The sequence below is a fragment of the Benincasa hispida genome, chromosome 11 (genome assembly GCF_027475165.1).
Source record: "Benincasa hispida cultivar pf3 chromosome 11, pf3_genome.v1.1, whole genome shotgun sequence".
NCBI lineage: Eukaryota > Viridiplantae > Streptophyta > Magnoliopsida > Cucurbitales > Cucurbitaceae > Benincasa > Benincasa hispida.
Genome location: NC_143488.1, coordinates 25,274,295 through 25,346,383, shown reverse-complemented (window position 1 = coordinate 25,346,383; position 72,089 = coordinate 25,274,295). Strand labels below are relative to the sequence as shown.

General features: G+C 34.3%; 2 protein-coding genes across 2 annotated transcripts; both read left to right on the top strand.

The window, feature by feature from the left end:
• Positions 1-37,266: 37,266 nt before the first annotated feature.
• Positions 37,267-40,127, top strand: LOC120090602 (Toll-Interleukin-Resistance (TIR) domain family protein). Its single transcript, XM_039048323.2, has 3 exons — positions 37,267-37,728; positions 38,981-39,126; positions 39,957-40,127. The coding sequence occupies exons 1-3, from the start codon at positions 37,375-37,377 to the stop codon at positions 40,021-40,023; spliced, it is 567 nt and encodes a 188-aa protein (XP_038904251.2). The 5' UTR covers positions 37,267-37,374; the 3' UTR covers positions 40,024-40,127.
• An 8,198-nt stretch (positions 40,128-48,325) lies between these two features.
• LOC150032537 (uncharacterized) lies at positions 48,326-49,165 on the top strand. Its single transcript, XM_090306934.1, has one exon. The coding sequence runs from the start codon at positions 48,326-48,328 to the stop codon at positions 49,163-49,165; it is 840 nt and encodes a 279-aa protein (XP_090163060.1).
• The last annotated feature ends 22,924 nt before the right edge of the window (positions 49,166-72,089 follow it).

Sequence of the window (72,089 nt, the reverse complement as noted above, 5' to 3'; positions counted from 1 at the left end):
TGCAGAGTTACACTTAGAATTGTTCAGTGAGTTTAACAAATTTTTGACCGAACAATAATGATTGATAGTTACAATAACAAGGTGTTGTTTTGTCTATTGGTTGAGAATGTCTCATTTTAGTGAAGGGACACTTGATCACCTTACAGTGACTTTTGTTCTACCTTGCTGAAATATCAATGCAAAATAGATGTCACTTAGGGTAGACTAGACTATTTTGCTAAAATTGATTGGTTGTCTTATTAATTTAATGGAAATAAACTAATAATAAATAATTTGTATGGTTTCAATAATCCTTTATCAATATGACTTTTGCTCCTTAAATCTACTCGCGTTGATAAATTAACAGGTGAAAAATAAACCTCATGGAAAAACACGATCAACATAATACTTATAATGGATGACATTCGTTTTGTCTTGATGGAGGACTGTCCTCCCATTCTAGCTTCCAATTTTGCTCGAAATGTTCGAGAAGTATACGAGCATTGGACACGAAAAAATGAAAAGGCCCAAGTGTATATCTTGGTGAGTCTTTCCGAAGTCTTGGCCAAGAAGCATGAGCCCATGCTCACAACCTGTGAGATCATAGTGTTGGGGTTGATGCCCTAAAGTCTTGTGTCCTATAGTTTGTAAATAGTTTGTACGAACGCTTGTGTTGTTAATATATGATATTTACTTCACATCTTGTATTTTGCTCAGTTGCTTGTTTTAATTTGCATTACCACAAACCAATAAACATAAAATCTCTGGTTATCTGTATATGATTCAAGCATGTATGTGGTGACATACAAGTGGATCATGTCTTGAGTGATAACCAAAATGGTATGTAGTATATAGATATAGGAGGGAAACCTTATCCTGGTAACGCTTTGTAGAATGGTCACAAGTGTTGTGACTTATCACAAATGGTTTGATCCTGATCATTCGTGTTGGGGACATGCGAGCGGGGGCCTCCTATATAAAGAGTTTGAATAAGACTTGACCACGAAGTGTTAACGTCTCGTTATATAACACCGTTCATGATAGAGGATTTACTTCACTAGGATAACCATACGTAACATGACCTCAATCCTAAGTGAGTTGGGAACTCCTACCATTGAGGGCGGTCCTTTGATTTGTATGGGTGCGAGTGGCCAGGTCGTCGACTCAAACCTACCATTTTGGGGATTCATCTGATTTGGGAGTTAAGAACTCAACTACACAAGATGGAATTCACTCCTTCCTCGAGGTAAGGGTAAGTAGATAGATAGCTCCCTTAAAAGTTGATTCCGGGGCTTAAACGATGTGGCGCCACACATCTTTTCTTGGCCCGAGAGGTGTTCACACATAGTTGGACTATGTTATATTGTTCATTAGAGGAATCAGTGGTACTTAAGGAGTGAGATGTAACTACGGGGCAAAACGGTGATTTGGTCCAATTGTACTTACGAGCATCTGTGAAGGGTCATCGTACTCATGATTATTATATCCGATGGACACAGAAATATATATGTGGTAAGAAGAGTTCAGCTGTTGGTCTTTAGTGGAATGCCTGACAATTAATGGATGGTAGTTCTCGTGGCTAAAGTGTTTAGTCAGCTATTTACGGACCGTTGGAGCTTCGAGCCACAGGTTAATTAGGTCCCCTGGGTAGCCTGGATAAAGTCGAGAACCAGTGTTTGGGTTAATTTTAAATGTTCAAATTGACAAGAGGAAGTTCGATTATATATGATATAATTGGACTGGTTAATTATATATGATATAATTGGCTAAATGTATGAGATACATTATTTTGGAGGAAATAAGATATAAATATGATTTATATCAAGTAGAGGAGAAAATACTATAGTAGATATGTGATATAAAACTATAGGATAAAAATATAATATGATTATATTTATTAATTAATTAGTTGGTTAATTATATGATAATTAATCCAAAATTCACGTTTGGACGTGGGTTAGTGGGAATAAGTTGGTTATTGTAACCAATGAAATAAAAATGAAATTGTTTCATTTTTTGAATAGTTCAATCGTAGTTCAAAAGGAAAAAGAGAGCATGCGTTGGTAAGATAGAAAACGATCGCTTAAGAAAATCGAGAGACTATACGATAGCTCTTCTCTATCTAAATGATCGTCCACCTCACGCCTAAACGATTGCATACTAGTTCCTACACGATCGAATAGCTTCTCTAAACGATCGTATAGTTTTCCGATTTTGTTAAACGATCATATACCATTTCCAAAACACTTGTTTAGTAAAACCTACACGATCGTGTAGTGTCTCCTAAATGATAAGCAGCGTGCTATGCGATAGCGCCTTTTTCCCTCCCACTTGCTTATCGCCTACACGATTCATGCTTCCTCCTTCTCCTACCAAATTCACCAAAGACCACACTTTGGATTTTCACTCGGAGAATACCCGGGGCTCTTTTCTGGAGGTGTCGTCCCCATTGCGTTCGTGAGTTTGCAATTATGCGTGCTGCTATGTTGACGATTGGGTGGAGGTTTCTGCTGCGGTGAGTTTCGAAGTTTCGAAGACTGTCTTCAACTGGTCACTCATTCCCTTGTTATTATCTTGTTCTTAGCATGTCGTTAATTAAGATTTGTTTGCATAACTGTATGTTTGAATGTATGATATGTATTTCGGTCATGCTGAGATCGGAGCGATCCGAAAGTGCCCATGGAATTCTTCGGTAAGAGATCCTTCACATAGAGTCCCTATAGGGAATGTTCGAAAAACTCCGCACAGCTCAGGCATGACACCCTCAAACACATCTTTAATGCCCGTATGCAAGAAGGGGTATCTATTCGAGAATATGTTCTCAACATGATGGTCCACTTCAATATGGCGGAGATGAATGTGTTCGTCATTGATGAAGCCAGCTAGGTTAGCTTCATCTGGGAATCTTTACCTGAAAGTTTCCTTTACTTCTGTAGCAATGTTGTTTTGAACAGGATTGACTACAACTTAATCACCCTCTTCCATGAGCTACAGACCTTCTAGACCTTGATGAAAAGCAAGGGACAGAAGGGTGAAGCAAATGTTGACAAAAACTCTTTCACTTGATAGTTTGTCTTTGTCAACCTTCAATTTAGGAAAACAATTTTCCTTTTATCTCAAGGTTACCATAAAACTTCCAATAACCTCCCACTCAATCGTTTATTAGAGAAAAAGAAATTAATTATCATATAATTAATATATTATAAATAAATATGATAACCAACTTATCATATTATATTTATAACCTATAGTTTTAATATTTCATCTCATGAAACATATAAACTATAGTTCTTTTTCTATTTTATGGTACTTAATGTAAATCATATTTACATTAATTCCTCCAAATAATGTATCTCGTACATCATACCAATTATATCACATATAATTGAATTTCCTCTTGTTAATTTGAACATTTCAAATCAACACCAAAATCTGATTCTCAACTTGAACCCATTGAGCTACCAAGGGGACCTTATGGATTTGTAGCTTGAAGCTCCAACGGTACGTGAATAACTGACTAAACTCTTTAGTCACGGGATCCACCATCCGTTAATTGTCGGGTACTCCACTAAAGACCGAAAGTTGCACTCTTCTCACTACATATATATTTCTGTATCCATATCAACCAATCAACAGCGTGATAACCCTTCACAGATTGCTAGTAAATACAGCTGGGCTAATTTACCGTTTTGCCCCTGTAGTTACATCTAACTCCTTAAGTATCACTGATTCCTCTAATAAACAATAAGTCATAGTCCTACTATGACAAGGTCCTCTCTTTGAAAGAGAGGGTGTGACTATTATGTTCAAGACCCACAATCAGCCCTTAGGGAGCAATCTATCTACTTACCCTTACTTCGGGAAAGGAGTGAATTTCGTCGTGTGTAATTGAGTTCCCAATTCTCCCAATTAGACAAATCCCCAAAAAGGTAGGCTTGTTGAGTTGGCAATTTAGCCACTCTCACCCATACGAATCAAAGGATCGCCCTCATAGGCAGAAGTTTCCAAAACACTTAGGATTAAGGTCATGTCACCTATGGTCGTTTTAGTGAGATGTAAGTCTCAATTATCAATGATGTTATATAAAGAGACAAATCATCTCGTGGTCCGGTCTTATACAAACTTTTTGTATAGGACACTCCCGATCACATGTAACCACATGAATGGTCAGGATCAGACCATTTGTAGTAGTTCACAACACTTGTAAACCTCTACAAAGCGAGTCATATCCGTAATATCACCAGGATAAGGTATCCCTCCTTAATCTGTATACTACAAATCTTTTAGATTATTACTTAAGGCATGATCCACTTGTATATCTCACATACATGCTTAAATTTACATAAAATAACCACGTATCATTGTTTATTGGATATGAGTAAATGAAAATAAAACAACTCTTATTTTATTAATAATAATGTGTACATCTGTTTACAAACTACGAGTATCTGGGAGAATTAGGACACCAATCCAACAGCTTCAACCTCTGGGACAAAGTCTATACCTTCTTCCTCCGGCACCAAAAAGTGAAAGAAGAAGAAAGGTAGAAAGGGGAAAGCTAATCTACAAGTTGTTGCTCAAAAGAAAGACAATGTTGCAAAGGGAATTTTTTTCCATTGCAATCAAGAGGGAAATTGGAAGAGGAATTGTCCCAAGTACTTGACAGAAAAGAAGAAGGCCGAGAAAGGTAAATGTGATTTGCTTGTATTAGAAACATGTTTAGTGGAGAATCATGATTCTACCTAGATTATAGATTTTGGTGCCACTAACCACATTTGTTTTTTATTTTACGGAATTAGTTCCTGGCAACAACTAGATGCTGGTGAGATGATGATGCAGATTGGAACTAGGCACATCGTCTCAGCTGTGGTAGTGGGAGGTCTCTAATTAACTTTACAGAATAAACTAATTTTACTAGAAAATATGTATGTAGTTCCTAGTTTAAAAAGGAACTTACTTTTTGTAAAGTGCTTACTTAAACAAAAATATCGTATAAATTTCACTGTAAATAAAGTGTTTACTTCAAATAATGGTGTCAATATTTGTTCAGCTAAACTGGAAAATAATTTATATGTGCTAAGGTCATTAGCAATTAAATCCCTCCATAACACTAAAATGTTTAAAACTGCGATAAATCAACATAAAAGGCTTAAAATTTCTCCTAAAGAAAATGTCCAACTTTGGCACCTAAGATTAGGACACATCAATCTCAATAAGATTGAGAGACTGGTGAAGAATAAACTTCTAAGGGAATTAGAAGAAAATTCTTTATCTGTGTGTGAGTCATGCCTTGAAGGTAAAATGACTAAAAGACCTTTTACTGGAAAAGGTTACAGGGCCAAAGAATCTCTAGATCTGGTACATTCAAATCTCTAGAGCTGGTACATTCAGATCTCTGCGGTCCGATGAATGTCAAAATAAGAAGATGTTTTGAGTATTTCATCACCTTTACTGATGATTATTCGAGATATGGGTATGCTTATTTGATGCAACATAAGTATGAATCTTTTGAAAAGTTCAAAGAATTCAAGGTTGAAGTTGAAAATACATTAAATAGAACAATTAAGACATTTCGATCTGATTAAGGTGGAGAATTTATGGATCTGACAATTCTAAAACTATTTGATAGAACATGGAATTGTATCCCAACTCTCAGCACCTGGTACACCTTAGCAGAATGGTGTATCAGAAAGGAGAAATTGAACCCTGTTGGACATGGTTCAGTCTATGATGAGTGACACTTCCTTATCTGACTTGTTTTAGGGTTATGCAGTAGAGATTGCAACATATATTTTAGACTGCGTTCCATCTAAAAGTAAACCTTCAACAAAGGGAGCACATAAGGGAGCACAAGCCTTGCAGTAAAGTTATGTTGAATGAACTTTCCAAAGAAACTACTGAACCTTCAATAAAAGTTATTGAAGAACACAACACCTCAACAAGAGTTATTGAAGTGGGATCATCTAGTAGGTCAAATTCATCTCAAGTGTTGAGGGAACCTCGACACAATAGGAAGGTTGCGAACCCACCTATTCGTTATGGGTTTAACGAAAATCCCAACTATGGTAGCTAACGGAGAAGTTGATGATCCATTGTTTTATAAAAAGGAAATAGAGGATGCTTACAAAGATGAGTGGATCAAAGCTATGGATCTCGAAATGGAGTCAATATACTTCAATTCGATTTAGGATCCTGTAGATCTACCTGATGGGGTTAAAAATATAGGTTGCAAATGAATCTACAAGAGAAAAAGGGGTGTTGATGGGAAAGTGCAAATCTTCAAGGCTAGACTAGTGGCAAAGGGTTATACCCAGGTTGAGGGAGTCAACTATGAGGAAACTTTCTCACTTGTTGCTATGTTAAAGTCTATCCGGATCCTCTTGTCCATTTCCTTACATTATGACTATGAGATTTGGCAAATGGACATCAAGACTGCCTTTCTGAAACTGAGGAGACCATCTACATGGAGCAGCCCGAGGGATTCATATCCCAAGATCAAGAGCAAAAGGTTTATAGGCCCATTTATGGATTGAAGCAAGCTTCTCGATTTTGGAACATAAAGTTTGATACTGCGATCAAATCTTATGGCTTTAATCAAAATGTTGATGAGCCTTGTGTATACAAGAGGATCATCAACAATTCAATAGCTTTCCAAGTGTTATACGTAGACGATATCCTATTAATTGGGAATGATATAGGTCTATTGACTGAAGTTAAGAACTGGCTAGTGACCTAATTCCAAATGAAAGGTTTGGGAGAGGCTCAGTTTGTTCTAGGAATTTAGATCTTTAGAGATCAAAAGAATAAAACGTTAGTTCTGTCTCAAGCATCGTATATTGACAAAATGCTTTTTAAGTATTTGATGCAGAACTCCAAGAGGGGCTTACTACCTTTCAGGCATAGAGTAATATTTTCTAAGGAGCAGTGTCCTAAGACACCTCAAGAGGTTGAGGAAATGAAACATATCCCCTATGCATCAGTTGTTAGAAGCCTGATGTATGCAATGTTATTACGAGACCTAACATCTGCTATGCAGTGGAGATAGTCAGTAGATACCAGTCTAATCTAGGATTTGATTACTAGACCGTCGTTAAGAACATCGTTAAGTATCTATGGAGAATGAGGGACTACATGCTCGTGTATGGTTCTAAGGATCTGATCCTTACTGAATACACGGATTATGATTTCCAGACTGATAAATATTCTAGGAAATCCATATCAGGATCAGTGTTCACTCTTAATGGAGGGGCAGTAGTCTAGAGGAGCACCAAGTAAGGGTGCATTGCTGACTCTACTATAGAGGCCGAGTATGTAGCGGCTTGTGAAGCTGCTAAGGAAATTGGTTGGCTTAGAAAATTCTTTACTAATCTAGAAGTCGTTCCAGACATGTCAAAGCCCATCACACTTAATTATGATAATAGTGGTGCTGTGACTAATTCTCGAGAGCCTAGGAGTCACAAGCGCGACAAACACATTGAGCAGAAGTATCATCTAATCCGAGAGATTGTGCATCGATGGGACGTCATTGTCACGTAGATAGCTTCAGAGCATGATGTTATTGATCCATTTACAAAAGCCCTTACGACTAAGATGTTTGAGAGTCACGTATAGAGTATGGGTCTATGGGACAGGCTACGTTTAGACTAGGGCAAGTGGGAGATTTCTACTGGGCGGTTTGTGCCCTAGTTTATTGATTTATATACTTTATATTTTAGTATGACTTTTACATTGTACACCCCAATAGCTTTAGGTCAAATAGGAGATTGTTGGGGTTGATGTCCTAAATCTCGTAGGGTCTCATAGTTTATAATTGTAATGTACAAACATTTTATTTATGTAATACAATATGTGATGAACATTTTATTTAGTAGATGGATAATGTTAGATACCTTATCCTGGTGACATTACGAATATGGCCCGCCTTGTAGATGTTACAAATGTTTTAAAGTGCTACAAATAATCTGATCCTAATCATTCATGTGGGGACATGTGAGCGAGAATATTCTATATAAAGAAGTTTGTATAAGACCGGACCACAAAATGCTTAGTCTCGTTATATAACGTTGTTCATAATAGAGACTTACATTTCACCATGATGACCATAGATAACATGACCTGAATCCTGAGTTAGTTATGAACTCCTGTCTATGAGAGTGGTTTTTTGATTTATATGGGTGAAAGTGGCCAGATCGCTGACTCAATAAGTCTTCCATTTTGGGGATTCATCTTATTGGGGAGCTGGGAACACAGCTACATAAAAAGAAATTCACTCCTTCCCTAATGTCGAGACAAGTAGATAAATTTCTCCCTTAAGAACTAATTCTGGGACTTGAACAATATGGCACCACACCCTTTCCTGGCTCAAGAAAGGTTTGGTCATAGTTGGACTATGAATTATTGTTCATTGGAGGGATCGGTGGTACTTAAGGAGGTAGATTTAACTAAAGGGGCAAAATAGTTGGCCCAATTGTTCTTAGTGAAGGGTCATTATACTGTTGACTGGTTATATCCAATGGACATAGAAATATATCTATAGTACGAAGACTGCAACTGACGGTCTTTAGTAGAGTGCCCTTCAGTTAATGGATGGTGAATAATTTAATTAAAGAGTTTAATTAATTACTCATGTACCGTCGAAGTTTCAATCTACAGGTCCATGAGGTCCCCTCAGTAGCTCAATAGGAATAAATGAGAATCAATTTTTGGATTAATTGGAATTATTCAAATTAATTGAGGGAATTAATTATATATGATATAATTGATTAATTTTAATTTTTTATGATATAATTACTATAATGTATTTGATATATTATATTATTTGTGAGAGAAAATGAGTATAATATGATTCAAATATTGATTATTTGAATTGGATTCATATTGCTAAATTTAATATAAATGTGATTTATATTAAATTCTATTGGTGAGAGAAAAGAAACTATAGGTTATATTTTATATGATACAATATTAAAACTATAGGTTATATGTTATATTTCATATAACATATAGTTTAATAAATATTATATGATAAGTTAGTTATCATATTAATATATATTAAATTAAATTAATTTTACTAATTTAAAATTAATTTAAATTAATTAAGAGTGGGAGTTTCCCCATTTTTTTTCTCTACTTCACTTAAGTGGGAAAGTTGATTTCTAAAATTGGCTTCGTCTTCTTCCTGAGAATAACACATAGTTGAAGTACAGTGCTCTAATTAGAATTCCCAGTGATCATCTCTTCCTTGCTCAAAACATTTTCCTTCCCTAAAAATAATCTAAAATAGCCAGAGCCCATAACTCTTGGGTTCTCTACCCGAGAATACTGTGGTCTCCAAGTGGTGGTGGTGCTTTTTTGGTGTTTAGGTTCTTCATAGAGAAGAATGATTTGTGAAGATTTTTTTGTCTTCAAAGGTAAAGGTTTTTGAAACCCTATTTATTTTTATTGTAATTAGCATGCTATATTTCATACATATAAATGCATATTTTTCCTTCTTCTGTAAAAATTGCAATTCTGTAATAATTAGGGTTTGGAAAGATCCACTTCTGCTCAAGGATCCCTCATAAGGGTTCCTTCAGTGGGTTGGAACTGGACAAATCGTCTCAGCAGTAGCAGTGGGGGGCCCTCATATTAGTTTTGCAGAAATCATTTTTATTGTTAAACAATGTTTATGTAGTTCCTGGTTTGAAGAGAATTTTATTTCTGTAAAATGTTTGCTTGAACAACATTATTCACTAAAATTGTATGTAGATGAAGTGTTTATTTACAAGGATGGTGTTAAAATATCTTATTAAAACCTAGAAAGTAATTTGTATGTGCTAAGAAGGTTAGCAACTAAGATGCTTCTTAATACTAAAATGTTCAGATCTGCAACAACTCAACATAAAAGACAAAAGATTTCTCATAAACAAAATACTCAACTTTGGCACCTAAGATTAGGTCATATAAATCTCAATAGGATTGAGAGGTTTGTAGAGTGGACTTCTAAGGGAGTTAGAAGAAGACACTTTACCAGTATGTGAGTCATACCTTGAAGGCAAAATGACTAAAAGGTCTTTTACTGGAAAAAGTCAGAGGTAAAGAACCCTTGGAACTTATATATTCAGACCTCTATCGTCCTATGAAAGTTAAGGCAAGAGGAGGGTTTGAATATTTCATTTCTTTCATAGATGATTATTCTAAATATGGGTATGTTTACGTAATGCAACATAAGTCCGAAGCTCTTGAAAAGTTCAAAGAGTATAAGGTCGAGGTTGAGAATACATTAGGTAAAATAATTAACACACTTCGAACAAATCGAGGTGGAAAGTATATGGATTTAAGATTCCAGGACTATTTGATAGAACATGGAATCACATCTCGACTCTCAGCACCTGGTACTCCTCAGCATAATGATGTATCAGAAAAGAGAAATAAAACCTAGTTAGACATGGTTCGGTCTATGATGACGTATGCTCATTTACCTAATTTGTTTTGGGGTTGGGGTTATGCATTAATGACTACAGTTTATATTTTGAACTGTGTTCCTTCCAAAAGTGTTTCTGGAACACCTTTGGAATTATGGCATGCTCGTAACATTAGTTTACACCACTTTAGAATTTGGGGTTTCCCAGCACATATGCTTGAGGTAGATCCTAAGAAATTAGAACCTTGTTCAAAATTATGCCTATAGGCTACCTCAAGGGAATAAGGGATGGTTATTTCTATGATCCTAAGAAAATAAAGTATTTATGCCGACAAATGCTACATTTTTAGAAGAGGACCACATTAGGGAGCATAAGCTCCACATTAAATTGTGTTAAGTGAGCTTTCTAGTGAAACCATTAAAATTTCAACAAAAGTTGTTGAAGAGGCTAGTACATCAACAAGAGTTGTTGATGTCGGTTCATCTAATGAAGCACATTCACCTCAATAATTAAGGGAGCCTCGATGTAATGGGAGGACTGCAAACCCGCCTACTCGTTATATGGGTTTAACATAAACCTTGATCGTCATATCATATGGCAACATTGAGAATCCATTATTTTATAAACAGGCAATGGATGATGTGGACAAAGATGATTGAGTTAAAATTATGGATCTAAAAATGGAGTCTATATACTTCAATTCAGTTTGGGATCTTGTAGATCAACTTGATGGGGTAAAGCCTATAAGTTGTAAATGGATCTACAAGAGAAAAGGGAGTGTAGATGCGAAGGTTCAGATCTTTAAGGCTAGACTTGTGATAAAGGGTTATACCCAGGTTGAGGGAGTGGACTATGAGGAAACTTTTTCACCTGTTGCCATGTTGAAGTCTATTCATATTCTCCTGTCTACTGCCATATATTATGACAATGAGATATGGAAAATGACGTTCAAGACTGCCTTTCTAAATTGTAATCTTGAGTAGACGATTTATATGCAACAACTAGAGAGATTCATTAAACAAGGTCAAAAGCAAATGGTTTGCAAGCTTAATCAATTCATTTATGGATTGAAACAAGCATCTCGATCTTGGAATAAGGTTTGATACTATGATCAAATATTATGGCTTTGACCAAAATGTTGATGAGTCTTGTGTCTACAAAAAAATCATCAATAGTTCAGTAGCTTTCTTAGTGTTGTATGTGGATGATATCCTACTAATTTTAAACAATTATATTATTAATTTTTTTTTTTAACAATTGTCTATATTGAAATATAGTTTCTGAATTTTCTTCCAAAAACATATATGAAAACATGAAAATTTTGTGAATGACTTGTTTTTGAATTGATGAGATTTCCTACCAAATATAAGTTGCCTTCCTCTTTTCCCCCTCTCCTCCTTCTCCATCTCCCATTTCTCCCTCTTTAAAACCATATATCCCCTTGATTTCTCTCTAGCCCTTTTCCTAGAAATTTTGGATAAGTTTTCTTTAAATTTTCGTAGTAAAAAATATAATTCTTAATTTTTTCTTTTCTCACACTTACCTAACACTAAGTGTAGAACCATCAATCTCAGTGTAACAATCATATTAAATAATTAATTAGAAAATAATTTTACATTTGAAAGTAGAAGAGAGTATTCAAATGTATAACCTATGACTTGACCACTTAATTATATAACTTTATGTAAATTTATTAGTCATACATTGAACACACCATATTTAAAAGAAGAAAAAAAAAACAGAGATGTATTGTCAAAGTGACATTAGCTCAATAGTAATTACTATATACTCTTTAATATCAGATGTTCAAATTTTCATATCCTACCATTGTTGTACTAGTTATAAAGTATCATACCAATATTATTTTTTTACAATATATGACATTACAAATTGAGGATAAACAAATCAAAGTTACAATCTACACTTTCAAATATTTAAGCTAGGAAACATAGACAATGGTGGAGTGATGTCCCACCTCTAATTCCTAGAAGTGAAAGCCAAATTCATTTATAAGTCAAAGAAAAGGAAATAGCTGTGAATAAATGGAATTTCTATAACAACTTGAGGTTGACCCATTAATTGGGTTGAAATTTTTCTTTCTTTCTTTTCTTCTTTCCAAATGGATATGGATTGTGGGACGTATCCATCACTTCATCTAAAAATAATAATCTATTCAAAATAAACTATGAAGATTTCATATTTTGTTGTTTTATACTGTCGTTAGTTGTCTTTTCTCTTTATATAGTTGAAATCTACCAAAAAAAAATATACTTTCAACTTTTCTTGCCTACTTTATTTTGGGTCCTCAATCTTTATAATATTATGTTTGTTTTTAAATTTTGTGAATCTTCATTCTAGTTTTTACTTTGATTTTCTTTTTATACTAGTTAAGGATGTATAAGGATTGTGTTGGATTGAGTTGTCCGTTATAACTTATTTTTTTCTATAACTAAAATTTCATAAAACTTAAATGTTAAATACCAAATACTTATAATATTTATTACAAATTTTAAACAAAGACAAATATTATAACAATTTTTTTTTTAAAAAAAATATTAAAACTAAATATATATAATATGGGTTGCATTTGTTCAATCCGATTTTTTTTCAAAAAGACCAACCCGAGGCTAACCCAACCCAATAAAAATAGAAAAAGTTTAATCCAACCCAACCCAAAAATAAAACTAATCCAAACCAACTTTTACGGTTTGGATTGGATAATCCAGATTGTTCAAGTTATCTGTTTTTTTTTTTAACATCCTTGTAGGTCAACCTAACTCCATTAAAACAAGCACTCCTATACCTAACTTTCTATATGTGAATCAAATACATGTTCTTAAATAATAAGGATTCTAACAATTCTTTTTTTAGAAAAAAAACTGCAGAATCTATTATCTAAGGACTAATCCAGTATATTTGAATTAAAAATAAAAGGAAAAAAAAAACTTGAAATTTATATGAAAAGAAAGAGAGCTGTACAAGCGGATTCAGGTAGGTTTGAAAAGGAATAAGAGAAAAGAGCAATTCGGTTGATAATGTTAAATAACAGAATAGGGAAAAGGAAAGGAGAAAACATACAAAAGGCTTAAAGACAAAAGGAAAAAAAAATTAAAAATAAAAAAAGAAAAGAAGAAAAAGGAAAAAAGGAAAAAAAAAAGAATCAAGAGTGGGAGAGAATAAAGGGACCTTTGCCTCCAAAAAAAAGTCAAAAAAATTGAATGAAAAAAAGGGGGAAATTTTTCAATTTACAAGTTTATGTTATATCAATTTAAACTCTAAACTAATAATTATATCAATTTAAATCATGAACTACTAATTATATCAATTTCAACGATGTATTAATTTACATTTTTTTTTTTAGATTTTAGTTTGAAAAACATGGTGAGATCTTTAACTTTTTTCAATTAAACTTGTAAATTATTGAAATGAAATAATATGAAACATTTATTAAGATTATATTTGAAAATTGTAGTTGCAATCAATTATTACAGTGTGTTTATCCAAATAAAACATAATTAAAAATTTAAATTGATATACTTAAAAAAAATTCTAAATTTAAATTGATACTATTATTAGTTTAAGTTTAAATTGATATAAACAAAAAATTTAAACTTATAAATTGATTTTTTTCTCTGAATAAAAAATGGACTGAATTGAGAATATAAAAAGCGTCCAAAACTGTTGAAAACTAAAACGGAAGAAAGTGAACTCCATTGAGACCAAGCTTTTAGCAAGTAGACATAAACAAAACACAATTTAAAGGGAAAATTTCATTAGTCCGAAGAATACAATTCCTTGAATACTTCACTTAAAGACGATTCTTCTTTAAATACTTCACTTCTTTAAAGATGATTCTTCCTTAAAGACGTGAAGTCTTAAATTTCCTAAAAGACGATTCTTCTTTAAATACTTCACTTCTTTTATCTTTTTGTCTTTTGTATAGTTCAATGTCATGGAAAATATTTAAAATAAAAATACAATTTTTGATTTTTATATAATTGTTTGGAATCAGTTTTTGCAATATCTGTAAATATGGCAAAATATTTTGAAAACTTATTTTGATTAATTTCAATTTATCCTTAAAAATTATATATGATCATATAATTGGTACATGAGATTGGTGTATCCAACATTCACATATAAGGGTATGTTATTGATATATCAACTTTCATAATTGTATATATAAGTGTGATTGATTCCTAACAATATAATAAATTAGGTATATAAATGATAAATCATATTCATATCTAGTATAGAAGACAAACATTTAGGTTATAAAAAACATACATTTCATTTAAGACAGGTAAATAACACATAACAATTCAATAAGAGAAATTAAGTATAATAAATAAAAGTTCTATATCATTTTACAAAAATAGAGAGAGAAGTAATATATTAAATATATCCTTGATATATCAACATTCATATTAAGTATATTAAGTACATCATTCACATACCAACACTCACTCATGATTAGATATATCAATGATATATCCAATTTTATATTTTGGTGAACAACTCAAGTCGAAATTAGTTCCTATTTTTGTATATTTAGTTGCTAATATTTCTTTCTCTTTTAGTGTATTTAGTTGTTGATATTTATGTTGTATTTTAGTCATTCAAACTGTATTATTCAATATATAAATAACATAACATGTCCTAAGTAAATTACACGAACAAATAGGGTTGTTCAAAAAGCCCGATGATCCGAAAAAATCAATCAACCCAATCCAATCCGTGCAGTTTGGGTTGGATTAGGTTCACATAAATAAAAATTTTAACTTCAAATATTTGTTATTAATTTCAAATATTTTTTTTCTTTTTACTTTATAACATAATTATTTATACATATATTGATTTTAATTTTATTTAATTTAAACATTTTTTGAATAATTTATTTTTCAACAATTCTTAAAAGTAGTTTCTTTCCACTTTAGAAATAAAATTTTTACTATATAAATTGAAATTGATTAATTAATCTTAATTCAATATATGAAAATAATTCAATTAGATTTTTACATATTTACTTGTTGTTTCTTTTTAAAAATTTTTTTTAAATAAATGACCCGATCAATCCGAACCAAACCAACCCAAATATTTTATGATTGGATTGGGTTCATTTTTTTAATAAGGGTTATTTGGGTTGAAAAAATTTACAACTCGAACAATTGAGTTGGGTCTAAAAAGTCTTTCAAGACAACTAAATCTAATCCATGAACACCTTTACGAACACTTTCTCTCTTTTTTATTTATTTATTTTTTATCAGAGCAAGTTCAATCCTTTTTTTTCCACATGGACGGTAGTGGCAATTCCTTAACTCAATCACAAAAAGAAGAAATCCCAACGTACAACAATGATGTCAACACTAATGCCAATACTGTTGGATTGTCCCAACAATTTCAAATTGACAGGATTTTAGCATTTGGAAATCTTCTCAACACCATGCTCACCTTAAAGTTGAATGAGACCAACTTCTTGTTATGGAAGTCGAGGGTACTTGCCGAGGCCAATGCCTATTTTCTTAGCACCAAAGCTCCTCCTCCAGAGTTTGTAGCAGTCACAAAGAATGCCAAGACCACCTATGCAATCAATCCAGCCTTCGAAGAATGGACAACCGCTGACCAAGCTCTCTTAGGATGGTTTTTTTGGATCCATGGAGGCCATTGTGGCTTGTGATGTTATAAATCACATTGCCTCTCGAGATCTTTGTAGGGCCTTGGAAAATAGATATGGGACAGCAAACAAAACTTGTATAACTCATGTAAAAGCGAGTTTACAAAATACTCACAAAGAACAAATGAAAATGGAAGAATATCTTGCATTAATGAAGCAAATATCGGACAACCTCGCGCTAGTAGGTGAACCAATTTCTGAACCAAGTTTGATCTCAAGTGCTCTCATTGGCCTAGATGCTTAGTACTTACTCATAACACATCAATTGAATGCTAAAGATTCTTTAAGCTAGTAGGAAGCACATTCTACATTGACAGCATTTGAGCATACTCTAATTCATCTAAATGTAATTTCTCACAACTCAGAAGTGACAAATGTCATAGCAAATGTTGCTTTTAGTAAATAGGTTCAAAACCTATTGGCAACAATACAACGAAGAAATCAAAACTTCCAGCAATACAGAGGTCAACACAACAATAAACCCAGAGGAAGAAATAGAAGAAGAGGTGGCAACGGAATGGGTTTGAATCCCAATGTGGTAGTGTGCAATCACTCTTGTCTTTATGGAAAAATCAAAATTGAGCATAAATTTTCTATAGTTTAGAAAAAAGTACCTTTGAAGACCAATTCATCAAGAACAACATCTATCTGCACGATCTCCCAAGAATTCGAATGGATGAACACCACCGTTAGGTTACCCTACTATGTCTTTGCGAAGGTCAATGATGGTGAGATCCTTCTTTTCGACAAGGGAAAGAGAACTTTTTTAGAGAATTAATTTTCCCTAGGAAATTTAGGGAGAGTTTAGGGTTTAGGGTTTAGGGTTTAGAGTGAGCAAAGAGATGAGATTGAGAGTTTTCAAAAACATTTATGTTTCTCCATTAAACACAAAATCTAAAATGGGGAAATAACCCCCTCACTCCCATTCTCCATTCCCCTACATAATTGGAGAGGAGTTATTTTATTTTAAAATAAATAAATGATTAATTTAATTAATATCTATTAAATCATATTTAATAAATAATAAATAAATAATTATTAATTAATCAATATAAATATCACATATTTATTTAATCTTACAATTAAATCATAAAAATGCACATATCTCTCTTAACCTATAATTTTAATATGAATCTTATTTATATTAATTTTATTATATAGTTTTAATATGAATTCAAGTTATATTAATTTAATATTCGAATCTTATTTAAATATTATTCTCTCATATTATGTAGTTCTAATTATAAATCATATTTATAATTAACTATATATACTATAATGTATCATTATACATTATACTTTACATTAATCTTTATTATTATAAAATTTTCCTAAATAATTTTAATAATTGAAATTATTTCAAAATTAGCTAATCCTTGTTATACCCTTAATGAGCTAGCAAGGGATCTAATAAACCTACAGATTAGAAGCTCAAATGGTTCGAAATTAAATTAATTAAACTCTTTAATTAACATAATTAACATTCATTAAATGTGGGTCACTCCACTAAAGACCCACAGCTGCACTCTTCACATTGTAGATATATGTTTGTGTCCATGTATATAACAAGTAAGTCGATCCTTCACAAATTGCTCGTAATTACAGTTGGGTCATAATTACTATTTTACCCCAGTAGTTACTTCTTTCTTCTTAAGTCTAATTGATCCTCTAATAAACAACATAGTCCTCCCACAAACACATCTCTCTTGGGCCAATGAGAGGGAAGGGCCTTTGTTCAAGACACGAAGTCAACACATAAGAGAGCAATTCATCTACTTTCCTTGAAGACGGGAAGGAGTGAACTTCATCTTGTGTAACCATGTTTCCAGCCCTCAAAGGTAGAAGTTCATAATTCATTCAGGATTGAGATTGAGTTACCTATGGTCATCCTATTAAATATCAGTCTTTTCAATCAACAGTGTTATAAAGAAAGATCAAACATTTCGTAGTCTGGTCTTATACAAACTCTTTGTATAGGATACCCTCACTTACATGTCTCCGTATGAATGATTTGGATCAAATCATTTGTAACACTTAAAACTCTTGTAGCACTTACAGAGTTGGTCATATCTACAGTGACCAGGATAAGACAACCAACCTTATTCGTATACTGTAAACCTTTTAGGTTATTATTTGAACATGATCCACTTATATGTCTACCACATACTATTCAAGTTACATTAAATAACCTTGAATCTTAGTTTATTAGATTGAGTTAATGTAATCTAAATGTAAAATAAAATGCATCTTTATTAATAAATTATTTACAAATCACAAACTACAAGATCCACGAGACTTAGGACACTAAATCCAACAATCCTCCACTTTTCCTAGTAAGTGGGGTGTACAATATAAAATAAAGTATACAATATAATGAAGTAAAGCATACTCTATACCCAATAATACTCACACTTGCCCTAGACAAGATAACGCATATCCCATACATCCAGACTCTCAAGGTAGCCCTTAAAACCTTTAGTCATGAGAGTCTTCATAAATGGATCAACCACATTGTGCTCCAAAACTATCTTTGTGATGATTACATCTCCCCATTGCATAATCTCCCTAATGAGATGATACTTGCGCTCGATGTGCTTTCCTTATTTATGGCTTTGAGACTCTTTGAAGTTTGACACAACACCACTATTATCACAATAAAGTATGATTGGTAGACATGTTTGGAACAACTTCCAAATCTTTCAAAATCTTCCTAAGCCAAATAACTTCTTTAGGAGTTTCACAAGCAGCTACATATTCTGCCTCCCATGGTAGAATCAATAATACAACCTTGTTCGACGCTACGCTATACTACCTCTGTTAAGAGTGAACATTGATCCTGATGTGGATTTCCTAGAATCCTTCTCAGTCTAAAAATCAGAGTCAATGTATCTTGTAAGGATCTCTTGTAAGGATCAAATCCTTAATACCATACATAAGCATGTAGTTCTTTGTTCTCTTAAGATACTTGAGGATGATCTTAACAACAGTCTAGTGATCAAATCCTAGATTGGATTGATATCTGCTGACTATCCCTATTGCCTAGTAGATGTCTAGCCTTGTACACAACATGGCGTATATAAGGTCACCCACTACAGATGCATACGAAATTCGTCTAAGCTTCTCGATTTCTTGAGGTGTCCTAGGAAACTATTCTTTAGACAAGATTATTCTATGCCTAAAGGTAATAAACCCTTCACTGAATTCTGTATCGAATATCTGACAAACATTGTTGATATACGACGCTTGAGACAAACTATCCCTAATGATTTGGATCCTTAGAAAATAACTATACTTCACCCAATTCTTTCATTTAGAATTGAGTATCCAACCACTTTTTAACATCCGTCAATAAACCTACATCTTTCCTAATTTGTAGGATATCATCCACGTATAATACTAAAAAAGCTATTGAACTGTTCATGATTTTCTTGTATACACAAGGTTCATGAATGTTTTGGTCAAAACCATAAGATTTTGATCACGGTATCAAATTTTATATTCCAAGATCAAGGTGTTTGCTTCAATCCATAAATGACAGATTTAGCTTGCAAACCTTTTGCTCTTGACCTTGTGTAATGAATCCCTCTAGTTTATAACATTAAAAAAGACAGTCTTGACATCTATTTGCCATACTTCATATTCACAATATGTGGAAATAGAAAAAAGAATATAGATAGACTTTAACATGACAATAGATGAGGAAGTTTCATCATAATCCACTCAATCAACCTAGGTATAACCCTTTGTCACCAGTCTAGCCTTAAAAGTTCACACCTTTCCATCTACACCTCTCTTCCTCTTGTAGATCCATTTACAACCTATAGATTTTACCCTATCAAGTTGATCTACAAGATCCCAGACTTGATTAAAGTACATGAACTCCATCTAAAATTTATGGCTTTAATCCATTCATCTTTTTCCACATCACCAATTGCTTGGTAGGTCAATGGATCCTCGACGTCATTATTTGGTATGACGGCTTAAGAAGAATGTGATTGACTAGATGAAGCCACATCAACAACCTTTGTTGAAGAGCTAGGTTCTTCAACAACTCTTGTTGAAGTTTCAGTAGTTTCGTTGGAAAGCTCATTCAAAACGGTTTTGATTCTTAGTTTATGCTCCCTAATGAGGTCTCCTTCCAAGAAAGTTGTATTTGTCGACATAAACACTTTATTCTCTTTTGGATCATAGGAGAGACCACCTTTTTTTTCTTTAGAGTAGTCTATGAATAGGCATAACTTCAAATGTGGTTCCAATTTGATTGAGTTAGCCACTAACATATGGGTCAGACACCCCCAAATCCTGAGATGTCATAAAATACTTTTACGATCCATCCATAACTCAAAAGATATTTCAAAAACACTTTTTGATGGAACTTGATTCAAAAGATAGGTTTCAATTTCCACTTCATATCTCTAGAACGACCGAACCATGTCTAATCGAGTTCTATTTCTCCTTTCTAATATACCATTCTGTTGAGATGTACTAGGTGCTGAGAGTTGAGATGTAATTCCATGCTCTATCAAATAGTTCTTGTATCCTATATCCATACTCTCCACCTTAGTCTGATCAAAGTTTTTTTTTTTTTTTTTTTTTATCATTTTACCAAATAAATTCTCAACTTCAACCTTGTACTCCTTGAACTTTGCAAGTGTATCAAACTTGTGTTGCATTAGGTAAACATACCTAAATCTAGAATAATTATCTATAAAAGTAATGAAGTATTCATACTCTCTTCTCACCTTAACATTCATTGGACCACAAAGGTCTATATGTTCAAGTTCAAAGGGTTATTTGGCTCTATAACCTTTTTCCAATAAAAGGTCGTTTTATCATTTTTTTTTTCTAGACAAGATTCACATGCAGGTAAAGAATTTTCTTCTACTTCTTTAAAAGTCCATTTCTGACCAATCTTTTAATCTTATTGAGATTTATGTGGCCCATATTAAATGCCAAAACTAGGCATTTTATTTTGGAGAAACTTTTAGTCTTTTATTTTGTGTGGTTACCATGTTGAACATTTCAACATTGTGGATCATTTTTTATGTTGTTGGTCTTAGCACATAAAAGTTATTTCGTTTGTTATTGAAAAAGTATCAATAAAGATTTTAAAAATAAATGCTTTATCATGAACAAATGATATATTATATGAATATTTCAATAAATAAAGGAATGAAATTAATGAAATTATTTCTCTTAAAATGAGGAACAAGAAATATGTTCCTAAAAATATAAATTGAAAATTAACTTCAAGCTCCCAACTACAGCTTCCGAGATGACCTGCCTTGTTGATGACATGCAGAAATGCATGTCATCTTAGACCTTTTATTTAGAATTATGAGGGCTATTAAGCAAAATATGCGGCAATTATGTTAGGAATTCATGAGAAAATGAGCTTGCGGCATTCAACTTTAAGAATCTCGGTTAACCCATTATTATGCGTTATTATGCGTTGAATTATCTATTTTTGTAGCTAACGCAGGAAGCCGGACTACCACATAGACGACTGCATGCAGAGAAACGCTGCATCACAAAAACGAACGCATTCGATCAATGCATGGGTGTTGCGGTAATCAGCCGCATGCGTCTATAGAAGTTGCGTGTAGAAGTTGCGGTATTAAGCGAATGTGGTCACTGTACAATTGCGGCTACACGATAACGCATAATAAAGGATCAACGCAAGGTTGGTGGAATAAACGCATCGACGCATATCTTGAGGAAATCAAAAGGTGATGTTGACATTTCATCTACCACGCCGTTAGTAGCAGAGATTCAGAAAAGGACAACGCGTCACGAATGTCAGAATCAGAGCAGTACATGAATGTTGTCGGTGATCCAAGCTCTATATAAAGAAGCCAATGAGCAGAATTTCAACTAATCTAAGGTTTTTGCCTGAGGTTCGCCTAGGGCAGATCCTTGTGATCCAGACAAATACATGAGAAGAAGCTTAAGAGTTCTTCATCTCCTTCATCCATTCTGAGTGACAACCAGAACCTTCGATCGGAGATAGATCTTAGGAGAGCCAGCTTTACCACCCTTCCATGGCACCACCGGTGCCTTGACACACATCCGGTGGAAGCAAATCATTGCTTCCAGCCGGTCATTACATTTTCTCTTATTTTCTTATATTGTATTGTATTACATCTGGTCATTAAGGAATTAATACATTATGTGTTCAATGCATTTCTGTGTTTCCTTCAATTCCATCTCCATCTTTCTTTACTTAGCATCCATACTTTCATTGTATCACTTAGTGAGATTGCTAGAGTACCGCATACTTAATCATGTGGATTAAAGATATGAAGTATGTAGCAAACCATCGAGAGGTGTGCGTTGCGTGAGTGTGTGAGAAAACCTTATTTTCTTAGTGTGAAGCTAATGCAGCACTTGTCTATGAGTAGAGTCAGCAACAACTAACTGCCTGAGAGGGTAAGTTGTTGGTCGCATTAAGCAATGCAAACTATTGTTCACTAGAGGTAGGAATAATCATGTGTCAACCAAGTTTATGTGGTTACCTTGTTTTATGTATGCATCCATCGCACCTTTAGAGCTGCTTGGGAGAGAGTCTAAAGAAAGAACCTAAGACTCGAGAGAGCTAGGTTAGAATCGATGTTCGAAAGGGCTAGATTAGGTTTGCATAAGCAAGAATGGGGACTTAAGAATAAGCTCCGTTTGCCATCACACAGCGTATGCACCCTACGGATAGGTTGTTGCATGCGTCCCGGAAGTAGGATATGGTGGTGATATATGGCCATCACGCTCATGCGGCGAAAGCACGTGAGCGGGTTATAGAGGTTTAGGCTGCATTAGGCTTCTCGGCACTTTCGCATATACATTGCATACGTCCTAGAGTTAGGCTCAAGTGTGTGTAGCATGATCGCATGGCTTGCGTTGACTAAGGTTGCCCTTGCGGTCACTCCGACATTTCATTCATATTCATTTTACTTATTTTCCATCCATTGACTTCCTATCAATAGTTGTCGTGTCTCTACCTCTCATTCATATTCTCATTTCGTTGTCTATTAGTTAGAAGTAGAAGTAGTGTTAGCTTAGAAACCCCATCCACCATTCTTTTATTCAACCGCCACATGCACATTACCGCATTCATCTAGCTACAAGTCCCTAAGTTCGACCTCGGATCACTCGAGAAACTTGCGTCCGCGTTATACTTGGTGTGAGCACAAGAAAACTTGTGATAGGACGCATGGTCATTGCACACATTCGTTAACGCATAGTCATTCCAACGCATGACCACCGATGCATGATAATCAACGTATACCTTAAGAACATGCATCGCATATTACGTCCACGAAATTTTAGTTGTCGAGTAATTGACCTCTAATTTCCCGTCATCAAGTTTTTGGTGCCGTTACCGGGGACTTGGCAGCTAATTGTATGTTGAGTTTTGTGTCTCTGTAGGCAACCTTTTTATCTTTGGAGAATTGCAACTTGTGCGACCAGGCTGCAACCAATATTGAAGTGTAGACGATGCGCCGAAAGCCAGTATTGACCTCAAGGTAGAAGGGCAATCAGTCGCATGAGCTGAAAGCAGCTCTAAGCACATGGTGGCCAATATGCGTCCAACAATTGCCAAAAGTTCCAATGGTCAAGGCAACTTGACCCAAGCAGTCAAGAGTAATCTCCTGCATGGAAGACTCCTTGCGGTGACAACACTCCTAATTTTCCAGGGATGTCTTATACTCTATCTTTACCTTACTTTCTTAGTTTAAGTTATTTTTATTTTTATTGTTATTTTGGATATATTGCTGCTTCCTTGGTTGTGGTGTGATTGTTCCTTGCAGGTGTGATAATAAGTCTCCTCGGTGCGCAGTACAACGGAAGAATTCCTTTCATCCTTCAATGCATGGCTTCGATTGCGTGGATTCCAATGTATGATCGCATGCATTATTTCGCGTAGGGTCTTTTCTTGTGATCATTTATGCCTTATTCTTTTGAAATTCTCTTTTTCTCGATTGTGTTCCTTTGTGATGTTTCTATGATGGTACGTATGATTCACCGCATCTTCTAATTAAGCATCGCAAAGCACTCTTTACTTTTAATAGCTTCTTCAAATTTTGAAAGTCTTAAGTTTTATTTTGTGAAAACCTTCGCTCAAACGTTTATTACTGCATTCATGTGAGTTTGTTTTTAGTTTTGCGGTGAGAACGTTGCCAACCTCTAAGTTTGGGGGTGGCAGCGGTCTCGGAGAATTGCGCTCATTGCGTCATACCTCATCGTTTGCAGCTTATGCGATCGTCTTCATTTTCTTCTCCAGCCGCTTCTTGCTTTGAACGCATTAATGGGCATGCGATCATGATCATCAGACTGCTGAAGGGTATACTGCACAGAAGTAGCGAAATTAGTCTGGGATTCAAATGTTATGCGTTAGAAGTAAGTGATCGCATGTTTTGCTTTCTGTATAAATTTATTGGCAAAATTTATCTAAGTTGTGTGCCTTTGCCTTATTATTTTAAATAAAAGAGATATATTAATTTGTATTTTTACAAGTTATCAATTGTTCTCTTACTCACACAAGATTGGAGAAACTAGAATTTGAATATTACTTTATTTTCTTGGCTTGCTTATAAATGAAAAATCCTACACATATTTATACTAGTAGGAAAATACATCAAAAGACATCAATGATAAATGCAAATACATGTGACTTTTCACCAATACATGAACATTCATTAATGTATCTTGTAATTCATGTATTCAACTATTTCTTGAATCTCAACTATTCATGTATTTGATTAAATGTAATTCATGCACCTTGAATATAAGTCTAGATTAATTCTATCATCCTCACTTAATCTAGATTTGAACAACTCCAAGCTTTTCTTTGAACTTAACAAATAAGTCAAGCTTAAGTGCCTTTGTAAAAATATCTGCCACCTGATCTCGAGTCTTGCAATGTTTCACCATCACTTCTCCATCTTTAACCAAGTCTCTGATAAAAGGATACTTGATTCTAATATGCTTGCTTCTTCTGTGGAAGATTGGATTTTTTGATAATGTAATGGTAGAACCATTATCACAATATAAACTAGTCTGACTTCTTTGCGTACACTTCAATTCTTTCAACATCCATCTAAGCCATAAAGCTTGACATCCAGCTGCAGATAAAAGATGTATTCTGCTTCGGTAGTAGAAAGAGCAACAACATAGGTTGTTTCTTTGAAGTCCATGAAAAAACACCCGGACCAATGCTAAAAACATAACCATATGTGCTTTTATGATCATTAACATTACCACCACAATCACTATCACAAAAACCAACTAACACTGATTCTAGAACTTTCTTGTAATAAATTCCAAAATTAATAATACCAAGAATGTAATAAAGCACTCGCTTACCCGCTTCCCAATGACTTCTTTTCGGGCTTGGCATGAATCTGCTCAACATACTTACAACAAATAGAATATCAGGTCTTGTTGCAGTCAAGTACATCAAGCTTCCAACTAAACTTCGATATAAGCTTGGATCAATATTTTCTCCAATATCATTCTTGCTCAATTTTAAATATGCATCCATGGGCGTGTTACAAAGAAAAGCATTTTCCATTCTAAATTTTTTCAGCAAATCACGAGCATACTTTTGTTGTGAGATGACAATCTCTCAGATTGACTTCAATTTCCAAAAAAATAATACATGAGACATATATCACTCATCTCAAATTCTCTTTTCATGGAATTCTTAAAATCATCTCACAACAGTTTATCATTTCCAGTAAAATGCAAATCATCGACATATAATGAAACAATAAGAAATTTTCCATACTTATCTTCTTTGACATAGAATGCATGCTCATATGAACACCGTTGAAAAGCTGTCTTTATAAAGAAATTGTCGATGCGACTTTACCAAGCTCGCGGAGATTGCTTCAATCCATACAAGGCCTTTTTCAACTTGTACACTTTGTCTTCTTCTCCTTTTTTCACATAACCCAATGGTTGTTCAATGAATATCTCTTCCTTCAAATGTCCATTCAAAAAAACAGATTTTACATCCATTTGATAACTTTCCAATCATTTTGAGCAGCCAAAGACAAAATCAATTGAACTGTCTCAATTCTTGTCACAGAAGCAAAGATCTCTTCATAATTCACACCATATTCATGCTTGTAGCCTTTTACAACAAGTCTTATCTTGTATTTTTCAACTTCGTCATTTGACTTCAGTTTTGTTCTGTACACCCATTTTACTTCAAGAACTTGTTTGTTTACTGGAAGATCCATCAAATCCCATGTTTCATTTCTTTTTGTTGTATCAATTTCTTGATCCATTACAATCTTCCATTATTCATCTTGGATCACCTCATCAAAATTTATAGGATCAACACTAGAAAATAATGCAAAATCAGCAACATCATCATCAATTCTGCTAGCATTATAAATTTCTTGAATATTTCTTATTCTCCTTGGTGACATATCATCATCACTTGTGGAAGATGGCGATGCAGATGAAGATGACGCCACGTCCTGAATCTCTACTTGCTTTGAGTCTTGAGCATCTCCATTCCTGTCCATGCTAACAGGATATTGACTATCTATTTCTCCAATGACATCGCAGTTCCTGGATTCATCTTCATTGAAAATCACATCCGGACTAATAATAATCTTTTTCGACAAAGGATTATACAACCGATAAGCTTTAGAATTTTCACTATAGCCTACCATAATACATTTTTTTTATTTATCATCTAATTTGCCCCTTAGCTTATCTGGTATATGAGAATAAGCTATACTCCCAAAAACTCTCAAATGAGAAGCACATGGTTTCTCACCATACCATGCTTCATAAGGAGTCATACCTGGAATACTTTTTGTAAGAGCTCGATTCAAAATATAAATAGTACATGCAACAGCATCTCCCCAAAACTCATTTGGCCTCTTTTTTGCTTTTAGTATACTTCTCGCCATCTCCATGATTGTTCTATTCTTTCTTTCTGCAACTCCATTTTGTTGTGGAGTCATTCGAGCTATCTGTAGATGATGAATACCTTGCTCCTTGAAAAATTTATCAAAAACTATATATTCTCCACTACGGTCAGATCTCAAAGTTTTTATCGTATGGTCACTTTGATTCTCAGCTAAAACTTTAAAGGATTTAAAACATTCAAATACTTCACTTTATTCTTTCAAAAGATAAATCCATAACTTTCTACTGAAATCATCAATGAAGGTTATGAAATATCGATTATCTCCATTTGATATTGTACGCATGGGGGAACACACAAATCTGTATGAATCAACTTAAAAGGTTTGGAGGCTCTCTAAGCTTTAGCAGTTGGAAACGAATCTCGGTGATGTTTTGCAAGTATAACACTTCACAAATATTTGTCTCATGGTTGATATTTTGAATGTCTCTCACCATATGATTTTTGCACAAATACGATAGTGGTTCAAAATTCAAGTGACCATATCAAAAATTCCAACGCTAGGATGGATCCTTCAATATGCTACTAAAACAAGAGATTTGGCCATATGTTAATTTAAGAGGAAACATCTTATTAGCAGTCATCTTTACCTTGGCAATAAGAACACCAGTCTGATCTTTGACGGCACAAACATCACCTTCAAATGAAACTTTTAGACCTCACTGAAGCAGTTGGCCAATACTCAAAAGATTATGCTTCTGGCCTTTGACTTGCAATCTGGTATTATCATCCAGTTTTCACTTGACTTTGGAAAGATTCATCCAATGTAACAAATATACTTCTATTTCCTATCATATGGTTACTACAACCCTATCAAGATACCATGTAGACTCTATAACATCGCTGGAGCACTACATGCAAGAAATAGAATACCTTCATCATTTTTCTCCTCTTTATGCATCATGGTGGAATTTTCATTACCAATTTTTGGTGCCCAACAATCTGCTTGAAAATGACCATACATTTTGCAACTAAAACATTGAATGTGAGAAAAATTACCATGACCACTTCTTTGATTTCTGCCAAAGCCTTTTCCTTTTCCACCTCCTCTTCCTCGAGATGAAAAAGAGCTTTCTTGTTGATTTTCAGAATTCATACTATTTCTATTATCATAGTTTCTTCCACCTCCTCGTCTGCCACAACCACCACGTCTTCCACGAGAACTGCCTCTGGATGAAATTTGCTGAAATACTTCCTTGGGATTAATATCAAATTGCTTCAATCTAAGCTCATGGGATTGAAGAGAACCCATCAAGCTATTTACTGATAGTGTGGATAAATCTTTTTTATTCTTCAATTGCAACAACAATATGCTCAAGCTTTCTTGGCATACTTCTAAGAATCTTTTCAACAACTCTTTGATCACCCAATTTTTCTCCATTTGTTCTCAAACTGTTGACAATCGCAATAATACGATTGAAAATCTCTTCAACAGTTTCGGTCTCTTTCATCTTAATGCAATCAAATTCAGATCTGAGAGCTTGTAGTCTTACCATTTTTACCTCATCTTCTCCTTGATAGGTGGATTATAAAATATCCCAAGCCACCTTTGTAGAAGTAACTATTGAAATTCTTTCGAAAACATGTTCATCAACAACTTGATAAATGAAGAACAAAGCCTTCTTGTCCTTCTAATGATTTTCTCTCAACTCGGCAAGTTGTTGATTAGTGAGCTCGTTCTGATTCTCAACTTCAGTGTATCCTCTTTCAACAATATCCCACAATTCTCGTGAGGCATATAGCACTTTCATTTGAATACTCCACTAATTACAATTGTGACCTTAGCTTTGATACCACTTGTTGGAAACGAAGTAGGCCCTCACATTACAACTCAATAGATAAGAGAAGAAGATTGTTCTTTTACTCACACAAGATTGGAGAAACTAGAACTCAAATATTACTTTATTTTCCTGGGTTGCTTACAAATGAAAAATCCTACACATATTTATACTAGTAGGAAAATACATCAAATGACATCAATGATAAATACAAATACATGTGACTTTTTACCAATATATGAACATTTATCAATGTATCTTGTAATTCATATATTCGACTATGTTTTAGTCATTCGAATTGTATTATTTTAAATCACATGGAGAAAGCACTTTTCAACTCTCCTCTTGACTTTTTTTCTGGCCGTTAAATGTTATTAGTTTTGTAAAACTGAAAAGTGATTGCTATTTTTGCAAATTCCTACTTTTCTTTTTTTCTATTATTGCAAGTGTCCCGTTGTGTTTTGTTGGAATACTTTCTTATATATTCTTATCAACTATACAACATTTCTATGTTTCAATATTTCTCATTTTTGCACTCTTAGAAAATAAAAATTACTTATGTTACGAAAAAGTATGTTTTGAATTTTCTTTTAGTATTTATCTAGTTTAAGTACTTGTAATAATACAAATAAATAAATTGATTGAGATATATGTTTTGAATTTCCTTTTAATATTTATTATCCACATTTTTCTTACTCTTATCATGAATATATAAAACTAACAATAACATAAATTGATTAATTAATAAGAATATATATTTATGATAATTATTGAGTTATATAACTTGTCAAATGAAAAATATCATTTTCAATAGTTTACTAACTCTAAAATCACTTTTAAAACCAAACATAATAATTCAAAATCATTTTTAAATATATTAAAACCACTTTAAAGAATTTGGAATTAAACATAATATATGAAAATAAATTTTACAGAATCGATAATATCTAGATTTCGTTTTATAAAATTACTTTTTCAATCATCCCTTCGAAACATGCACTAAATCAATCACGCACAATTGATTTAATATTAAAAAAAATAACTCCACATACTTTAATAAATTATTATTTTCTACCTGAAATATGAATATATAACGAAATAGGAAAAAGTATGTGTGCATCATTGAAGCTACCACTGCATTGAATATTCAAATATGTGACTACTCAAAAATATAGAATGGGAAAACTAAACATAATATATTTTTTAAAAAATTAATAATAAATTAACTTTTGCTTGTTTTGGACAAAACTAATTCTAATACAAGTTCATTCATCAATCCAACCTATAAATTCAATTTATTTACCTCAAGTTCAATACAAAACAAACTTACCTAATTCAATCTCAATTTAGTTTGAGCTGAGTTGGTTGGCTTCTTAGGCTATCAGTTATTTCCAATCACTTTTACATTTATAAGATACATGAAAAACATTATCAATCTTCTTTAAACCTTGAACTTGATAATACAAGCTTATGCAAATTAAACTATACTCTTGTTGGTTTCTCTACTACTCATCCGACTCTTAATACTATTTAATCTATAGATATATTATATCTTCCACGTTTAATCATTAAAGAAAATGAAAGGTTTAGTCTCAAAATCTTCAAATTTGTCTATTTAGCCACTTAACTTTAAAAAGTGTTTAATGAATAGGTCAGTGAACTTTTAGAAGCTTATTTAGTCTATGAAATCTTAAAGGTTCTTAAACTTTCTATTTTGTGTCAAATATGACCTTATAATTCCAATTTTGTGTCTAATATAGGATCATTGACTTACTCGATATTTTTTTAAAATTTAGAAACATGTTAGAACCTAATAACGAAAAGGTATATAACTCTAATATATAGTCATAAAATTCAAGTTTACATTTAGTATATTAGACAATTGTTAAGAATTTGAATATGTACTCATTGACTTATCTTACACTTTTATGGTTCAATGACTTTTTAGACACAAAATGAAATGTTCAAAAGCCTATTAAATACTTTTAAAAGTTTTAAAGTTCAACGATTTTTAGAAAAAAAAAAAGGATTTGGAAATTGAGGACTAACCATATCATTTAACGAAAAAGGGTTAAATTACATAATATACCTCTAAACTATATAATTTTTTTTTTGTTTAAAAAATACTTTTGAACTTTCAAAAGTTTTATTAATACTCTTATGTGATAGATATGACAACTCTAGAAGGGAGAAAGGGTGAATAGAGTTTATTTAGCTAATAATACTTTTTTACTAATGTGGGCCCAAATAAAAAAATTAACAAACCTTTTGCTAATATGTAATTTTAAAGAATAAATTCAACCTAAATTAAAATAGTCGAAGAGTTAATAATACTACTGCATCGAATTTGATTCTAATAACAAGATAGCTGATGAATATAGAAATTCAAGAATAACCAATCAAAATAATCCAATATGAGCAATCAATTTCAAGAACCAAAATTGCAATTAATTTCAAGCATTAAAATATAATAACATATTAATTGTAAAATTAAATATGAGAGGGATAGAGAAATTGACACCTAGAATTTTATAGTGATTTGACACAATCGGCCTACATCCACTTTCCAAGGTTCTCTTGGGTATGTCACCACGAATTTGACTCTTTTCATAACTTAGAGTCGAGCGGTACAACATTCCTTTTTCGCGCGGAAGAAGAATTTGATCATTTCCACGGTCGGGGATGAAACCATTATAACGACTCTTTTTTCGGGAACAAAAGCAACTCTTACAATAGTTTGGAAAAATAAATAATACACTCACAAATTCTCTACAAGAGCGAATTTACAAATTTAGCACTCAATGAATCAATCCTCACAACATAAAATATCTCTCTCAAGAAGAAGATGAAGAAAAGAAAATTAAAGCTTGAAGAGAGAGCAACAATGGTGGTTTTGAGTTATATGGAGGATTGAAAATAAAAAAAAAAAAGTATTGTCATGGTTTTGGAGAAAAAGATAAGTTTAAATAGAGAGGAAAAATTGTTGAAAATCATATTTAATTTGGGCAATTAGATCTTTGAAAAGAAAAATTAATGGTGGAGGTTTTAAACTCAATAAGCCGTTATACACAAACAAAAAGTAATATTTTTTTTTTCTTTTTCAAAACCAACAAAAAGCAAAAACCAACAATGTGTTCAAAACTAGCCGTTAAACAAAAATATAAAATAATATTAAATTTATTTTTCTTTTATTTATTTTATTTTAAAATAAATCTAAAAATCAAAAGTATACCATGTGTCCAAAACTATTAGTTAGACCCAAACATAAAATTATATTAAATTCATTTTCCTTTTAAAATCATTTTCTTTTTTTGAACCAATTCAAAATCTTAAAAGCCTATCATGTTTCGTTCTTCCCATGCTCCAACGAGCACCTTTCAATTGCCCATTTTGATGAGAAAAATTCTGCTACGTTACCGGCTCTAAGTTTTTTCATTAAGTTTGTTTTTGTCATATTTTTTTTGTTTGAACTCCGACTTGAGTGATTCAAATTACATCGGAACCGATGTTCCAAGCTCTACACTTCAAAACACTCAAATTGTTTATAAATAAAAGATGATTTATTATCATTAAAATATTAATTAATTAATTAATTTGAGATTAAGGTCTAAAAAGCAACACCTTAAACTTTTTATAAAAGAAATTAAAAATATCTTTACCATTAGTATATGTAAGGACATGTTATTATCTTGTCTAAAAAATATTCATGAACTTTCAAAACTTGCATTAATTTCCTTAACATTTTTTTAAAGTATAAAAATGGTCATACTATTTTAGTCTATAGATGGAAACCGTTTATCTACAACCTATCACTACTATCTTCCATTTCATCTCTCCTTTACTTCAATATATGGACTAAATATTTCCGACTAAATATTTCCTTATTTTTCCTTTTTTACTTTCCTCTTGCTCCCCTTCTTCCATTCCTCATGCCTCGTTTGGAATTTACTTTTGCAACCGTAAAAAGTGATTATATGAGAATCTTAACCGCTTCGATTGTTTGTAAAATAATTTATTTATTAATCTAACCAGAATTCACTTTTAAATTTGTTCTAAGGTGCTAATCTATTCTATGGAGGTTTTCCTAAAAGTTTGGTATCACGCATTTCAAAAGTATTATTTCATTAATTTAGGGTTTATTTGATAACATTTTTGTTTTTTATTTCATGTTTCTCATTTTCCAAGAAACAGACTTATTTGATAGCTATTCTCGTTTCTAAAATTTGAGAAAGATTTCTAAAAAATGGTCAATTTTTTAGAAACTTCAAAAGGTAGTTTATTCGTGTTATGTTACTATTTTATCTATTTCTAGTCTCTTAAAAACTCAATACCACCTTCTGGCCTTGGCACTTTTGGAATGCATGAACACTCTCATAGGATTGTGGATTTGACTCCCATTGAAAGCATTTTTTTTGTTTTAATTTGTCTTTCTGGTCTTTCTTAATTTTTTTATTTACATATTGGCTTGATTTTGAATTTCAAACATCTCTTTATATATTATTTTAAATTTCAATTCTCAAAATTTTAATATGTAAATTATTTGTAGTTTTTAATTTTGAGCTGTTTTTAAATATAAAAAAATAAATTAAAATATTTACAAAATATAATAAAATTAAGTGTCTATCAATATCCATCATTGATAGATACTGATAGAAGTCTATCAGTGTCTATCAACCTCTATCATTGATAGTTCTAAAATTTTGTTATATCTTAAAAATATTTTCAACTGTTTTACCATTTGAGATAATTTTCCTTTAATTTTTAGTTTTGCAATATGCATTTCTATATATTATTTTAATTTTAATTTTTGTTGGATTTAAAACCAATTACAATTCTTGACTCCCATTGAAGGCATTTGTTTTTTTTTTTTTTTTTTTTTTTTCTAATTTGTCTTTCTTTTAATTTCTTAATTTTTATTTGTATATTAAATTTAATTTTGAATTTAAAAAAAAAAAAACTCTTTACATATTGTCTTAATTTTCAGTTTCAAATTTTTAATAAATTATTTTTAAAAATTCTATGCATGTTATTTTTATTTTTATTGCAGTTGAAAACCAATTACAGTTCTACCATAGAAATTTTTTTTTCAACATTCATTTCGCTTCATTGTAATATTTTTTTTTATCACAAACTCGATCAAATATTATCAACAAAAACCTCTTTATCCACTCAACAAACAAAAACTATACTAATAGCATGTTGCATGATTTACAATTATATTAGATTAAATGACGACCAAGATAATCTATTCCATTACTTTAGTAATGAATCAACGATTGTTGAAAATATACAAAGTTTGCTATACAATTTATAAAGTTGTATAATTGAGTTAGATGTGAGTCGAAATAATTTAAGATATTGCTATTGGTTTTAGTCAAAATAATTTACAAATGACTTGAGTGAGAGATAACATTATATCAAATTTGGGCAACATTTGAAAAATAGATGCAATTTTGTTATTGTTTTTAGTAGTGCATCAAGACTTTGTATTAGATGATATAAGCTTTTGATACTTCCTTTTTCGATATTTAATGTATGATATATTTTTTATATATTATATTATTAAACAAAGGAAAGAAAGAAGAAACAACTTCAAACATATTCTTGTTTCTAGTTCTTAAAAAGTAAAAAGAAAAAAGAAAAAGAAAAAAAGGAACAAGAAACAAAAAACAAAAAACGGGAACTTATATGTACAAGCACACACGTCGAGTTATAACATATAGTTAAACGGTTAAGAGACAAGTATCGTCCTCTAAAAAATTAGTTTTCAATTCTTTTAGCTACTTAGAGATCCTTCTAATTTTATTTAGGGGACCAGACTTCAATGAACATTTATTCTAATTTAATCATAGAAGAACAAAGAAAGATAGCACCAAGACGATAACAAGCAAAGACACGTCGGGTCATGATTTCATTCATGGATTAACTATATTGTTTGTTTAAGCCTTGGTTGATTTCATGCTAATTATAGACCTAGAAGTCTTTTGTCTAGATATCCACTTTCGAGCTCAACCATTCCTAATATCTAATTATCAATTTACTATCATGCAATTAATTAATTAGGTACAACATTAAGTCTTTTCATCCTTAATCTCTATTAATCTCCAATCATTTTCATGCATATGTCATTAATAGTTCAACATGCTAGATCTAACCTAACTCCCTCTCTCAAGCAAGACATCAAGTAAACATCATTCAAACATTGGTCAAATATTCGAAAGCATTAAGAATAAACATGTCAAAATAATCATAAATTTATCAAAGCTAAGATACAATTCAAATAGCTTTTACAACCTAAACAACTAAATCATTACCCTAGAACTATCATTCAGTCACTCATGGCAACAACTTGAATACCGACTGCCCACATGGAATCCAAAATACAAAATAACAAAAGATAAAAGAGGAAAGAAGATGCAAGCTGTATTGACTATCCTTCTCAAGCTCAAGATCGCTCTTCAACGGTCTCCTCGATCAACCACTCATTTAAAAGTTTTGAGATGTCGCCTCTGCCCAAAAATCACCTCTCGGTGGAGGCCTTGACAAACTTTAAACTAAAACCCTCAAAACGGCTTCCTTAAAGAAATCGACAAAATGTTATATTTGTAGAATCTGTCCCAACATTGCGGTGCTCCTAGATAGTGCCACAAAATTGTCTAAAAAACATGTCAACGCACAAAAAGATTTTTGTAGCGTCGTAGTGCCATAGGACAGTGTTGCAACACTACCTTGTTTTTCATCCTCTCCGATTTTGTGCCAAGCATGGTGCCCTTCCGCATTTTTCACTTCCCATTTGACCTATTTTCGTGCGCTAGGACAAAGTTTGACCTTCCCTTGGGGGTATTTTGTCATTTTTATACTTAAATTTGCTCGCCGGTCTAATTGCTGGATTTCCTACAAATCAAACATAAAAAACATAAACGATCACAGATTAAGAATAAAACCAATTAAATTTTATGTCCGAGATATTACTTTTTAAGTGCATTTCAGGAATGTTCAAACAGACCCTTATTTTCTTCTATTTATTCCAAATTTTAATTGGTTTAATTTCTTATAACAATATTTTTTAAAAAAATATTTATAAAAAATTTATACTAAAAAGAATTAGATGTAATTCAAACCATATATATTTTGAAATAATTATATTATAATAAGTTATAAATTATTGAATCTGAAAAATAAATGAAATGATAATCTATTTTTGTTCATTTAACTAAATTACACGATTTTAGTATTAATTTACTAAACATCGTAACTAATTTTTTTGCTAATTTAACCTTCTACAACACTCTCAAATAAATCTCAATCTCTCAGAAACTACCTCAATCTCTCTAATACTACCCCATTCATTCAAGATATATAAGTTATAACAGGAAAGAAGAATAATGAAACCATCAAGAGACCGTAAGGATTTAAATATTTTAACAAATTTGTACAATAGTAGGTTGGATGAGAGTTAGTATATTTGGGTTTGATATAAAAAAAGAGAGACACGTTGAAAATTTATGTCATAATTTTGAAGACAAACAGTGGGAGAGGAAAGAAAAGAAACCATATGCAATTTCAAATTTATACCGATAAAGATTTTGTTGATCTTTTTTTACCGTTCAAATTAGTCTAGTAATGGTCAAATTAGAAGGGTTCACTAAATGATCCAAGATTATATTCTTTTTTCAGCCACTTTTTATTTAGCGATTCATCGTTTTGGTGTGTTTTGAGGGAAATTTTGATTTCAGGACTTTGTTGGGTTTTTCAGATTTTATACTTCAACTTAAAATTTTGGGTTCTCTTTGGTTGAGAAAATTAGGTATAAGAATTTGTACAAATTGTGGAAAATGAGAGTATCTCTATGAATTATTTTCAAATTAGTTCTTTTTCAATACAAGAAAATTTCAAAGAAATTGGTAAAGAAATTTTTTATGTTTATATTGGGGCATGCTACACAGAGAGAACTCCTCGTGTTTATTTAAAATTATAATTTTAAACCAAAGATAAAAACTAAGAAAAATAGAAGAATAGAAGAGAGAGGTGATGTAGTGTAGGTGAACAAACCAATAAAAACAATTTTTAATCAGAGGTCGAGCGTATCTATGCAACTTCTAAAAGGTTAGAGGTATTTTCAAAATAAACATGATTAAGAGTATTTTTTTTGTTTTTTAGGTTGAATGGAATTAGTAAGATTTTTAAAAGTTGATTTTGAGAAAAGGACAGATGGTATTACGTGCACAAAGGTAAAGGCCACTGTTTTAAAATTTTCATATTTTAAAGCCAACATTACGAACAGTGGTTCCATACATATTGCTGAGTCAAAGGTTTCATTTTACTCTTTTCCTTTCATTCCTTTTGGCGCTTTTGGAAAAATAAAAAAGAAAAAGAAGAAGAAAACAAAAGAATTCCTGTCAACTCAAATCCAAAATATTTCCCCCTTTGATTTTCAAATCAAATGTCTTATTCTCCTTCTCCAACCATTTTCTTTGTCTCATTCAAAATCTCCCTTTACAAATTACATATATAAAAACCTCACTAATTCTCCCCCAAGACTGGGAAAAAAAAAAAATTCTTCTGATCTTTCCTTTCTCAAGAAAATCAACAACTCCGATTATGAATCGTGTGGTGGGCGCCGGTGTCGCAAACATTACGCCGAGGCAGTTTCTAGCTCATCTTGGGAAGAAGGAGATGAAGAGTATTATTGTGAAGCCTTGTGATGTGTTCATAAACCATAGAGGTGTCGACACGAAGAAGACGGTGGCCGCGTTGCTGTACGATCGGCTGGTTCGGGTGAACCTGCGGCCGTTTCTGGACTACAAGAATTTGAAGCCTGGAGAGAAGCTGTTTGATGAAATTCATGGCGCCATCAGACAGTGTAAAGTTGGTGTTGCTGTGTTTTCTCCTCGTTATTGTGAGTCTTATTTTTGCCTTCATGAGTTGGCTATGATCATGGAGTCCAACAAGAAGGTATATTATTATTTCTTTTTTAGTATCGTCGGATAGTTTATGGTTTCAATTCAATCTATCATCATTTTTATAAAATATATAAATTTATACCTCTAAACTAAATTGATTTTTTCCTTAATTTAATTTACATGTTCGTTAGAAATCCACCTATATTTTGTTTATGGGTAAAGAAAAAAAAATTGTTTTCTAATATAGAAAAATGAATGTAAATATTTATAAAATATAGCAAAATTTCATAATTTATGACATTGATAGACTTTTATTAGTGATATTTGAAATGAGTGGTAGATTTTAAAATTTTGTTATATTTTATAAATATTTTAGCAGTTTTGACATTTAAAATAATTTTCCTTTTAAAATGAAACTTAAAAAAGTGATTTGTTTTCGGAAAAAAAAAAAATTACATCATTGAATGCAAAAGAGCTTAGAGGTTATATAAAAATTTTTAAAGTTTGATTTCTATTTTATATAAATACATATCTGTAGATTTTTTTTTCTTTCATGTATTAGCAAAGGTTTAATTTAAGTACGAGAAGAAAATATAGAATTTTAAAAATCTAGGTCTTGCCCGCCCGTTGGGCTTTAGAAACTGCTTTTCTTTTCTCACATTCTTTACAAAAAATTTCATCATTTTGAATAAACATTTAAAAAAATTCTACATAGGAATTTTTTTTTTTTAAAAAACCAAGTTTGATAATAATTTTATTTGTTTTTTCTGTTTTAATATTTATGTTTTTTTCCTCTAATTTCCTTACCATGGTCTTTAATTTTTTTTAAGAATATTTGCATTGTGTCAAATTCAAACCATAAGATTTATAAGCTTAATTTTCAAAATCGAAAATTCAAATTCATATGATTATCAAATTAGACTATCTTACCTTTTATTTTAGTTCGAGACATGTATTACTCTTTAAAAACCCTGATTATCGCACCGTTGTGGATAGAGAATTTTTATGAATAAGGGTTTCAACTTCCATTTAAGAATGACTTTAATTTTTTTTTTCCGTCTATCTTCAAAATTCAAGTCTATAAAAATAGTTTGGATTTGTATTTATAGCTTTCAAATCTTAGCCAATTCAAAAAAGAGGAGAGGAAAACAAAAACAAATCTAGAATTTCAATAAAACTTTTAAAAGTATATTAAAATTAAGGGAAAAAATTGCTATTACATTATTCTTATAAAAAGTGAAAAGCTATTCTCAAAATATAGAAATGTAATTTTGTTATTTATTTAATTTTTCATTCTTTAATAGGTCATTCCCATCTATTGCGATATAAAAGCATCTCAACTTCGCATAGAGGATAATCATGATTATGAAATTGATGAGCTGAAGAGGTTCAATTGGGCTCTCGAAGAAGCTAAACGGTTTGACGGACTCAAATTTAATTCCTCAAAAGAGTAAGATACAAAATAAATATATCTACATATAAAATTTATCTCTTATATATATATATATATATTCCTTTTTCGTCTTTAAATTTTAAAAAATTTAAGGATTATTTTTAAATATATAGATAAAATTTTACTATATTAAAAAATATTTTTAACAATTTTATCATTTAAAACAATTACTCAACATCTAATTTAGTTTTTATAGTATATTAAAATTTTCTTATAAAATCCTTGTAACTGCTTAGATAGCAACTTTTTCAATATCCCATGTTGCATTTTAAAAGGTTAAAAACATTATTTTAGTTTATGTACTCAGATTTATTTTATTTTCATCTATGTATTTTAAATTATTCAAATTTACTCTCAGTTCTTTTAATAAATCTTCCACTAAATGTTAAAGTTAGTTTTTATCCAAATTGGTTATATAATAATAATATTTTCATGCAAAATATATCTCCAAAACGTATAAAGAAAATGCTAATAGAAATTATTATTTTTTTAAAATAAAAATAAACTAATAACTAAAATTAATGTTTAGGTATTAAGTGGAGTTAGTACATGATGATGCTCTAGTTGTAAAGATCTTAACCCTAGAAGTAACATTTAGCTGTTTCTGAAATGAAAACTTGATTTTTAAAAAAGAAAAACACTGAATGAACAAATTATAAAATTTTAAATTGAAATGATAGAATTAAAAATAACACAAATATTTGTGAATAGAATAAAATAGAGCATCTTAATGAATCAAAGAATAAAGTAGGGATATATTTTTGTTTCATAATTATAGCAAAATATTTTTTTTCCCTTCTAATTAATTTTTTTGATTATTTGCTTAGGACCTTACCAGAAGTTGTCACGAAGGCTTCAAATATGGTCATAAGGAGTTTGATTGAAATGGACTGAAAGGATGACAAAGTTAGGGCAACATCTAACAGTTTCTTATTCTTTTATACATCGTTGAATATTAATTATTTCCCCTCTCACAATGAAAAATGTATAATAATGTATTGATCATGTAATTCTTTAATATTAATAATATAAAAAAGAAAAAAAAAGTCTTCATTCATGCTTAACGTTATATGCATACCTTATTTGGTTACTTAATATTTTGTCTTTGAAATTGAACTTTGCATTAAAAAAATTTATTGGGTCCATTTTTGGTCCTCGATGATTTACAATTTGATTCAATGTGGCTCATAGATTTGAAAATTAAAACAAACAAATTCACAATGTTAAAAAAGTATTTGATTATTATTCATGAATTTAATATCAATAGTCAACACAAGTTGATATGGGACTATTAGATAGTATGGGGGTTCCATCTCAAAACCAATTGGCAATAAGAGGAGTAATCCATCTATCTTATAAAGAGTGCAAGTCCCCTTGGTTTTTCTAATGTAGGATTCTCAACACAAGTTGAAAACTTGATTGCAAAAGTGATAAAGTTCTTTCGATTTTCAACAAGTGTATCATTTCAATCCAACAAATATGTAATAAGAATTGAAAATAACAAAAAGAGATAAAAAAAAAAAAGGTTATGAAAGGAAGTCTAGTCCTGTATTCAATCAGCACTCACTCTTGCTTTCATTCCTATTCTTGCTCTCGCTATGACGATGAATCTCTAGACTTCATTCCCTACCCGTAATCACTCTCGATATCAAAATGACTAAACTAGCTCAAATATTGTCTTCAACATTGTCCGTGATATTAGATTAAATATTTTTTGTATATTGATTTGAGATTTACGTAGGGAATTTATACAAAAAGATGGTAACAAATTTCCTAATCTATAGTCTAAATATATGCAGAAAACATAAATTAAGACATAGATATGACAATAGTCTCCCTCAAACTCAAGGTAGTAGAAACAAACTTCTGAATCAAATCACAGTAGATCTGGGCGGGAAACAAAAATCCATAAAGAACTAAAACATAGAGAACGTCTAGGCTGGAAATAGGATCACAAAATTCTGGAATGAAAAAAGAGACCTATATAAAGATATAAAAACCCTTGAATTTTTTAGCTAAAAACAGAGATCTATGTGGAGATCAGAAAATAAAACCCATGAACGATCGATTTTTGAAACAAAGATAAAGATCTGAAAATAGAGACGAAAAAAAAAAACCTATGTTGAATCTCATGAACCTAAACAATAGAATTAATTTAGCAATTACACCAAACTTAACCAAACTGACTAAACTAAACCAAACAAAGTTGACTGAACCGAACCGATTTGAAATGAGAACCAGACAAGTCGAATTTTGATTTTAAAATTTTTGGCAAAAAAGAGAAAAAGAACGAATTGAAAGACTCAAGTGACCCAAAAGAGTCAAAAGAAAGAAAAGACTCGATAATAGACTTTAACTTGTAAGGATAATGTGAGTAGTAATAAAAAAAAAATATATGAGATGCCAAAGGGAAGAAGAGAATGAAGTTTAACAACCTCAAACTCAATTACCTGTGACTCCTCAATATGAGGCTCGAACTCATATTCTACCTTACCGACTTATTTTTGGTACGACAGGGAGTAAATCCCTTCTCCATTAGACAATGGAAGGCTCTGAACGACTTTCCAGTGTAAGCCCCTAGATGTTCAAGTCGAGGTAGAGACTCTTCCTCAACGAGCATTGGGGTTTGAGTCCTTAGGTGAGACTCAATAGGTTCCTACACACACTAAAAAGAAGAATTATCAAGTTCACACATAATAAAGTCCAAAGTCTTACCTTGACCTATACTTCGAGGAATTAGCTGCTCAGCATATGGTCGATGTAGCAACTTTACTGTAGGGTTCGATATTACTAGAAGATTGATGATCCCTAGACTCTTCTAGTCTCCCTACTGATTCAGTAATCTGAGCAATGAGGTTACTCAAGTTACTAAATTTAGTTTTAACTTCAGTTGCAAAACTAAAGCTATCTTGTTGGAAATTAGGGGATTCTTGCTGACTGAGAGAGGATTCCTACACAATCTCACAATAATTGTTAGAAAACTCCTTAACTAATTCTTCTAGATAAGTACCTGAATATTGGAGGAAGAGGCATGTATCGACATTGGTGTTTGACTAGATATCTCCCAAGAAGGATAACATTTGCATACAGGACCATGCGAAACATATGTTTGCCTGATAGCCAAATCTTGAACAAGAGAGGTTAGTTGAAAAACTTGATTTTTAAGTTCATTTATTTCTCTTACCTATTGTTCTTCCTTACGTTGAGTTGCTTGTCTCGAAAGAAGAGCATAAAAGATATTCAAATCCGCCATATTAAAACAAGTGATTCAAAGAAAGAATTTTTTTTTTTTGATGTTTTTAAAGTTTACAAGTTTAATTTAACTAAGAAATAGATTAAATGGTTTAGTCTTTTCCTCGACAACGACGCCATTTTGTTCACACTCGAATCAATGTCATTAGTTCGACTCTCACCAAAACAAAAATATTTATAAATCACCAAAATCTATATCTTATACCAACAAGTAGCATAAGCGGCAAGTACGGAGTCGATCCACAGAGAAGGCTTGTTTAATCTTTTCTTAAGCTAAGTTCAACTATGAAAGCAATAAAGATGAGATTTTGATAAAGCAAGAAACATACTTGAAAATCAAAGGATAAAAGATAATTGTAAACAAAAGTGGTTCAATCTTTTTTCTAGTTCAAGTTAGACATTCAATACAATCCCTATCATTGATTTCTACAAATTAGTCATGCAAACCAATTATGCACAAAACTACTCGCTTGACTCGACTAGGCTAACCTCTACAAAGGCAGATAGCTAGTGAAATCTAATCAAGAAAGCGTTCTAACTATTGATTAAAATTTGAAAGGCCTAACCCTAATAAACCTATATGCCTCTAGTTCTATTGGGTTCGATAGCGTCTGCATAGAATATAAAACATATGCATTAAGTTCGAGAATTCAATTGTGTCCATTAATGTCAAGATAGCCATATCCAATTAACCGAATTTATCCTTGAATCTAGCAATTTATGTATTCTAGGAATAGCCATCAAATACAAAATCAACCATTGCCACTTGGTAGACCTTAGCTAGACATTCTTATACATAAATACATCATAGCAATCAAGATTATAGCAAAACTAAAAGTCTTGGCTTAACATGCTTAAAAGACAAAAATCCCTAAAAATGTTTTTGGAACTTAAAACCGATTCAAGAATCCATAATTTCTTAACGCAATTTATAAAGAAAAGCAGAAAACTCAAGAAGATTGCAAGAATTCTTGAAACCCTAGAAATAAGATTGAGCAATTACTTCATAAATCTATAGAAAAATCTATGAAAAAATCCATTACAATGTTTACAATCAAAGAAAGAAATAAAAATCTAACTAATTAGAGACAAAGTTACCAAGGAGTTGAACTGGTGAGGAGAGAAACTCCGGACTCCATGAAGAATTTTGCCTCTTTTTCACTAAAAATGAAAGAAAATGTTTTATAGTTGCAGATGTTGCATCGATGTGCTGAGGATAGTGTTGCAACGCTAAATCGTAAGAAAAAAAAAAAGCGTTGGGCTAGGGTCTTGACACTGGGTTGTGCAAGGCGCGCGCGTACGTGCAGACAGTCCCATCAAACTCCAGAGCGTTGCAACATTGTTGGGAGCATTGCAACACTACCCTATTTTGCAGCAGATGGATGCTTTCTGTCTTCAAGCATTGTTCGACACTTCTGGGAGGGTTATGAGGCTGGGTCTAATGGAATTTTGGTAATTACTCTGATTCTCTTCAACTTGATTGACTTCTTGGTTATTTTTTTTTATCCTTTTTAGCCCAATTTCTCGAAATGACTCCTAATAGCTTCCGGGACTGTTTTACCTACAAAATGAGCATTAAAAGCAAGCAAACAACACAATTTTGAGGGAATTAAAGTAGAAAATATATCTCTCTTAAAGACCTATCAAAACACCCCGAACTTAACTCTTGGTTGTCCCTAGCAAATCAAAATTAGAAATATGCACACAGTCAATAGAAATATGAACATTCATTGTGCATTCATTCAAAGAAGTCATTCGAAATGTTTATATGTTCATTTTTATCTACAAAAAAAATCGATTCACATCTTTCTTTTCAACAAACAAGGAATTGATGATACAAATGGGCATTTAGAATTTTAAAATTTTTCTAACAAAGAGTTGAAACCTATTTTTGAAAAGAAAACGTCTTTTTCTTGTAAAGTCATAAAAGAAAGGTCTACTCAGTTTAGTTTATTTAAAGGCCAAAACTAGTAGAAAGGCGATATCCAACTCTCAATTCCTCTTCGTCCTACACTGACTCAGTTATTGGTCTAGGATATACCTAACTTACATTAGAGAGAGAAATTCTAACATAAGGGTGCCTTTTTAAACTCATGCACATAAAATATAATTGGCATTTCTTTTATCGAGAGTGGTAGCTTTCATACTCATACCATAGGGAATCGATTGCTCTTTTCTCAGGGGCCCTAACTAGACATGATGGAGGTAGCTCTTTTTACCTCTATCCATGCACACACACACGTTAGTGAAGGTTATACACTAGGAGGTAGCTCTTTATTTTTTATATACTAGCAATTTTTTTTATACACTAGGCTCTTTTTATTCCTCTTTGTCTAGACTTGCTACTCTAACAAGATGGTTGTTTATAGACCAAAGGTTGTCCTATCGAGATAACAAAGAAAATTAAGTAGATATGACGTTTCTAAGAGTTTTAGATTCTAAATAAGTCTAAAAAGCAAAGTATTCAATTTTTTTATAAAATTAAAAGGAAAATAAAGTTTCTTTGAAAAATTGAGTTTCAAAATTTTGTTAGAAAGGATTTTAAGAGTCTAAAATTTTATTGTATCATTACTTGAAAGAATGCTCATCAAAGTTTCATTGATAAAAACATCGAAAGATTGTATGAATCAAATGATGCATAAAAAAAAAAAAAAACAAAGTGAATGAGATTCTTGAATGAATGAACATGCATTAATGCAAAAATGAGTCATTTAAAAAAATGTAAAGATCATGATATTGTTTTTCAGAGAATAAAAAATATGCCATCGACATGCATAAGAGCCTCATCAAGATGTATCTAATCAAGATTACAAAATCCAAATAACCCGAGCTCAGGTGCTTCAGGGTTCCAGACATGCATTTGTATATCATAGAGAAAAAATTGGTATATCATAGACCAAGAATCTGTAAGGCTCGTTTTTATACAACCCTAATAAAATGCCACAAACATGTAATGTTTCCCACCCCCAACTTAAAAATAAACATTGTCCTCAATATTTTTTAAAACGTGATATAAGCTAGAAGACTAAAAGAAGGGCACATAAAACTCTCCTGGTTTCGTGTAATGGGTGGTGGTAGAAATTTTCTTCTTGCTTCAAAATTTTTCTTTTCTTTCATTTTGTTTGTTCCTACAAAAATGAAAAGAAAAGAAAAAGAAAAGAAAGGAAAAGCTAAAAAAAAAAAAGTTAGTCTAAAAAAAATTCCTAGAAAACAAATAAAGGAAAGCGAATAAAAGTTGTTTTATTTTTAACAACTGGCTACCTCTAGAAAGGGAAAATTTGTAACGTCGATTGCTCAATGCAACCTGTCTTTTCTGCTTTTCAAGGTATGTAAAAAAATTCATACTTCTCTAGTCCTCTCATAGATAAATTTATATAGCCTAGAAGGGTTATAAGAGTGCTCATCTTTTGATGAGAACCAGACAGGTCAAATTTTGGTTTTTTAATTTTTGGCAAAAAAGAGAAAAAGAAAGAATCGAAAGACTCAGTGACCTAAAAGAGTCGAAAGAAAGAAAAGACTCGACAACCATTTCTCTACTCTAATACACCATTTTGTTGAGGTGTAACAGGTGTTGAAAGTTGAGACGTGATCCCATGTTCTATCAAGTAATTATGGAATCATATGTTTGAATACTCTCCACCTTTATCTAATTGAAGTATTTTTATATTTTTACCTAAAAAATTCTTAACTTCAACCTTGTACTCCTTGAACTTTTCAAGTGTATCAAACTTATGTTGCATTAGGTAAACATACTCATATCTAGAATAATCATTTATAAAAGTTACGAAGTATTCATACCCTCTTCTTGCCTTAACATTCGTCGGACCACAAGGGTCTGAATGTACGTGTTTTAAGGGCTCTTTGGCTCTATAACATTTTTCCGTAAAAGGTTGTTTTGTCATTTTTCATTCTAGACAAGATTCACATACAGGTAAATAATTTTCTTCTAACTTTTGTAGAAGTCCACTCTTGACCAACCTCTCAATCCTATTGAGATTTATATGACCCATCTTAGATGCCAAAGATGGACATTTTCTTTTGAAGAAACGTTTAGTCTTTTATTTCGTGTTGCTGCAGTGTTGAGCATTTCAACATTATGGAGTATTTTTACACTAATGACCTTAGTACGTATAAGTTATTTTCATTTATTGCTGAACAAATATCAATATAATTTTTTGAAATAAATGCTTTATCATGAGCGAATGATATGTTATATAAATGTTCCAATAAGCTAGATACATAAATTAAATTCCTCTTAAAATGAGGAACAAAAAATACATTGTCCAACAATATAAATTTTGAATTAAAAATAACTATAAGGTGCCAACTGCAATTGTCAAGATGACTTGTCCTATCCCAACCCGCAATCATGTCTCTAGCCTTAAGTTGTTGCTAGGAACTAGTTTCCTTTAATAAAGAACAAATTGTTGGGGTTGATACCCTAAATCTCATAGGGGTCCTGTAGTTTGTAAACACATGTATGAACAAACACTTATGATGTAATAATATGAGATATTTTCTTCACTGTTGTCTATGAAATATGGGATATTTTAGTTGCATTAACCACAAACTAGTAAACTAAGATCCCTGGTTATTGTTGTAACTTAAGCATGTATGTGGAGACATACAAGTAGATCATGCCTTAAGTGATAACCTAAACGGTCTGTAGTATATGGATAAAGAGGGAAACCTTATCCTGTCTATGAGGGCAATCCTTTGATTTGCATGGGTGCGAGTGGCCAGATTGCCGACTCAAACCTACCACTTTGGGGATTCATCTGATCGGGGAGCTGGGAACTCAGCTACACAAGATGAAATTCACAGGGGTAAGTAGATAGATTGCTTCTTTAAGAGTTAATTTCGGGGCTTCAACGATGTGGCGCCACACACTTTCTCATGGCCTGAGAAGTGTTCACTCATAGTAGGACTATGATGTATTGTTCATTAGAGGAATCAGTAGTACTTAAGGAGTTAGATGTAACTACAGGAGAAAAAGGGTAAATTAACCCAGCTGTACTTACAGGTGATATATGAAGGGTTATATCCAATAGATATAGAAATATATTTGTAGTGCGAAGAGTGTAGCTATCGATCTTTAGTGGAGTGCACGACAGTTAACAGATGGTGGATATCATGATTAAAAATTTTAGTCAATTATTCACATAGCGTTGAAGCTTCAGGCTACAAGTCCATAAGGTTCTCTTGGTAACTCAATTGTTAGTAACTCAAAACTGCAAATTAGTTTTTGAGTTGGTCTAGTCAATTCCTAGTTTCTAGGAAATAGTTGAAGTTTTTTTTAGTTGTAGTCAAGTCTAAGTTCCTATTCTTGTGGAGTTAATGGGATTAGTTGCTAACATTGTGGAATCTATTTTTAGATTCAGGATATGTATTTATATGGAGTTTTCTAGAATGAAATTCACACACTTCCCATTTTTCTCATTTCCCTCTCGTTAGTTAGAACAACACTGGTATCAGATCCCTCAATTCTTAAGGAATCTGTGAGTGAGAATCAGTCAAATATCTATGAGAGAAACTAAGTGATACACCTGTGAGAGTTGTTAGAGATGGAATTAGGATCAAACAGTCTTTCTTCATTGGCTCCACCTGTGTTTGAAGGTGAAAACTAAAAGGCATGGGTTATCAGAATGCAAGCCTACATGGAGGGTTGTGACTATTGGGAAGCAATTAAGCAAGGCTATGAGATTTCTCCACTTCCTGATAACCCAACAATACATCAGATCAAGACTCATAAGAAGAGGGTCACTAGGAAGGCAAAAGCTCGAGCTTTCCTATATGCAGTTGTGTCTCCCGCCATATTCAACAGAATTATGGCCTTGAAGTCGGAAAAGGAGATCTGGGAGTTCCTCAAAAGTGAGTATGAAGGTGATGAGAGTATTAAAGGCATGAAAGTGTTGAACTTGTGCGAGAATTCGAGAGAATGCAAATGAAGAATTCTGAGTCCAATAAAGAGTACTCAGATAAGTTGATTGGGATTGCTAACAAGGAAAGAGCATTAGGAACCAATTTATCTGACAATAGATTGGTTCAGAAGATTCTAGTTTCAGTACCTGAAAGATCTGAAGCAACCATTGCTTCATTAGAAAATACTAAAGACCTCTCAAAACTCAAGGTGATAGAAGTGGTTAGTGCTTTGCAAGCACAAGAGCAGAGGAGGTTGATAAGACAAGAAAGAAGCATTGAGGGTGCATTGAAAGCTAGAGTGCAGCAGGGAGAAGGTGGAAGAGAGAAGAAGAGAAGTGGCAGTAGTAGCTCAGAGTCTGCTGCAAAAGATGCTGGTAGTACATGCAAGCACTATGGGAAGCAGAATCATCCACATTTCAGATGCTGGAGAAGGCCAGATGTGAAGTGTAGAAGATGTCATTTATTGGGGCACATTGAACGATTTTGTAAGGAAGCAAAAACTCAACGGCAAGGAGGAGCACATGTTATAGTACAACAAGAAGAAGATCAACTCTTTGTGGCTACTTGTTTCTCATCAGTCACTCAATGTGATAGTTGGTTGGTTGATAGTGGGTGTACCAATCATATGACAAGTGACAAAGAGTTGTTCAAGGACCTTGACAAGTCATTCAAGTCAAGGGTGAAGATAGGAAATAGTGAATATCTAGAAGTAAAGAGGAAGGGCACAGTGTCAATAGAGAGTTGTGTTGGAACCAAGTTGATTACTGAAGTGTTGTTTGTCCCTGAAACTGATAAAAACTTGTTAAACATTGGTCAATTAGTAGAGAAGGGATTCAAAGTGTTGTTTGAAGAAGGAAAGTGACTCATTTCTGATTCCAATGGGAATGAGTTGTTCAAAATAAAGATGCAGCACAAGAGCTTCTCGTTAAATCCACTCGAGAAGGAACAGATAGCCTTCAAGTTTCAAGTAAATGACACTGAGTTATGGCACAAGAGGTTGGGCCATTTTCATCAAAAAGGGTATGCACAAGTCTGAGGAATTTATTTTTCTGAGACTTTTGCACCAATTGCAAGAATGGATACAATCAGATTGCTACTTGCTGTGTCAGCCCAACATGGATGGAAGGTATATCAGCGAGATGTGAAGTCAGCATTCCTAAATGGAGTGTTAGAAGAAGAGATCTATGTTGAGCAAGTAAACGAATTCATCATACTAGGATAAGTGTAGAAGGTTAATTTGTTGAAGAAGGCTCTCTATGGGTTGAAGAAAGCTCCTAGGGCATGGTACAACAAGGTGGATGATCACTTGTTGAACCTGGGTTTTGTGTGAGTCGTTTTCAAGCTCTTAGGAGCAAGTTAGGTGTTTGCAATATTTGATTTAGGAGGAGAATGTTAGTAACTCAAAACTGCAAATTAGTTTTTGAGTTGGAATAATCAATTTCTAGTTTCTAGGAAATAGTTAAAGTTATATTTAGTTATAGCCAAGTCTAAGTTTCTATTCTTGTGGAGTTAGTGGGATTAGTTGCTAACATTGTGAAATCTATTTTTAGATTCAAGATATGTATTTGTATGGAGTTTTCTAGAATGAAATTCACACATTTCCCATTTTTCTCATTTCCCTATCATTAGTTAGAACAACAATCATATTTATATCATTTTCATCTAATTAATGTATCTCATACATAATGTCAATCATATTATATATAATTAACCAGTTCAATCATATCATATATAATCGAACTTCCTCTTGTCAATTTGAACACTCAAACTGACCCAAAAAATTATTCTCAACTTGAATCCATTGAGCTACCAAGGGGACCTTATGAACCTTTAGCTCGAAGCTCCAACGGTACATGAATAGCTAACTAAACTCTTTAGCCACGAGATCCACTATCCGTAAACTACAAGGCATTCCACTAAAGACTGACAGCTGATCTCTTCTTACCATAAATATATTTTTGTGTCCATCAGATATAACCAATCAATAGTACGATAACCCTTAAAAAATGCTCGTAAGTACAGCTGGGCCAATCTACTGTTTTGCCCCTGTAGTTACATCTAACTCCTTAAGTACCACTGTTCCCTCTAATGAACAATACAACATAGTCCTACTATGTGTGGACACCTCTCAAGCCATGAGAAGATGTGTGGCGCCATATCGTTCAACCCCCGGAATCAGCCCTTAAGGGAGCAATCTATCTACTTACCCCTACTTCGGGGAATGAGTGAATTCCATCTTGTGTAGCTGAGTTCCCAGCTCCCAAATCAGACGAATCCCCAAAGTGGTAGGTTTGAGTCGGTGATGTGGCCACTCGCACCCATGCAAATCAAAGGACCACCCTTAAAGGCAGAAGTTCCCAATTCATTCAGGATTGAGGTCATGTTACCTATGGTCATCCTAGTGAAGTGAATTCTCTGTCATGAATGGCGTTATATAACGAGACGTTAACACTTCGCCGTCATGTATTATACAAACTCTTTGTATAGGATGCCCTCGCTCGCATGTCCCCACATGAATGATCAGGATCAGACCATTTGTAGCAAGTCATAACACTTGTACCTATTCTACAAAGCGGGCCGCATCCGTAGCGTTACCAGGATAATGTTTCCCTCCTTTATCCATATACTACAGACCATTTTGGTTATCACTTAAGACATGATCCATTTGTATGTCTCCACATACATACTTAAGTTACAAATGTCAACCAAGGATTTTAGTTTATTGGTTTGTGGTAAAGCAAATAAAACATCCAATGTTCATAGACAACAGGTGAAGAAAATATTATATATTATACATCACAAGTGTTTGTTTAAAAACTATGTTTACAAACTAAAGGACATGAGAGTTTTGGGCATCATCCCCAACATATTCAACTCATTATTCAACTCTCAAATGATTCCTCAATGTTCTTTTTCATTCTTCTTTTCAAACCAAACAAATGTATGAACTTTCAAAATGGAAAAAAAAAAATGAATGGCTTAAAGGATTGAATAAAAAGGAAAGTATGGTTACATGGAAATGATTGTTACGTAATATAATTTGTAGAAAGCAGCTTTCTACCTAGATTGGCAGGGCACTAGATAGCTTAAACAACTTGGGGATTTTTATAAGAACAAATGGAATGGCTACAAACATAAGAAATCATTTGCCATCATTGCCAAAGCGTTTCCATTCAACAAGAATTTTATTATCAAGTTAAAACAAAAGATGGACAAGGTTTTGGTAGGAAGTCATTGTCATCTTTACCTGATTCATTTGTTATTGAATATATAAAACAATATTTTTTATGGAAAAAAAATGGTTCAAGAAGTTTAGTAGAAGGAAATTTTGAAAACTTTGAGTCAAATGTAATCTATGAAATTAGTAATAAGTAAACTCACACTTCGAACTCATAGGACCTATTTAAAAGAAAAGTATACATAGATTGGGTTGGGTTGAGTTAAAGGTTATTTTCGGATCGACTCGAAAATTTGGGTTGGTTGGGTTAGCAACCCAAAAGACCCTAATAAACTCTTCGACTCAACCCTTAAAATTTGAGTTGGGTTGGGTTGGGTTATTGGGTTATAATTTTTTTGTTTTTAATTAAAAATATGTTAATTTATCTACAACACATGTCTATAACTTAAATATCATAAAATTCAAATATCTATGATATTTATTACAAACTTTAAAACAAAGAAAAACATCGTAATAATTCTAAAAGAAAAATATTAAAAATTCAAAAATTAATCAATTAAAAGTAATCAAACGATATATATATATATATATGTATGTATGTAATTTGGGTTGAGTTGGGTCAACCAATTTTTTTGTTTTAGCCAACCTGCGACCCAACCCTACCCAACAAAAATAGAAAAAATTTAACCCAACTAAAAAAAAAAAAAATTACCTTACCCAATTCTTACATTTTGGGTTAGATAGGTCGAGTTGTTCAGATTATCGGATCATTTGAACCTCCTTAATTTGAAATGATTTTCTAACACAAGTTATTCAAAACAGATTATAAACACAAATCATAATTATTGTTTTTTTTAAAATTCTTAGTTACTTCACCATCCCATTTTAGGATGCAAGGCCTATGAATTTCATCAGATTAGCTAAATGAAAATTGATATTATCTTTTCTCAAATAGTGCTTGGTGATCAAGTCATTGGCGATTGAACTGATCATCCAATAAGATTACCAACACCTTGAAAATGTTAAGCAAAGATTGGGTGCATGTAAATCAGTATAAAAGTAACTAACTATTAGTTTTAAGTTAATCTTTTGATGCATACTTAAAAAAATTGACTTTGTCCAATAGTGCTAGTAATGAATATATGGAAGGATCATGGAATTTTCTACAAGAAGTGAAGACAAGGAAGTCAAATGCTAATAAAGTTTTGTGCCCATGTAAAGAATGTAGAAATATGAGACATTGTGATTTTCAAATCATATATGAGCACTTGGTCATTAAGGGAATTGACCCTACATATAATATTGGTATCATCATGGAGAAGTATGTAAAGGGGATGAAGTCTAAAATGAAATTGATGATAGTTATATGTTTGAAGCAACAAACTTCTATGAGAGCACATATATGGGAGAAGATGACAACATTAATGACCATTCTACATCAAGGAAGGAAAACAATTTTTCTCAAAAGGTTCAAGAGGAAAATACTCCATTCTATGCAAGTTGTACAAAGTATACGAAAATGTCAGCATTTGTAGCACTGTATAAACTGAAAACTTTTAATGGTTGGTCAGATACAAACTTCACCAGCCTTTTAGGGCTTTTGCATGACATGCTCCCAATGGACAATGTTATTCCAAGATCTATTTATGAAGTTAGAAAATTATTCAAGGAATTTGATTTAGGCTACCAAAAATTCATGCATGTGTTAAGGATTGTTGCCTATTTAGAAATGAGAATGAAAAGTTAGAAAGTTTTCCTCATTGTGCGACTTCAAGATGGAAGATTGATGAACGAACAAACCAAATCAAACAATGTCTTCCTGCGAAGGTATTGAGATACATTCCTATCACTCCACGACTTAAATGGATGTTGAAAATAAATGAAGTTAGTGAAAATTTACGTTGGCATTGGAACCATAAAAGTACTGATGGAAAAATTTGACATCCAGTTGACTTTGTTGCATGGGAAAAAATTGATAAAAAGTGGCCTGAGTTTTCTATGGATCCACACAATCTAAGGTTATGCCTTGCTACAGATGGTTTAACCCATTCTCCAATTTGAGTAGTCGATACAGTTATTGGCTAGTCATGCTTGTTACTTACAACTTTTGTCCTTGGTTATGCATGAAAAAGGAAAATATAATGTTGACATTGTTGATTCCTTATACTATAGACCTATTTAGGTTATCACTTAAGGCATGATCCACTTGTATATCACATATACATGCTTCAGTTCACATAAGATAACCAAGGAGCTTTGTTTATTGGATATGAGTAAATGCCAGAATTAAATAACAGTTATTTTATTCATTGAACAATGTGTATCTTTACAAAACAACGAGACTCCGGGAGAATTAGGACACCAATCCTAACAAGAGGAACCTCATTTCTGTAAAGTGTTTATTGCAATGTAAATACACTATTTCTTTTAATGTGAATAAAGCGTTTATTCATAAAGATGATGTTTTTATTTGTACTGCAAATCTGGAATCTAATTTATATGTACTAAGGCCATTAGCCATTAATTCCCTCGATAATACATAATTGTTTAAAACTGTCGTAACTCAAACAAAACGTCGACGTATTTCTCCAAAAGAAAATGCCCATCTTTGGCTACGTTTAGGGCACATCAATCTCAATAGGATTGAGAGATTGGTAAAGAATGGATTTCTAAGTGAGTTAGAAGAAAATTCATTACTAGTGTGTGAGTCTTGCCTTGAGGGTAAGATGACTAAATGACCTTTTACTGGAAAAGGTTATAGAGCCAAAGAGCCTCTTGAATTAGTACATTCTGACCTTTGTGGTCTTATGAATGTGTGAGCCTGAGGTGGCTATGAGTATTTTATCAGTTTTACTGATGATTACTCCAGGTACGGGTATGTTTATCTTATGCAACGGAAGTTTGAATCCTTTAAAAAGTTCAAAGAGTTCAAGGCTAAAGTTGAAAACGTATTGGATAGATGGATTAAAACACTTCGATCGGATCGTGATAGAGAGTTTTTGGACTCGGCATTCCAGGACTATTTGATAGAACATTGAATTGTTTCCCAACTCTTAGCGCCGAGTACACTTCAGCAAAATGGTGTGGTGGAAAGGAGAAATAGGACCTTGTTGGACATAGTTCGCTCGATGATGAGTTATGCTTCCTTACCGGACTCATTTTGGGGTTTCATAGTGGAGACTGCGGTATACATACTCAACTGTGTTCCCTCCAAGAGTGTTTCGAGAACACTTATGGAGTTGCAGAACGGGCATAAAGCTAGTTTACGTCACTTTTGCATTTAGGATTGCCTTGCGTATGTGCTTGAGGCTAATCCCAAGAAGCTGGAACCATGGTCGAGGTTATGCCTCTTTGTAGGCTACCCCAAAGGTACACGAGGGGGTTATTTTTATGATCTGATGGAAAATAGGGTGTTTGTTTCAATGAACACTACTTTCCTGGAGAAGGATCATATAAGGGAGCACAGTCCACGAAGTAAATTCTATTGCTTGAGCTTTCCAATGAAACTACTACAACTTCAACAAGAGTTGTTGAAGAACCTACTACATCAACAAGAGTTGTTGATGAGAGTTCATCTAGTAGGTCGGTTCCACCTTAAGAGTTAGGGAACCTTGACGTAGTGGGAGGGTTGTGAACCCACCCGTTCGCTATCTAGGTTTCACGGAAATCCTTGTTATGGTAGCAGATGGTGATGTTGAGGATCCGTTCTCTTATCAGAAGGCAATGAAGGATGTTGACTGGGATGAATAGGTCAAGGCCATGGATCTCGAGATGGAGTCGATGTACTTCAATTCAATATGGGATCTTGTAGATCAGCCTGATGGGGTAAGACCTATAGGTTGTAAATGGATCTACAAGTGCAAATGGGGTGTTGATGGGAAGGTACAGTCCTTCAAGGATCGACTTGTGGCAAAGGGTTATACCCAGGTAGAGGGAGTCGACTATGAGGAGACTTTCTCACCTGTTTCCATGTTAAAGTCGATCCGCATCCTCCTGTCCATTGCAACTTATTATAATTATGAGATCTTGCAAATGGACGTCAAGACGGCCTTTCTGAATGGCAATCTTAAGGAGACCATTTACATGGTGCAACCCAAGGGATTCATAGCCAAGGTCAAGAGCAAAAAGTTTGCAAGTTGTATCAGTCCATTTATGGGTTGAAACAGGCGTCTCAATCTTGGAACATACAGTTTGATACTGCGATCAAGTTGTATGGCATTAACCAAAACGTTGATGAACCTTGTGTCTATAAGAAGATCAGCAATGCTTCAGTAGTCTTCTTAGTGTTGTACATAGACGATATACTACTCATTGGGAATGATGTAGGTCTACTAACTGCAGTTAAGAACTGGCTAGCGACCCAATTCTAAATGAAAGATTTGGGAGAGGCTCAGTTTGTTCTAGGTATATAGATCTTTCGGGATCTACTGCAAGATGGGTCCAAATATGTTGATGTAGGTAGGACTTCAAGAGGGGCCTACTGCCGTTCAGGCATGGAGTCACTTTGTCTAAGGACATGTGTCCTAAGACGCATCAAGAAGTTGAGGAGATGAGACGAGTCCCATATGCGTCTTCCATTGGCAGTTTGATGTACGCGATGCTTTATACTCGTCCAGACATCTAACCAAGGCTAGGGTCATTGGATCGTAGTGAAGAACATCCTCAAGTATCTTTGAAGAACGAGGGACTACATGCTCGTGTATGGTTCTAGGGATTTGATCCTTACTGGATACATGGATTTTGACTTTCAGACTGATACGAACTCTCTCAAGTCCACATCAAGGTCAGTTTTTACTCTTAACGGAGGAGCTGTAGTGTGGCAAAGCACTAAGCAGGGATGCATCGCCGACTACACTATGGAGGCGAAGTACGTTGCGGCTTGAGAAACTGCAAAGGAGGTCGTCTGGCTCAGGAAGTTCTTGACAGAACTGGAAATTGTTTAAGATATATCTAGGCCCATTACCCTATATTGTGATAATAGTGGGGCAGTGGAAAACTCCATGAAGCCGAGGAGTCTCAGACGCGACAAACACATAGAGCGGAAGTATCATCTGATCCGCGAGATAGTACATCGAGGGGATATGATTGTCACGAAGATCATTTTGGAGCAGAATGTTGCTGACCCGTTTATGAAGGCTCTCACGGCTACAGTGTTTGAAGGTCACCTATAGAGCATGGGTCTACAGGATCGCTCGTGGTTGGACTAGGGCAAGTGGGATATTTACTTGTACTGGGCTTTTATGCCCTAGTTTATTGTTTGTACTAGTTTTATGTACACCCCACTTCGCTTTAGGACAAGTGGGAGATTGTTGGGGTTGCTACGCTAAAGTCTCGTGTCCTGTAGTTTGTCAATAGTTTGTACAATCGCTTTTGTTGTATAATATATGATATTTACTTCACATCTTGTTTTTTGCTCAGTTATATGTTATATTTGCTTTACCACAAACCAATAAACATAAAATCCCTAGTTATCTATATGTAACATAAGCATGTATGTGGTGACATACAAGTGGATCATGTCTTGAGTGATAACCAAAATGGTCTGTAGTATATGGATATAGGAGGGAAACCTTATCCTAGTAACCCTACGGATGTGGCCCGCTTTGTGGAATGATCACAACTGTTGTGATTTGTCACAGATGGTCTGATCCTGATCATTCGTGTAGGGGACATGTGAGTGAGGGCGTCCTATACAAAGAGTTTGTATAAGACTTGACCACGAAGTGTTAACGTCTCGTTATATAACACCATTCATGATAGAGACTTCACTTCACTAAGATGACCATAAGTAACATGACCTCAATCCTGATTGAGTTGGGAACTCCTGCCATTGAGGGCGGTCCTTTCATTTGTATGGGTGCGAGTGGCCAGGTCGCCGATTCAAACCTACCATTTTTAGGATTCATCTTATTTGGGAGCTGGGAACTCAGCTACACAAGATGGAATTCACTTCTTCCTCGAAGTAGGGATAAGTAGATAGATAGCTTCCTTAAGGGCTGATTCCAGGGCTTGAACGATGTGGCACCACACACCTTCTCTTTGCCTGAGAGGTGTTCATACATAGTTGGACTATGTTGTATTGTTCATTAGAGGAATCAGTGGTACTTAAGGAGTGAGATGTAACTACAGGAGAAAAACGATAAATTGGCCCAACTGTACTTACGAGCATTTGTGAAGGGTCATCGTACTCATGATTGGTTATATCCGATGGACACGAAAATATATCTATGGTAAGAAGAGTTCAGGTGTTGGTCTTTAGTGGAATGCCTGACTATTAACGGATGGTGGATCTCGTGTCTAAAGAGTTTAGTCAGCTATTTACGTACTGTTGGAGCTTTGGGCCACAGGTCCATTAGGTCCTCTAGGTAGCTTGGATAAAGTCAAGAATCAGTGTTTGGATTAATTTGAAATGTTCAAATTGACAAGTGGGAGTTCGATTATATATGATATAATGGAACTGGTTGATTATATATGATATAATTGACTAAATGTATGAAATACATTATTTTGGAGGAAATCAGATATAAATATAATTTATATCAAGTAGTGGAGAAATTACTAAAGTACATATATGATATTCAACTATAGGATAAGAATATAATATGATTATATTCATTAATTATTAAATTGGTTAATTATATGATAATTGGACTAAAACTTCTCTTGGACGTGCATTAATGAGAGTAGCCACATTCGATTATGGTAACCGATAAATAAAATGAAAATTTGTTTCATTTTACAAAAGTTTGAAAAAATTGGCATCGGTGTGAAAACGTAACGATCGCATAGTTTGAGAGCCTATACGATAGTCGCTCATCGCCTAAATGATCACACGTCATCTCCTAAATGATCGCACGCTAGTCCTTAAACGATCGCTTAGCTTTCCAAAACGATCGCATAGTGTGCCGCATTTTCTAAACGATCATTTACCATTTACTAAACAATCACTTAGTAAAACTTACATGATTGTGTAGCTTCTTCTAAATGATAAGCACTTAGCTATATGATAGCTCCTTTTCTCCCCCACTTGCTTATCGTCTACACGATTAGTTCTTTCTCTAACCTCTACTAAATTCACCAAAGATCACACTTTGTATTCTCACTCCGAGAATACCAAGATCCGAATGCACTCATGGATGCTCTTCATTAAGAGTTCCTTCAATCAGAACACTTCAGTGAAAACCAAATAACGTATATGATATGTTAGAACACTTCAGTGGGAGATTAATAATCATATATGATATGATTGTTTCTAGCCGCACATCTCTAAGAGTTCACAATCGAAATTCAGATGGCACTTCGTGTCACCCTGGGAGTGACCTCCATTCGAAAAGTGTTTACATGAATCGAGATTTTGGTGAATGGGGGAAGTTGTTCACTTTAAAATCAAATATGATGTTTTGATTTTAAAATTTTGATGTTCTCACGATGTTCACACCGAAAGATTCATGCGACACTTCATGTCACCTTGGAAGTGACCTCTATTCGAAATGTGTTTATGTGAATTAATCATGGTGAGTGAAGGGAAGTTTTTCAATAAAAAATCAAATACGATATATTGATTTCAATTCTCACGTCCCTATATAATTCCCACCATGAGATCTGTTCAGCACTTCGTGTCATCCTGGGAGTGACCTCCATTCGAAAAGTGTTCGTCATAGATCAAGAACTAAGTGAATGGGGGAAGTAGTTCATAGTAAGTGGGTGAAGGATATATGTCAACATATCCAACAGTCTCTTCTGTTGGGTTGAACCGTGAGATTCCTATGTTGCGCCTGCTTGTCGTCTTTAAGTCAGTCTCGCTAGTCATTTAACAACAGCTATCCCCTCGGAGGGTTTTAACATAGGATTCGAAACAACTCAAACTCTAGAAATGGATAGGATTTCTAAAGTCAGTTTCAACTTTGACTTTCCAACTTCGGGTGCATCATTGGGATCGAACTTTTGAGGTCTAAAAATAGAGGGTTACACTTACAAACTATTTTGCACAAGGACACCCCCATTTCTCATGTCCAACATGAACGAATTAGGATCACTTCATTTGTAGCACTTTACAACTCCTTGTAACAACTACAGAGCAGGTCGTATCTAATAGTGTTACCGGAATAAGGTACCTAACCTTATCCATGTACTATAGATCATTTTGACTATTTACTCGAACCTGATCCACCTTTATGTCTCCACATAATGTTCAAATACTCATCCAATAGTCAAGGGACATTTAGGTTTATTGGATTTCTATTCAAGGAATAGATTTATTCAATAACACCTTTATTGAATTTTCAGAATAAGTTCTATTGTTTACATACCACGAGTTTTAGGACATAAAACCCAACAAACTCCCACTTGGACTAAAACTCTAGTGGTAACTTATACATCTAATATATGAGACTGGGTTTCTGAGTTTTATAGAGAATTACAATAAACTAGGATATCTCATACCCATCTTTTACCATTCGATATCTCTATACCCGATATTTCTCCCACTTACCCTAAGTTATCTGGTATTCCTAGTCCTACTAGGTATTTTTCAAGCACTTTAGCCGAGAGAATTATTGTAAACATAGTTAGGTATACAATAGGATTTTGATAAAACTATAAGGGGATTGAATCTTAATCTCAATAATGGCTAGGAAGCACACTTTCCTCTCACTATATTGAGGTACTCTCAACTCTTTGAGCAAGATGCATCTGATCTTTCTTAACAACTTTTTGTTAACAGTCAGATCTAGAAATCTTTAAACTTTCTATACTTTGATCTAGCCATTTAGATATCTGAATATCTACAAATGGCTTTTAACAATTTGATTCTCAACATAGGTTGCTAGAACAAACATAATTTTTTAAAATGAACATTTCATTTAACACAAAAATATTTACAATTTGTTCTTTACAAGATTTAACAGTTAAAAACAAGTAGCAACTTCTTCCACTGGATGAGCTGAGCAAAGGTCCCAGGAACAAGTTAGCCTGGTTACCTTTCTCTACTCTCTTCTCGACAAGATATTGAAGGTAGTTTCTCCTCCAATGCCCTTCATCGCTGCAATGGAAACATTTTCCTTTATCTGCAACGTTATCTTTGTCTAAGAAGAGGTAACATCAGGCTTGGAGGACATTCCTCTCGTCTTGGCAGTAGTAACATTTACTTCTGGTACCAGACCCTTTGTTCTTAACATTGTCTAATAAGCTTGTAGCTCATTCAGTAGAGTAGTCAAATTTTATTCATTAATGCATTCAAAATTGCAGAAAACTCTTCAGAAGAGATTCAAGAATAAAACCAACTTGACTTCTTTCGCTCATGATAGCACCGTTTACTTCTACCATATTGACCATCATGTCCAGGACATGTTCACAAACATTGGTCCCCACTTTGATACGACTGTTGTAAATGTACTTAATGGCATCCCTCGCAGAGATTCCATAATCTCTTTGGCAGTACTCATATCCTCATGCTTCTTTTGTCAACACATCAGATAAGCTGGCGAAGATATAAGCACGAGCTATATCATTAGCTCTGACCCATCGTCATATACATCTTGAACATTTCGGTTTATGCTAGAGCTAGGAATGGGAGGACATTCCTCAGTTAAGACAAATCGCAAATTGTCTATCACAAGTATTGTGTTCAAATTTGATTTCCAATTCTTGTAATTATCCCCGATGAAGTTTATCTGATGCCAACACTTGTATTAATGAACTTGTCATTCTAAAATTATAAATCCAATCAAGTTTTAGCAATTTTAATAATTTACCCAAGATTATTCTTTTGCAAGGATACTACATCAAGACATTCTTAACTAAATACTACCTCCAGAATAACTCATATTCCGATAGTCATTTAGGTCAGACATTATTAACACTTAATAATTCTGTAAGTGTAGACCCGCCATTTTTGGATCTTATAGAACGGTATGAGTATCGCTCCGAAATGGAAAACAATACATAAGACGAAACTATAAACACCTATTAATTTTACTAAAGCCTGGGTTGTTCTGAATCCTATGTTACAACCCTCCGTAGGGATAGCCGTCGTTAAACGACTAGCAAAGGGCCGCTTAAAGCTAATCAGTAGGCGCAACATAGGAATCTCACGGTTCAGACTAATGGAGGAGACCGCAAGATATGTTGACATATTTCCTTCACCCACTTACTATGAATTATCCTCCGTTCACCTTGATATTGACTCATACATCCACTTTCCGAAGGGAGGTCACTTCCAGGGTGACACGAAGCGTCATATGAATCTCACGGTGTGAACTATGTGGAGACGTGGCAGTTGAAATCGTACACTGGATTTCTGTTCGAACAACTTCCTCTTATTCACCCGAATCTAAATTTAAGCAAAAAATACTCTCTGTAGAGAGGTCACTTCCAGGGTGACACAAAGTATCGCTTAAATCCAGATTGTGAACTCTTAGGGACGAAAGAGCTAAGAATAACATATCGAGTAGGTTATTAATCTCCCGTTGAAGTTTTCTAATAACTCTATCATATAGAAGATATTCATTACCACTGATGTGTAATATTTTGGGTAATTTGATTCTTTTCTGGCTAAATAAAAATAACCTTAAGTCTATGTGATTTATCCATGTATAACTCTTATAAATGGACTTAAACCTATGATGCCTAGGTGATAAACGCTTTTATTACCTCACATCGCTCACGAATACTCATAAAACTGGTTACCAATGCTTAATTATTCGACCATAATCCCTAGGTAGGAGGTGTTCCGTAGACCGTCAACTTAAATACTCCCAACCTTCGAAAAGATTATATACCGGTTAAGTTTGTAACCCTAGTATTACAAGTTTAACGACCTATTTTAACTAATTAAAACAAGTGGTTAACCTACATGAGCATGCAACTATTCTTTGTTATGGATTTTAAATGTCTAACCCAATTTTATAACATCCTATAAAACTTTAGACATGCTAAACATCCACAACATACAACCATTCAATATGTAATATAACACTTATATAAATACAAGAAACCCTAACATGCATACTATATATTATAACAAATTATAACATACTTTCAATGCATGTTGCATGCTTCCTATGGTAGGATTTTAAATCTAAATGGCATACTATATGCACATACAAGATTTTTTTAATTATAACATATATCCAATGCATGAATAATTAAACACGGACTGATATGGTTTTAGTTTTGGCAAAAACAAGCAAGCAAAAGCCTAACTATTACAAAAAAAGCTTCAACACCGCTCGAACCACTCCAAAACCACTTGAACTTGACTTGAACCGTCTGAACCGGACCAACAGAGATTGAACTAGAACAACCATAAACCATTTGAAGCTGAAGCGAACCAGACCTCAAGAGAACCGGTCGAATCGGCTTCCCTTGCTCTCGCCCAAAATCTCGCTAAGTCTGATCGTTTAGCATTGACGACCATCATCATGCGTTTGGCTTGATAGTTTAGTGTTTGCTTGATCGTTTAGCTACCAACGCCTATCGTTTAATAAAGCTACACAATCGTGTAGTATTTTCCTTTGATCATATAGTGTCATCGTCTAGCGCCAGAGGATGCTACACGATCACTTAGTATCAAACACTATCGCATAGCTCCATCATTTAACACGAACAATTAACTACACGATCATTTAGCTCCCATCGTTTAGTGCTGCGTCTTGATCGTTTAGCGCGCGCCCGAGGTAAGCGATTGCCTAGTGCTATCACATAGCAATCGACGCATCGCTCAACTTTCGCTCATAGGTAAACGATTGCTTAATGCTATCGCTTAGCATTTCAACGCATCGCTTATACACCGCATGGAGGTAAACGATCGCATAGTACTATCGTATAGGAACTCAACGCATCGCTTAGCTCCCGATCGAAGGTAAACGATCATGTAAGTGATCGCTCAGCGCCATCGCCTAGCTCTTTGCCGCATCGCTTAGCTTCCACCCGAAGCTATACGATCGTGTAGTGCCATCGCATAGCAAAATAACGCATCACTTATTTCCCAAGGTAGACGATCGTCTAGCGCACAACACCTAAACGATTAATGCCCGAAGTTACACGATCGTTTAGCCTTTTCTTCATATCGTCTAATGCATGAAGTTAAACGATTGTTTAGCTACTGAAGCTCAATGATGATATGAACAAAGGCTGATTGTCTGGAATCTGCAACTCGACCCCTTCGCTTGTTTCTTTGAATTACAGCTTAATTTCAACTCTAATAACTCTAAATAAATTACAGACTCTTGGGAAGACATTAAAGCTCATCAAGCAAAAGCCAATTACAAATTTAAACGAGAAATCAAAGAGAAATTAAAGGCCAAAACATAAAAAATCATATCATTACAGTAGTTTCATATTTTCATACAAAACACCCACCAAACCAAAATTAAAATGAATTGAATGCCTATAAGATGCTCTGATACCAATTGTTGGATCACCACCAACATGTGATAACGAGCAAAAATGCATGTTATCATAGTGCTAAGTTCTTAAACAATGTTGGATTGCATTGATGAAATATATTAATTTGCGTCCATTAAGCATCAGTTTCTTAATATTGCGGCCGCATGCGTCCAACGCATTAGAACAGTTGATCTTTGTATTTTTGTACAGAATATACGTTAATGCAATGCAAAGATTGCGATCATAGGAAATCAGTGGTCAAGCGCAACTTCACCGCAAGGCTTTACGTTGATCGTGCTCGTAAACATTCGTCCGAGAAGGATCACAACAACTTGGTCAGCACAACATGGTGGGTGCATCTGGGTGAAAGGCCAATTAAGAGCGATGGGACAAAAAACTGATGACAGCCGAATCCAAATTAAGTTGACAGTCGATAACGGTCACAAAGTACATTAAGCTTTATCGGTGATAATTATCCGGCGCATCAGTCAGGAATTAAAGCTGTCCCATCTATATAACTAGGAGAGAGAAGCCGCCTTTCACCATGGATGCTCTATAAATATCAAGAGCATTCTTCTGAGAAGGGGTTAACGAGTTGATTAGTTCACCGTTTAGTTCACGCTTCTATTCATAGTTTCCTTTCTATTTGAAGGCAAAGCAAGAGAAGAGTGGTGGCGCCGAAGATCGCTCAGGGAAACTTGAGAGAGAACCTTAGGGTGTCAGAGATGAGAGCAGGCCGACTCTCACGAGAGCGAGATTATATTTTGAGCACGAGTAGAAACAATGTAAACGCCTGGCAGCAAGATTTTGCTACTGGGCTCTTTATTCTATAATTGCATTGTTATTCTGTACTTCATCTGCATACTTACACAATGGATGTTCTATTTCTACATCTGTTCACTCTCTTAATATGCATGAGTAGCTAAACTAGTTGAATGGGTTGAGAAAAACTAAGCTAACATGACCTAGGAAGTTCTTTGCTTGCGATTGTCTTGTTTTATGTTATGCAAAATACCCTTTAGAGTTACTCGAGAGAGAGTCTAAAAAAAGAACCTAATGTCTCGAGAGAGCTAGGTTAGATTCTGGACTCGAGAGAGCAAGATTAGAATTCCATAAACAAGAGATAGAGACTTAGAGATAAGCTTTGTTTGTCAACCTGCATCGCATGCATCCTAGAGATGGGAATGATATTTTGTAGTCGCATATTTGTGTGGATGTCATGTTGTCATCGCATAAATAGAAATAGAGGTTTGTATAGACCCTGTAGACTTATCGCATATATCGCATGCGTTCTAGCCTTAGAAGTCGTGGTATTTGCACCAAGAGGTGGTTTACTCTTGTATGCATGTTGCATGATCGCATAGCATGAATGCTTTCTAGGGAGTGTTGGCCGAAACCCTTCTCAACCCGTTCATCGCATATTCATCGCATCTCCCATTTACCAACTCTTTTCAAACTCCGCCGCATTTACTTATTTTTCATCAACGAAAACAACAAACCCAACACTTTATTTATCTATCCGGTCACCGCAAAGTTCATCATAAAAATTACCAACGCAAACTATTTTCACAAGTCCCTGTGTTCGACCCTGGACTTACTAGGAAACTCAGAGGAATTTACACTTAGATTCCGTTGGGGAAACTTGAGTACACAATGCAAATCCATCAACGCATATCATCCATATTTCCACTTCATAAATACAAGCATCAAGTTTTTGGCGTCGTTGTCTGGACTTCGGCAAGATAGTTTGCTAACGGTAATTTTTTGATTTCTTTGCAGAACTCTCAATCTTTGGCGAATTACGACCTAGAGATTGAGAGGACATTTAGAAGAAGATTGAAAGACCGCCAACAACAACCACAATCAGACAAAGAAGAGATGGCGTAGCCACCTGGAAATGGAGCACCAAATGATAATAATGTCGTGGTGAATCCAATTCTGTTGGCAAACGATCGCAATAGGCCCATTAGGGACTATGCATCGCCAAACCTCTATGATTTCTCTCCGGGAATTATGAGGCCTGCCCTTGACAGAAGCAGATTCGAAATGAAACCAGTGATGCTGCAGATGATCCAGACTGCAGGTCAATTCGGAGGAAGGTGTGGCGAGGACCCGTACGCTCACCTTCGATGTTTTATTGAAATTTGCAATACTTTTGTGTTCCCGAACATCTCTACTAAAGAAGTTCGACTAATGTTATTCCCATTTTCTCTCTGTGATCAGGCTAGGAAATGGGCATATTCTCTCGAGCCGGAGGAGATCACTTCTTAGAAGTAGGTAGTGGAGAAATTTATGAAGAAGTATTTTCCACTTATCGAGAATGCAAGACGAAGGAAACTGATTATAAATTTTGAACAAGATATGGACGAATCATTTAGCGATGCTTGGGCGAGGTTTAAAAGGTTGGTCCGGGATTGTCCACATAATGGGTTACTAAATTTCCTTCAAATGGAGATTTTCTATCATGGTTTGAATCCCGCTTCACAGACTGTAGCCAATGCGGCAGCCGCTGGTGGCCTACTTGATAAAACTTATGATGAGGCGAAGAATATTCTGGATCGCATCTCTAAGAATCATGAAGACTGGAGAGAGAGTGACCAGAGATTGAGACTCAAAGACTCTGACACAAACAACGGTGCTATTGTTTCATTACAAAACCAAATGACCGCAATGATGAATTTGATCCAAGGAATGGCGAACAGCAGCCCAACACCGCAAGGTGGGCAAACCAACGCAATCAATCAAAACACCGCAAGGTGTTCGACTTGCGGTGATGGGTATGCGATGGAAGATTGCCCGCAAAATCCACAATCTGTATACTTTGTAAAGAATAATCCCTTTTCAAACACCTATAACCTTGGGTGGAGAAACCACCCCAATTTTGCTTGGAAGAATCAACAACAAAATTTCCAACCTGTGGTGCAAAAAGAAGGGCCACCATGATTCTTCCCATGCAACAACGGTCAACCGAGCAATCAAGCAAGTAGCTCACAACAACCACTACAATCCTCTTCTTTGGAGAGCCTATTGAAGCAATATATAGAGAAAAATGAAACCGTGCTTCAAAGTCAGGCTACATCCATCCGCAATCTTGAATTACAGATGGGCCAGATTGCAAGTGAGCTAAAAAGTAGACCGCAAGGGGTGCTGCCAAGTTCAACCGAACTTCTATGCAACCCGAGGGGATCAGGTAAGGAGCAATGTTAGGTTGTGACATTGCGTAGTGGGAAGATTGTGGAGGGAGAAAAGAAGGAGCATAGTAGAACAACTTCCATTGTAGCTGAACCTGAGATTGTGGTAACGCAAGAAAAAGAAAGAGAAAATGAAGCAGTAGAATCGGAGGTTGTGTCGACCTCAAAGCCAACTGAAACGGGAACCGTGAAAGTTCAGTTACCCCCTTTCCTACAGAGACTAAAGAAGAAGAAAAACGAAGAGGTACAGTACCAACGCTTCTTATCTATGTTAAAGCAATTACATGTTAATATTCCTTTCAGTGAAGCGATTGAGGAAATGCCTACATACGCCAAGTTTCTGAAGGATATGGTAACAAAGAAAAGGGGCGCTGGAAAATTTGCCATGGTGGTATTAACGCAAAGTTCCAAATCCATAATCCCACCAAAGATGAGCGATCCTGGGAGTTTTACCATTCCTTGCTCTATAGAAGGACTCTATATTGGGCAAGCCCTGTGTGACTTGGCAGCCAGCATAAATTTGATGCCTTTGTCAATTTTTAGACAACTAAATGTGGGGCAACTTGTACCCACATCAGTGACTCTCCAACTGGCCGACAGATCTCTTATTCATCCAGAAGGTAAGGTGAAGGATGTGCTAATAACAATTGACAAATTTATTCTGCCAGCTGACTTCATCATTTTAGACTATGAGGCCGACAAAGATGTGCCCATCATTTTGGAGCGATCTTTTCTATCAATGGGTCGTGCCCAATTTGATGTGCATAAAGGGAAAATCACTCTGAGTATCAACGGACAGAAGCTCAAATTTAATATAATTCGTTCCAAGAAGTTTCCGGATGAAGAAGACCTGCAAGATTCTGATGATGAACTGAATTTGATTGAAGAAGAAAAGTCTGATGAAGAGTATGAAGAAGAGGATGCCAGCGCATCCGTTGCTGCTTGCAATACGATCACAACAAAAACAAACAAGGAAAAAGAAATGATCACAAGGCAGGAAGTAGAGCCAATAGAAGAATGAAAAATAACGCAACCTTCCCTAATGGAGCCACCAACACTTGAATTAAAGAGTCTACTAACCCATTTAAAGTACGCATTTTTTGGGGCAGAATGAGAAGCTGCTAGTGATCATTTCCTTTGCACTCAACAAAGATCAGGAGAATGCATTGATGAGAATTCTTAAGAAACATGTGCGAGCAATTGGCTGGATGCTCACTGACATCAGAGGAATTGGCCCTGTGTACTGCATGCACCGCATTCGTCTTGAAGATGACCACAAAGCAACAATTGAACATCAACGCAGACTCAACCCTACGATGAAGGAGGTCGTCAAGAAGAAGATTATCAAATGGCTAGATGTGGGCATTATCTATCCCATAGTAGATAGCACGTGGGTCAGCCCCGTGCAATGTGTGCCGAAGAATGGCAGAATGACGGTAGTCCCAAATGAGAACAACGAATTAATACCGCAAAGAACTATCACTGGATGGCACATACGCATGGACTACCGCAAGTTGAATGCGGCCACAAAGAAAGATCATTTCTCTCTGCCATTCATCGATCAAATGCTAGACAGACTAGCAAGGAATGATTTTTACTGCTTCTTGGATGGGTATGCTGGATACAATCAAATCATGATAGCTCCTGAAGATCAAGACAAGACCACATTCACCTACCCATATGGGACGTTTTCTTTTCGTCGCATGTCGTTTGGCCTCTACAATGTGCCAAGCATGTTCCAAAGGTGCATGATGGCGATCTTTTCAAATTATCTCGAGGACTCCGTGGAAATATTTATAGATGACTTCTCCGTTTATGGGAACACTTATGAAGTCTGCTTAGGCAACTTGGAGAAGATTCTGGAAAGATGTGAAGAGACGAATCTGGTACTCAATTGGGAAAAATATCATTTCATGGTTAAGAAGGGCATAGTGTTGGGACACAAGGTCTCTTGGGATGGATTAGAGGTGGACAAAGCAAATATTGAAGCAATTGAAAAACTTCCACCTCCAACCAACGTGAGGGCTGTGCAAAGCTTCTTGGGGCATACTGAATTCTATAGACGATTTTTCAAGGACTATTTTAAGATAGCACGACCACTGAGTACGTTGTTAGAGTTGGACAGAAAATTTGAGTTTGACAACAATTGCCTCAACACATTTAGAGTTTTAAAAAATGCGCTGATTACCGCACCCGTGTTGATTGCGTTGGACTGGACACTGCCATTTGAAATCATATGTGATGCAAGCAAGTATGCGATGAGAGCAGCTTTAGCGCAAAAGAGAAAAAAAATTTTGCATCCCATCGCATATGCGATTAAAACTTTAAACCCTGCTCAAACAAATTATACCACCATAGAGAAAGAACTACTGGCTGTGATTTTTGCGTTGGAGAAATTTCGAGCATATCTGTTGAAAACCAAGGTACTCATCCACACTGATCACTTGGCAATCAAATACTTAATGACAAAGAAGGATGCAAAGCCGAGGTTGATCAGATAGGTTTTCCTCTTTCAAGAATTTGATATCGAAATATTTGACCGAAAGGGGACAGAGAATTAGGTTGCAGATCATTTGTCTAGAATAGAAAATCTTGAAGTTGACCGCAATGAGACTGAGGTGAGTGTCGTGTTCCCGGACGAGTAGTTGTTCCACATAGAAGAATTTCCCTGGTATGTGGATATCGTTAGTTATTTGGTTTACGAGCAATTCCCTAAAGACTACACCTATCACCAACAGAAAAAACTCAAGCATGAATGCAGACATTATTATTATTATTGGGATGAGCCAAATCTGTATAGGAGAGGTGCAGACCAGATTATTCGGTTATGCATATCAAATGCTGCTCAACAACGCATATTGTCATAATGCCACAACTCACCATATGGTGGGCACTTTAGAGGGCAACGCACTGTAGCCAAAGTGGATTCTTTTGGCCTATATTATTCAAGGATGTTGCTGACTACGCAATGAAATGTGATCGGTGTCAACGCACAGGCAACATTTCATGGAAAAATGCAATGCCAATGAACACTATCTTGGAGCTGGAATTATTCTATGTATGGGGGATTGATTTCATGGGATCATTCTCTCCCTCGCATGGCAAACACTATATTTTATTAGCCGTTGATTATGTCTACAAGTGGGTAGAGGCAATAGCATGCGCCACAAGTGATATGGCGATAGTCTCCCAGTTCCTGAAGAAATATATTTTCACTTGTTTTGGCACTCCTCGTGCTATCATAAGTGATGAAGGATCCCACTTTATCAATCACAATATCAAGGAGTTGGTGCGCAAGTACAATATCCTCCACAAAGTGGCCACCACATACCATCCGCAAATGAATGGTCAGGTTGAAGTGTCCAATCGAGAAATTAAGTCGATACTTGAGAAGGTAGTAAAGCTTTCACGAAAAGACTGGGCGAAAAAGCTTGATGATGCGTTGTGGGCATACTGGACCGCATTTAAAACACCCATAGGTATGTCCCCATATGCGCTGGTATTTGGTAAGGCGTGTCACTTGCCTTTGGAGCTGTAATATAAGGCACTGTGGGTGGTAAAGAAGCTGAATTTTGATTTGAAGAAGGCAGGGGAAGCGCGAAAAATGCAACTGGTCGAGCTAGAAGAATGGAGGAACAACGAATATGAAAATGAAGAGCGCACCAAGCGCTGGCATGATCAATGCATATGCGGTAAGAACCTCCAAGTTGAGCAAAAGGTCTTGCTCTTCAACTCACGTTTGCGACTCTTCCCGGGAAAGCTAAAGTCATGTTGGTCCGGATCGTTCGTAATTAGACAAGTATTTCCACGTGACGCGGTTGAATTATCAAATGACGATGGAACCAAAATATTCAAAGTCAATGGGCAGAGAGTAAAGGCATATCACGGAGAAGGCTGGCATCACCGAGTTGACTCCATGGAACTAAAGAACTTTGAATAAAGACGGAAGTAGGTGGTCCTTACGTTATCAAATGATCGCAATCTATCATGGACACAAGTTTTGGAAAACATCAATTCTTCGACTTCTTTCCACTATTCGAAATTTTCACTTTATCCTTTCAATCTTTACCTATCCTTATTTTATTTTTGAAAAAAAAAATGCGATAACGAGTTTTATTTTGTTTAAAATAATTTGACCCTCTCTTTGTTTTTCTTGCAACGATCGAGGCGCTAGATTGCAGGGATGTTATGCGACAAAGTACTTATCTTACTACATCACCGCAACCCAAAGAAGAGAGATCGCCGCAAAGATGGATGCGTCGATACAATTCGGGCGATAGCGCAAAATTTGGGGGTGTACTCTTCCTTATCTTTATTTCAAATTTTGCGCTATCACATTGCATTTTAGTCTTCAAAGTTTTATCACCGCATCCTCTTTGATCACCATAATCAGTTGACATAGATAAATTTAGTGAGTTACTGCATTTTGTTTCTTTGCCAAGTATGATTTCAATGATGGAAAATATGCTTCTATTTCTTTCGCATATACTAGAGTCAACTTAGTCTTAAGATAATCACCTCATGAAATATTTCTAGAAGTTAGGGGTTTACTAGCTTTCTTTCAAACTCTCTTTACAACACATTCTATGATAATCACATGACTTATTTTAATCTTTTGACAATGAGGACATTGCCGCATTTTAAATTTGGGGGTGAGGTATTTGTTTTCGACCTTGCTATTTCAAAAAATATATATATATTTTGAGAATAACAACTCCACTGACAACGCAATGGGAAACCCATGTTGATAAGAGTTAAGTTGTGAAAGGCACTTACCCGTAGTTGGATGTCCACATGACACACGTGGGGGCAAGCTAAAACGAAAGTAAGTCACCAAGATCAATGCATAAATCAATGACCGCAACTCCACTGCCAAATCGGTACGAGTTTAGTCTGAGAAAGAGTGCATTGCTCGCAGTTGGATGTCCGCATGACACCTGTGGGGGCAAGCCAAAACGAAGGCAAGGCACTCGAATCAACACAAGGTCAGAGAAAAAAAATAGAAATGAAGAATTTTTATTTTAATGCAA

Excerpts from the sequence above, each read along its gene's own strand:
- LOC120090602 (XM_039048323.2), top strand. The coding sequence starts at position 37,375 with ATGAATCGTGTGGTGGGCGCCGGTGTCGCAAACATTACGCCGAGGCAG. Across the intron at positions 37,729-38,980 it reads TCATGGAGTCCAACAAGAAG|GTCATTCCCATCTATTGCGA; the intron begins GTATATTATTAT and ends ATTCTTTAATAG. Across the intron at positions 39,127-39,956 it reads AAATTTAATTCCTCAAAAGA|GACCTTACCAGAAGTTGTCA; the intron begins GTAAGATACAAA and ends TTATTTGCTTAG.
- LOC150032537 (XM_090306934.1), top strand. The coding sequence starts at position 48,326 with ATGAAGAATTCTGAGTCCAATAAAGAGTACTCAGATAAGTTGATTGGG.